Below are 71,899 nucleotides of genomic sequence, written 5' to 3' on the forward strand. Positions count from 1 at the left end.
TCTCTTACTTCTTTGATGAATATTCTTTTGAATATGTCCATTTTAACTACTTCTCCTGCATTTGTAGGGTGCCCCGGTACACCCAGGGCACTGGAGGAGGCTGCAGGGACCAAGCGGATCATCGTGTGCGAACAAATGCCCAGCTCTCAAGTAGCCAAGGCAGCCCCAGTGGGACCTGAAGGAGGTGTCACATGAACCAGGCTACAGACGGGGTTCAAAGAGGAAGTGGGCAGGGCAGATGAATAAGATTAATTTCTGAAATTATCTTAACAAGTTCTTTTCTGATTATAAAGTAAAACATCCTCATTATAGGAAATTTGGAAAATACTGAACAGATGTGAAAATAAGTCACCTGGATCCCCCTCATCTGGAGGTAACCACTGTTGATGTTTAAAACATTTCCTATCCACCTATTTTCTAGATACGAAGGATTTCTAGTGGTCAAAGGGACATGAAGGAAGGGAATCCAGGGAGGGTCCTCTCTCAGCAGAGATGGAACTGCAGGGAGCACCAGACTGTTTCAGAACACACAGAGAGGAGGTCAGACGCAAGAGGAGACAGGAGGAGATCATGGCAGACTGGGCAAGGGGCAGGGATAGGGGCTGACATTGCAGGTGAGCCTGAGGGTGGCAGGGAAGGATTTGCCCCTAGATCAAGAGAGCAAAAGACCTGAGGAGTCTGGCTTGGAGATTTTAAAGGGATATCTAAGAACAAATTTCACCAGGACTTTGGAAGAGCAAACCTGGCATTCCAAAGGGAGGTTCCCTTTAAAAATACTAACTTGAGAGTTGTAAAAAGAGATGCGAGGCCTGAGTGTGGCTGAGACGGCTAAGAAAAAGTTGTGGCTTCACAGCCAAGAGTACAGGCTTGAAAACAGCAAGATTTTATTCGAGTCCCAAAGATGCCACTTACCAACTGTGTAGGATTGAGTGATTGACTTATCTTCACTGCTTCTCAGCTTCTCTACTTGTAAAGCATGGGTGACACTAATACACCTGTGTCAGAGGGTCAGCATGAGGATTACACAAGGTAATACAGCCAACAGCCTGGAATGGCACCAGGCACCCAGAGGCACTCAGTAATGTTGAGAGAATACAGAATGAGAGCAAAGAAGGGGCTGAGGCCAGAGCTGTGGTGGAAGGTGCTAGAAGGAAGAGGTGCCGTTAAAGGTCCCAGAAGAGAGCAGCCTTCTGGACAGGAAGAGTGGCCCCTGTGCAGAGCAGTGCCGCTGGGGTTCAGAGAACATGTGGCGACAGTGCCAAACACTACCTGGGCCAAGGAAGGGCTCCAGGCCTAGAAGGTCTCTGGTGAGTGGCAACTTCAGAGCTGTTGCCGTGGTGATGTGGACAGAAGCCAGAAGCTAGAGGTCCAGGGGTAATGGGAGATGAGGAAGTCCAGTGGGTGAATTTTGTAAAATCTTCAAGAACTTTGGCAGTGAAAGGAAAGGGGGAAGTCCTAGCTCAAGGGAAAGGTTGTAGGGAAGAGAGAAAGAGGTGTTTTGTTTTGTTTTGTTTAGAGTGAAGGATATTTCAACATGTTTATAGACTGAAAAGAAAAAAATCAATATAAGTTCTCAAAGAGAGGAAGTGACTAAGGATGTACTCCACCTCTCTTACACTTCAGTTTCTCATTTGAAAAATCAGAGTGAGAATAAAGGATCTCTGAGGCCCTGCTAGCTTTTTTAGCTCTTTCATCCATCCATCCATCCATCCATCCATCCATCCATCCATCCATCTATCCATCCATCCACCCACCCATCCATCCATCCATCTATCCATCCATCCATCCATCCATCCATCCATCCATCCATCCATCCATCTATCCATCCATCCATCCATCCATCCATCCATCCATCCATCCACCCATCCATCCATCCATCCACCTGTCCATCCATCCATCCATCCATCCACCCATCCATCCATCCACCCATCCATCCATCCACCCATCCATCCATCCACCCATCCATCCATCCACCCATCCATCCATCCACCCATCCATCCATCCATCCATCTATCCATCCATCCATCCATCCATCCACCCATCCATCCATCCATCCATCTATCCATCCATCCATCCATCCATCCATCCATCCATCCATCCATCCACCCATCCATCCATCCACCCATCCATCCATCCATCCATCCACCCATCTATCCATCCATCCATCCATCCATCCATCCATCCATCCATCTGTCCATCCACCCATCCATCCATCCAGTATTTTAATACACACATTCTGTAGACCTCTGGCCTGGCCTAAGTGCTAAGAGGGAGGCCATGGGCTGCAGGGAAGTAGGGAAGAAAAGTAGAAGCAAAGACTCCCTTCTCCAGGGGCCTGTGTTTAACAGGAACAGTAGAGAAGACAATCAGGCAATGACTTAAGAACATCACAAAAGGACCTTGAAAGCCATGCCCTTGTAACCATTTGACATCACATTCTAGCACTTACCCAAACCCCTGCCTGCCTCATCCCTGGCTTGCTAACCCCCAGCCTTTGAGAACCTGTCCTTGTTGTGTTAATCCCCTGAGTTCCCCCATGCCCAGCATTGTGCTGGCCCATGTAAGCAATCAGATAATTAGTACTTACTATGTCCATACATCCAAGTATTTATTGAGCATCCACAATGTACCAGGCACTGGGAGAGGATACTGAGCAAAACAGAGCTCTGTCCCCTTAAATTGTTTAGTCTTGAACTGGATGGTTTTGGGAAGCAAGACACAACAGTCAGATGTGAATTTAAAATTGCAGCTGTGACAAGAGGAAGCAAGGCTTTCCACAAGCAGGGGGATCTGAGAAGGCCTCTCAGAGGAAGTCATTTGGGATCTGAAAGGGGAGCAGAAGGTCACCAGGTGAACAGCACTCCAGGTGGGACAGGGGCTCCACCTGTGCAAAAGCAAAAGGGAAAAGAGAGGAAGAAAGAGAAGAAAAGAGGTGGAGAAAGAGGGAGGACAGGAGCCTGAAAGCAGGCAGTGTGGCTGGGAGGGGAGGCTCTAGACTGAAGCAGAGGCCGGCAGGGCCGGATAGCCAAGATCAGGAGTGTACTTTATCCGAGAGTGGTAGGAAGCCGTGGGAGTAATTTAAACATGGAAGGGACATGATCAGTTTTTGTGTCAAAGAAATCTCCTTGAAGAAATGAGGTGCAGATCAGTCTGTGTAGTTTGAGCTTATCATACAATACGGTATGTCTGGGACTGGGATGGGGGCTGGTTTTCTTCCTCTACTTTAGATTTAGACATTTCTGCAATCTTTTCTTTTCTTTTCTTTTAAGAAGTGAGTGCCAGGTGCGGTTGCTCACACCTGTAATCCCAACACTTTGGGAGGCTGAGGCAGGTGGATCCCTTGAGCCCAGTAGTTCTGACCAGTCTGGGTAACATAGCAAAACCCCATCTCTACTAAAATTTTAAAAAACTAGCTTGGTGTGGTGGCACCTACCTATAGTCCCAGCTACTTGGGAGACTGAGGTGGGAGGATCACTTGAGCTGGAAGGCAGAGGTTGCAGTGAGCCAAGATTGCCTCACTGAACTCCAGCCTGGGCGACAGAGTGACGCCTTGTTTCGAAAAGAAAAAAATAATAATAATAGGGTCTCTCACTATGTTGCCAAGGCTGGGTTCTAACTCCTGGGCTCAAACAATCCCCCCACCTCAGCCTCCCAAGTAGCTGGGACTATAGTAGTGAACCACTGAGCCCAGCTTGTAATATTTTTTTTAACAGTAAACCTGTGTTGCTTTTATTAGAAAAAAACAATACTAAGAATTGGAAAATGACAGAACAGCTTGGGGAAGGGCAGGAGAGGAGACTAGAGAGCTCTGGCTAGCCCAGGGTGGTGCAAAACACCAAAACAGGCAGAGTGGGTGGAGCTGGGCATTGGAGCTTGAGGGTAAGCTGGGTTTGTCTGAGGGGCTCTGTCTTCCAGGAGCTCACCTTTTCAAAAGGTGTGAGGGAAGGAAGGAGGCTATAGGCCCAAGAAGCAGTTGGCATTTCCTGACAATTGTTTCAAACACAAAGCCAGCAGGAGCTGCTCCCAGCGAGCCCCGCTTCTCCCCATAATCTAGCCTTGGGTAACAGGCTTCTCCCGGGAGATCACTGTTCTCAGTCCCTGGCAAGAGCTGGCCCCATGGGGAGTGCTTTGTTGATAGTGCCCAGTGCCCAGCAACCAGGCTGGGTTTGGGAAGGAGGCTGGAGTCTTCAGGAGGAAGGTCCTGCCCAAGATGGTGCAGAGGGTGAGTGAATGGGGGAGCCCAGGTGGGCCTTCCTTTAGCCCCAGCCCTTTAGGCTGCTCCAGAGGAGCCTTCGCCCCTTTCCCCAGAGCACAGGCTGATCTGTCAGCCAAGGAGTGGAAAGGAGAACATGGAGGTTCTTCCTGCCACTTGGATCCTACTCTGCTATGTGATCTTTGAGAAGTCACCAGGGTTGCCCACCCAAGGGTGCAGAGGCCAGAGATCCACGTGCTCCAACCCTGTTGGAGGTGGGAGTCTGTCAGGCTTTCTGCAAGTCTCACAGCTGTGTGTGGAGGGGAGACAAAGCATCCAGCAGCCTGGCTGGGGTTCTTCAGGTTTGGGCCCTCCTGGAAGAGGAGCCGGCCTCCTCATGGGAATTGCGCTCCTGGGGAGGGAGGAGGGCAGGAACACCTGGAAGGGCTGTTGGTTACCTCAGACCCCCAAACCTGGGAGCTGCATCCCAGATCTCATATTTTGGAAATCAGGGGAAGATGGATGGGGAGTTTTAGAAGTCTGACAGTTCTAGTTTCACACCCAGATCTGCCTCAGTTTCCTCTTCTGGAAAATGGACATGATGCCGCCTCCATCTCCTAGCATGGCTATTGGGATTGAATGGGAAATCCTGGCAGAGAGCCAGGTGCATAGCTCTGCTCCCTCACCTCTGTAACCTATTTCCACCTCCCCACTCCCGCCCCCACTGCCCATGTCCAGAAACCCAAATTCTGACCCAGCGGCCAGGGGCAGGCCCTGGGTGGGCCACTTCCCTCTCTGGGTTTCAGTTTCCTCTTTGTATGAAACTGGGAGCTCTGTGGAAAGGCCAAAGGCAGGAATAGTAATCATTTCTGATCTGCAAGCAGTTTTACCCTCACACGAGGTAAAGGCACAGCACAGGCTCGGTCATGGGCTGAAATGAAGATGTGCACCATAAAATCCCGGTGGCTGAATTAGTTGTGTCTTCCATGAGAGCCAGTAGCAAAGGAAGGTTTCGGGCTTTCAGCCACACATGAAACGTCCTGGTTGCCTCGGCCTAGCCGAGATTAGACATTTCCTGGGAGGAGTGGTGGGTTAGTGGAGGGAGGTGGGGGTAGTTAGGGGAGGTGGGGGTAGTTAGGGAAGCTGGAGAGGGTCATCTGGGAGGAGGGGGCTAGGCCCCAGAGAGATGGCTGAGGAGTAACCCCTGAGCTGTTTTGCTCATCTTCACTTTCAACAGAATATTAGCACAAATGCAAAAGGATATATGCAAGAGCAAGACTAGCACAGGATTGCCTGTCTTGGTAAAATGGAAGGCAACCCACAAAAACATACACAGCACACTGCCAAAGATATCTAGAGCAAACTGGAATGTGGCCCATGGTACATTATCGTATGAAAAAGCAAGTCACAGAATGGAAAGTACAGTGTGATCTTATTTTATTACTATATATGCATTATATTCATATACTGTAACTGAATGTAATACTTGAACTAATTCTACACACACACACACACACACACACTTATTTTATTTTTATTTTTTTGAGACAGAGTCTCACTCTGTCTCCCAGGCTGGAGTGCAGTGGCGCGATCTCGGCTCACTGCAACCTCCACCTCCCAGGCTCAAGCCATCCTCCCACCTCAGCCTTCTGAGAAGCTGGGACTACAGGTGTGTGCCACCATGCCCAGTTGATTTTTATAGGTTTAGTAGAGACAAGGTTTCACCATGTTTCCCAAGCTGGTCTAGAACTCTTGGGCTCAAGTGATCCACCTGCCTCAGCCTCCCAAAGTGCTGTGATGACAGGCGTGAGCCATGGCGCACGGTCCCCCATGCACATTTAAAGCATGGAAAATAAAATCCTGGAAGGACGCATGGCAAACTGTTAACAGCATTTACCTCTAAGGTAGAAAAAAGATCTTAAATTTTTTCTTTTATACTTCTGCACTGTTTGAATCTCTTAAAATTAGCACATACTATATATGATGAACACCCCCTCCCAAATAAATATGAAAGGGGCTGGAAGGGGTCAGGTGGTCAACTCTCTCCAAGGTGCAACCAGAGGTAGCTGAGACTAACATGACATAGGTCCCTGTTGGAGGACGATGCCCCCAGTAAACCCAAATTAGTTGAGTGACACCATAAAAAAACAGAATAGGGAGGAGTGGGGAAGACCAGTCCCTTTCCTTGTGTCCAGGGATCCCAGCCATCTACACCTCCATCCTCCAGTGCCTGGCTAAGGCCCTCCTTAGTGCCTGGGCACAGACTGTGCTCTTCGGAGATGGCTCAAGTGGGCTGTGTGCTTAGGGAGATGGGGCACATGACTGTTAACTACTTTAAAGGTCCTCAATGGGTTTTTTGTTGTTTTTGTTTTTGAGATGGAGTTTTGCTCTTGTTGCCCGGGCTGGAGTGCAATGGTGTGACCTCAGCAACCTGCAACGTCCGCCTCCCAGATTCAAGGGATTCTGCTGCCTCAGCCTCCCAAGTAGCTGGGATTACAGGTGTCTGCCACCACAGCCAGCTAATTTTTTGTATTTTTAGTAGAGATGGGGTTTCACCATGTTGGTCAGGCTGGTCTCGAACTTCTGACCTCAGGTGATCCACCCTCCTCGGCCTCCCAAAGTGTTGAAATTACAGGCGTGAGCCACCGTGCCCGACCCTGAATGTTTCTGAAGCATGCTGTTTCTTCATTCTGGCATATTCACTAAAAGAGCCCCTACGAATAATTAACCCAGTAGTAATAATAATGCCCACCATTTGTCATTCTTTCTATGTGCTCTGTACATTACACGTGCATCTCAGTTTATCCCAATCAGTAGGCGGTTCCATCCTTCAATTTCATTTTACAAATAAAGAAACCAAAGCTCACAGGGGACATGTAACTTGCCGAAGTTCACATAGCCACAGAGGGCAGAGGCTGAATTCAAACCACTCACTCTGACTCAGCATCCACCTCAGAGCAGCCATTCAGTGGCCTCTTGTGACACATAAAGCAAGAAGATACCAGTGAGTTTCTGGACCATGTTTTCTTGGTAAAGTTACCATTAGTCTGACCACAGATGTTTCTCAAGAAGCAGTGAAGGGGTTGGTTTGGTGATGTCAGTGGCCGGGGTCAGATGAACCAAACCATTGCTAGGCTGTGATGTCTGAGGCTGCCCACGAACTGGTTATTGCCCAGATTTAAAAGAAAGGTGGAAAAAATTATCCTAGTCTACCATATGGCTCAGCCAGCCATAGTGTTTACATAGTCAGAAAAGGTCAACACAGAATAGCGATATAATCAAAATTACCCTCTACGGTGTGGCTGTATTGGGAAGAGAGAGGCGGGGGTGGGTGTGAGGCAACAGGAGCTAAAAGAACTCCTCGTCTCCCAGGGCAGGAAATCAAGAAAAAACTCCTAAAACTACACAGATCAAGAAGAAACTATGTGAGATGTTATTTAGAGACATGAAAGTGAACATTCCAAAGAATCCGTTTCAAGAGTCGAAAGTGGCCACCCTGGAGATGGGTCAGGGCTGCAGTTGTTCATGACTAACTTTGTACATTTCTGAGAAATCTATGCTTATGTGTAACTTCTCTTAAAATAAAAAATTTAATAAAATCCAAAGCAAAAACAAACAGAGCAATTCTGGCCCCATTTGGGGAGGGAGTGGGCTGTGATTACGAGAATGAGGGCCCAGTGGGTGGGGATTCCTCTGTCAGGCATGCAACGGGAAGCTGGTGGGGTCTTGGCAAGGCTTTGGTGGAGAGACGTCATTGGAATGGTGACCTCACTTGGAACCGGTGAGGGCAGGAGAAGGTAGAAGGGCTAAAAAAGAAGAAGAACCACCGAAGGAGAAGAAAAGGAAGCCTGGTCATTCCACAGCCAAGGTCATACTCCCAGGAGACCTACAGACTTTTGTCGGGGTTACACAAATGTAAAACAAAGGTGTGGTCTCTCCACTAAATGGGGAAGTTTCCACCAGGAGGCCAGTGTGTCACTGAGTAATGTGAATAGTGGAACCTATCCCCGGCTAGTCAGGCCCACACATTCCATACCAGGACCCACGGGCCTTGGGGGTAGAGGCAGGAAGGTAGCATTTGTCTATTGTGAGAACAAGCGGCTTATGTAGACATCAAAGGTCTCAGGATAGGGTATATTCTTCCAGATCTGTGAGGCCCAAACACACACACATGGAGGAGGATCCCAGGGTCTCAGCCCCTCCCCAGATTCTCAAGACTCAGGCCTTGTCCCCTCTCCCATCGGGGTCCTATTGAAAGGAATCCAGAGACCCTGGGAGAATCTGAGTAGGAAGAGGGAACTGGACTTACTGCCATAGGCCCAGGCCTGGGTCAGGACTGTGTCTCTCTGGAAAAGCCACTCCCTTGGGAACTGAGAAAGCCCAGAGCTTCGGCCCAGAGCAGCCCAGGCCTTGACTGGCCTGCCTGTTCCCTCTTCCTGTCTTCTCCAGGAAGCATTTTCTCTTTTCTTTCTTTCCTTCCTTCCTTCCTTCCTTCCTTCCTTCCTTTCTTTCTTTCTTTCTTTCTTTTTCTTTCTCTCTCTCTTTCTTTCTCTCTCTTTCTTTTTCTTTTTTCTCTTTTCTTTTTTTTTTTTGAGACAGAGTTTCGCTCTGTCACCCAGGCTAGAGTTCAGTGGTGCAATCTTGGCTCACTGCAACCTCTGCCTCCTGGGTTCAAGTGGTTCTCCTGCCTCAGCCTCCCGAGGAGCTAGTATTACAGGCATGTGCCACTGCGCTTGGCAAATTTTTGTATTTTTTAGTAGAGACAGAGTTTCAGCATGTTGGCCAGGCTGGTCTTGAACTCCTGACTTGAGGTGATCTGTCCACCTCAGCCTCCCAAAGTGCTGGGATTACAGGTGTGAGCCACTGCACCCAGCCCAGGAAGCATTTTCTCGATGAGCTCACCAACTCACACCCTGCCTTTACATAACTAGCGTCTCAGTGTTCTGACCTCCAGATATTTGGTCTATAAAGGACACCTCAGCCTGTCTGAGGAAAGACTGATTTGGTGGGGACAGGCCCAGCCCTTAGTGTTATAGGCCTGAGTTTGAACCCCAGTTTTTCACCTGCTAGTTGTGTGGATGCTTTGTTTTTGTTTTTGTTTCATTTTGTTTTGTTTTTGAGACAGGGTCTTGTTCTGTCACCCAGGCTGGAGTGTACTGGCAGGATCATGGCTCACTGCAGCCTCAGCCTCCTGGGCTCAAGCAATCCTCCCACCTCAGCCTCCCAGGTAGCTGGGATGACAGGTGCATGCCACCACGTTTGCCTAATTGTTGTATTTTTTTGTAGAGACAGGGTGTCACCATGTTGCCCAGGCTGGTCTTGAACTCCTGGGCTCAAGCATTCCTCCTGCCTTGGCCTCCCAAAGTGTTAGGATTATAGGCATGAGCCACGGTGCCTCATCTGTGTGGACTCTTTGAGGCCCAATTTCCTCATCTGAGAACGTTAGGATGAAAACTCATTCCCAAGAGTTGCGAGGCTCAAAAGTGCTACCCTGGGTTAAGCACTGGCCCAAAGTGGAACTGGATTGGAAGAATGGTTAAGACTCAGGCTAGGATGGGGTTGGAGGGAGGCAGGGCCTTGGCAGCCCTCTCCCTTGCAGCAGTGATTTTTATTAAGGCAGGAACTGGACTGGACACACTCAGACAATCACCTTCATGCTGGAGATGTGGCTGGTGCTGGCAAAACCTCTGTGAGATGCTGACTCAGGACAGGTGCCGCTGAGGCCCTTTAGGAAACGGAATTCCACCCATTAGAACCCCTTCAAGTGGGGAAGCAGCTAAGTTTGTAGTCCCGCTTCAGGTAGGTTTGGAGAGGTTTCTCATTCTCTCTCAATTTGAGTTCAGATGCAGATGCCTCCTGGGAACTGAAACCCCTCCTATGCTTGGCCTGTATCTTGTTTGGATGCTGCTGTGTCTTGTAGCCGTGCCACTGGGGTCACCAGCCAGGGCACATCATTGTCACACAGCCTCCAGCTTCCCAGTTCTGACCCTTACCTGCAAAGCCCTCCCTCTGTCCCCTGGGGCTCACCAACACTGTTTCCCATCTCCCTTTTTCTTTCGTCTTCACCACAGCCTGGGACAGATGTCAGGGAGGGACAATTATCTACATTTTAGAGAGGAACAAACTGATCCAGAGAAGTAGAGTGACTCACTGTTCTTGCCTGGCTGGGTCTAGTCATCTCCTAACCCAGCTACCATCTCTCTAATCCACCCAGCCCTGTCACCTGTCACCAGGGTTACCTTCTTAAAGTCAATGCCCCATTCAGACTTCTGGCTATTTTCCAGTGAGCACCCAGTAAAGAGTCCCCAGCTGCCCTCTCCTGCGTCATCACTCCCGTGTCCCTTTCTACACCCCATGCTGTGACCACATCAGCCCACTCACTGTTCCTACTATATGTTCTCCCCATCTCAGTGGCTCCCCTCATGCTGCATTCTCTGCCTGGTATTCTCTCCCTTCCCTCCCTTCCTTCTCTGAATGTCAAAGTTGAATTCCTCCACCAGGGTCCAGCTCAAATGTTACTGCCTGCTTTGGAGCCTCCCCCGCCAGTCCCCAGTAAGCATGAATCTCTTCTTTCTCTGCACTCGCTGAGTGCTTGGCTTTTACCTGCCCTGGTGCATCGATTTCATTCCACCTGGAGCTAGCAGTGTTTTGCACCATTTGCCTCCCCCAGGGTCTGTAAGCAACTTCAGACCCAGAACCCCGACTTAGTCATTGTGTTCTACGACCTTGGCAAGTAACTTGACCTTTTCTGGGCTATAAAATGGGGATGACAGCAGCTTTACCAGGGTAGGATGAGGATTGAGCAAATCACCAAGGTCAGTGCTTGGTGAATGATGGGGGACAATGATTGTGAAGCCAGTCAGAGCCAGCTGTGGCTGAGTCTTCTGAGCCCAGAAACTTGTTTCTCTTCACTTACTTCCTTCCCCAAAAAGGCATTAAACCCACCTGAGGAAATTAGACTGCTGTGATTTTGTTTGTTTATTTGTTTTTGAGACAGAGTCTTGCTTTCTCACCCAGGCTGGAGTGCGGTGGCGTAATCTTGGCTCACTGCAACCTCTGCCTTCTGGGTTGAAGCAGTTCTCCTTCTTCAGCCTCCTGAGTAGCTGGGATTACAGGTGCCTATCACTACACTCAGCTAATTTTTATTTTTTTAGTAGAGACAGGGTTTTACCATAGTGCCCAGGCTGCTTTTGAACTTCTGACTTCAAGTGATCCACCCACTTCGGCTTCCCAAAGTACTAGGATTACAGGCGTAAACCACCACGCCCAGCCTAGACTGTTGTGATTCTTAAAGGCAGCTACACACTAGAGTCATCGGCGAGCTGTTGCATCAGAATCCCTTGAGGAACTGGCTGAAAACTTAGATTACTGGGCCTTACCCTGGACCTTCTAAATCAGATTTCCAGTGTGGAGCCCAGGAACCCGCATTTTTAACAAGCTTCCTAGGGGATTCTGCTGCAACAGTTCTGGCCACACTGGACCATAGGAAAGACAGAGGGTAGCTGAGGTGGTCCGTGATGATCACACCTTCCCCTTTGCTTAGGTGATCGTGGAAGTGGCTTTGGGGGATAACAGTGCCCACAGCCAGCCACCAGTACTCTTCACCTAGCTCCTCTTTGAGCCCTAGTCCAAGGCTGGGTAACAGGGCTGGTCAGTAGCCAGACTTAGTTACCAGATTCGCAACTGGCAAAGCACCTGACCCAGTCTGGGTGCTCGGCAAATATTTGTGGAACCAACTGAATTCCCCTGGGGCTGGCTCTGGCAGGAGACCTGTGACCCAGCCTGCTGGGCTAGACCCCAGCCCCTGCTCCTCCTTCTGGGCCTGGCTGCCTCCCCAAGGAGCCAGCAGGGAGAGGTTTGACTGGTTCCATGGGGAGGAAACCACTGGGGCTCAGCCCAGGGAGCCGCACCCTGAGGAAGGAGAGCTGGGGCAGGAGTAAACATCTGGAGACCCCGTCCTCCCACCAGCAGTAGAGGAGGACCTCCGTCAGCAAGGATCTACTGAGCTGAGACCCGGTGAGCTGAGTCTTAGGGCTCACTCAGGGCCTCTCAATCCCAGCTGCACATAGAATATTGGAAAATATTCAAAAAGTACCACTCTTGGGCCCACCTCCAACCAATGGAATCAGAATCTCTGGGATGATGCCTGAGAATTGATACATCTGGAAAGCAGCACGAGCGATTCTGTTGTATGGCTAGAACTGAAAAACTGCCCGGCCAGCTGGCCTTTCTTTTACTCTCCTTTTGCCCCCCAATGCTTTGTAGTCTGATGTTGCTCAGAAATTTAACAGTAAAAAATCACAGCTCATAACTGGTGAGCCCTTCTGTGTGCCAGGGCCACACTGGTTACTGCAGATAGAGCAGTGAATGTGCCCCTGCCTTCACAGAAGCCACTAGCAGAGAAGACTAGCAGAGAAGGCAGGCTAGCAAACAAAGCATCAGAATAGAGTGTTCTGGGGGTGTCCAAGAGGAGCCCCCCCCTCAGAGCCTGAGGGGTGGTAGGGATGAGGGGAGGCTTTCTGGAGGAAGTGGAGCCTAGGTGGAGGTCTGAGGACAGGTAGAACGGGTAGAGGTAAGCCTGGGGAAGGTGAGGTGGGAGGAGTGAGGCAGGCAGACGGAACAGCCTGTGCTAGCAAGAAGAGCCCCAAGCAAGAAGGAGCTCGATTCACATTCAGATCTCAGATTGGCTGCAGTGTGGATGGAGGGATTCCCACAGGAGGGATTAGACCTGGGAAAGGGGACAGGGCTAGATCACACAGAGGTCTGTAAGCCAGTAAGGCAATTTTGATCCTAAAAATAAGAAGCCAGTGATGGATTTAGAAGATGGGAGAGTAGAGATTGACAAGAGTGGAGCTGTGTTTCCTCTGCGGCTAGGTGCAAAATGGATTGGAGAAGGGAAAGTGGAGGCAGGAGACCAGCCAGGAGGAGAGCCGTCTGGCCTGGGAGATGAGGGCCACCTGGCTCAGGTGGCAATGAAAGGGTGCAGACAAACTGAGGAGCTACAGAGGAAGTGGCTTTAACAGGGCTTAGTGACTCACAGGAGAAGGGACAGGCAGGAGTGCCCAGTATTATGGGCTGAACTGTACACCCCTAGAATTCACTTTTTGAAGCCCTAACCCCCAGTGCCCCGAATGTGATGGTATTTGGATATATTAGTTTGGTGCAAAAGTAATTGCGGATCTTGCCATTACTTTCAATTACTTTTGCACCATAATAGAAGCTTTGAAGAGGTGATTTAATTAAAACAAGGCTGTTACAGTGGACCTTAATCCAATCTGACTAGTGTCTTTATAAGAAGAGGAATTTTTTTTTTTTTTTGAGATGTAGTTTCCCTCGTGTTGCCCAGGCTGGAGTGCAGTGGTACAATCTCAGCTCACTGCAACCTCTGCCTCCTAGTCCAAGTGAGTTTCCTGCCTCAGCTAGGATTACAGCCGCCCACCACCATACTTGGCTAATTTTTGTATTTTTAGTAGAGACGGGGTTTCACCATCTCAACTGGTTGGAGACCAGTTGGAGCTGGTCTCCAACTCCTGACCTCAGGTGATCCACCTGCCTTGGCCTCCCAAAGTGTGGAATTACAGGTGTGAGCCACCATGCCCAGCTGAAGAGGAAATTTGGACACACAGAGAGACACCAGGGGTGCACATGCACAGAGGAAAGGCCATGTGAGGATGTGAGGACACAGCCAGACATTTGCAAGCCAAGAAGAGAGGCCTCAGGAGAAAGCAACCCTACCAACACATTGATCTTGGACTTCCAGCCTCCAGAACAGTGAGAAATACATTTCTGTTGTTTAGACCACCAGTCTGTGGTGTTTGTTACAGCAGCCCTAGCTGACTGATACACCCAGGATGAAGCTGAGGTTTCTAGTTTGCACAGCCAGGTGTGTGGGTACCATGTATTGAAGGGGGAGTGATATAGTTTGGATCTGTGTCCCTGCCCAAATCTCATGTTGAATTGTAATACCCAGTATTGGAGGGAGTGATGGGATCATGGGGGTGAATTTCTCATGAATGGTTTAGCACCATCCCCTTGGTGCTGCCTTCATGGTAGTGAGTGTGTTCTCAGGAGATCTGGTCCCTTAAAATTGTGTAGCACCTCCCCGCCCCCTGACTCCTACTTGTGCCACATGATGTGCAAGCTCCTGCTTTGCCTTCCACCATGATTGGAAGCTTCCTGAGGCCTCCCCAGAAGCAGATGCCAGCACCATGCTTCCTGTACAGCCTATAGAACCATGAGCCAATTAAACCTCTTTTCTTTGTAAATTATCCAGTCTCAGGTATTTCTTTATAGCAATGCGAGAATGGCCTAACACAGGGCAGATGAGAGGTTGAGTTTGAAACCTGTTGTGTTAGAGGGGCTCAGTCACCAGTTGCACTGGCCACAGCTGCTCCTCTCCTGATGGCACAGAAAGGCAGCCACGTAGGTAGGGGATGGGAATGGGAGGTCTGGAGACCACGCTCTAGGTTTACCTGCACACTGTGTGGCATCGGAAAAGCCCTGCACCTGCTCGGGGCCCCTCCTGTAGCAGGACGGATTGGTCTTCCAGGTCCCAACAGGCCGGGCCTCCGAGGCCTATTCCCAGCAAGGTGCTCCTGGAACGACTTCAGCACCTCTCCAGGGAAGGTGCTGTTGTTCTTGGTTCTCCCATCCAGGATGTTAACCAGGAAGGGGGCCAGTGCCCCAGGAGGCCATGAAGTGCAAACAACTCTGAGTTGGCAGCAGTGCCCTGTTCCGCCCACAGAGCCTCCCTGCAGGAAGTTGGCTCCAATAGGGCCCCAGACACCCTCACCTCAGACCCAGGAGGCCCAGAGAGGAGCTCCCGGTGCCAGGGCTCAGAGAGAGCTGGCCCTACCAAGGCCTGTGCCTGCTCCTTCAAACACTTGGGCTTTCCCTCCTCGTCTCACACTCCAACATGCCCGAGAGATAGGACTGATAGATTCAGGGGGAAAAAACAAACAAACAAACAAACAAACAAACAGGATGCCCAGTTAAATTTGAATTTCAGATAAACACCAAATAGTTTTTAATATAAGTATTTTCCTTGTAATATTTGGGACATGCTTATTCTAAAAAAGTATTTGGTGTTTATCTGAAATTCAAATTTAACAAGGGTGTCCTATATTTTATCTGGCATTCCTACCCAGAGAAGACCCCAGGAGTCATCCAGTGATCCCCAGAGAGGAATGGGATGGTTCCTCTGCCCCCCAACTCAACCCACTTGCTTCAGCCAGAGGCTGATAACAACGTGTCATTTCCCAAATCCTTGTCAAGCTGCTCACCAGATGTTAGGGCTGGCTTTGGTGCCAAGGTATCTTTGGAAAGGTGTTGTGCCTAATTAACCTAATAAGTAGGTTGTAAGCTCTGACCGGAAGTGGTGGAGGATTCACCCTGACAGATGGGGAGGAGTGGGTCATGCCTGTTGCAGGCACCTGCCCACAAGCTGCCGGCTGTGGCCTGCGGAAGGGCTAATGGGAGGCTTCAGCTTCACATGAGACACAGGGCAAGCAGAAGTTACACAACATCATATTACCAGTGACAATAGCTGCCATTTATAGAGCCCTTACTATGCCAAGCATGGATCAAGCATTATCTCATTTAATCCTTACAACAATTCTAGCAGGCAGAAGCTGTTATTATCCCCATTTAATAGATGATCAAACTGAGGCCAAGAGGCTGAGTAACTTGCCCAAGTTCACATAGCTAGAAAGGGATAGAGACAGGAATTAAAACCCAGTACTTCAGACTCTGGACTCTGTGCTTCTAGCCACTGTCCCCTCCGTCCTTTCCCCCAACCCCAAATCGTTTTCAAGACATTTGGTGAATGACATATACAGTACACGGAGAGATACAAGGAAATACCATTTATGATTCCATCAATGTTGATCAAGCATTTTCTGTATGTGAGACATTCTCCCTTTCCTCTGACCTCACGGACATCATAGTCTGGTAGGAGACACAGATATCAATAAATTATTGTATGAGAAACAGAACAAAAACAGTTCAATGAAATATAATTGCTATTAAGGAAATATAATTGCTATTAAGGATACTGCTGTTAGGGAAGGCAATAGACTTGGTGATCAAGAGCCTGGGCCCTAGGGCCAGGCTGCTTGGACACAGTCTCCCTTTACTAGGTATGTGACTTTGGCTGGATTTCTTAGTTTATCTCTGCCTCAGTCTGCAAAATGGGTGCAATATTACTCACCTCAAGATGTTGTAACAATTAATTAAACCGATCCTTGAAAGGCACTTAGATAGTGTCTAACAGTAATTACTTTAGTCAACAAATACTTACTGAGAACCTGCAATATGCCAAGCACTGCTCTAGGTTATTGGGATCCATTGGCAAACAAAATGGAAAAAATACCTACCCTTGTAGGGTTTATATTGTTGCTTACATTCTAGTGATAGCCATTATTGTTATTATTATTATTATTATTATTATTATTATACATTTTCACTGCTCCTTGTGGAGCAGGGCTACCCTATAAGCAGTGAGCCCAGAGTAACCAAGCCATTATTTTAAAATGAATTCTTATTATGTAAATAATGTTAGTTCATATTTTAAAATTATTATTAATTTATTTATTTATTCATTTTTTTTAGAAACAGGGTCTCACTCTGTTACCCAGGCTGTAGTGCAGTGGCGCAGTCATAGCTCACTGCAACCTTGAACTTCTGGGCTCACATGATCCTCCTGCCTCAACCTCCCAAGTAGCTGGAACTACAGGCATGTGACACCATGCCTAGCTAGTTTATTTTATTTATTTATTTTTTTGTAGAGATGGGATCTTGCCATGTTGCCCAGGCTGGGAAAATTGTTATTTTTAAGTGATTTGTTATTATTTAATAATTTTTTCTTGGCCTTAAGAGGGCACAAAGCAGGAAGATATTTCACCCTCTGGGTTGACACAAGAATATTTCCTATGGTTTTAAATTCCCACTGGGTTTGGGGATGGGAGTTGATACTACTGATAGCTGACCAGCTTTGAGGCAGAATGGGTTAAAAACTTGGGAGTGGGCCGGGCACAGTGGCTCACGCCTATAATCCCAGCACTTTGGGAGGCCGAGGTGGGTGGATTACCTGAGGTCAGGAGTTCGAGACCAGCCTGGCCAACATGGGGAAACCCTATCTCTACTAAAAACACAAAAATTAGCCGGGTGTGATGGCATGCACCTGTAGTCCCAGCTACTTGGGAGGGAGGCTGAGGAAAGAGAGTTGCTTGAACTCGGGAGGTGGAGGTTGCAGTGAGCTGAGAATGTGCCATGGCATTCCAGGTTGGGCAACAGAGTGAGACTCCGTCCCCCCACAAAAAAAATTGGGAGTGGACCGAGGAACCATAGGAAGGAGTGTAGGGTGTTTGCCAGGCTGGGGCTGAGAGGATGGTGCCTGTCTTTTTCTGAGAATCCTTTGTGAAAGTCTGATTCCAAGAGAAAGCCTGGCCCTGGGCAGGTGGCTAAAGTTCACAAAGGCTAACAGGGAGAGTGAACCTGGCACTGGGGCAGGGAGGGAGGTGGTCAGCGGCGGCTTCTGACAGCCCTGACTAACTGCCAAAAACAGGGTTTCAGCTGCGAACCAATGACACCCCAGAGCCCCAAAGACTTCTAGGAACTTTACCCTCCCCACTCCCAGCTTGCCCCAGCCCTGGTCCACACCCGTTCATTAGAAAATGACTTTTGGCCGGGCGCGGTGGCTCACGCCTGTAATCCCAGCACTTTGGGAGGCCGAGGCGGGCGGATCACGAGGTCAGGAGATCGAGACCATCCTGGCTAACACGGTGAAACCCCGTCTCTACTAAAAATACAAAAAATTAGCCGGGCGTGGTAGCGGGCGCCTGTAGTCCCAGCTACTCGGGAGGCTGAGGCAGGAGAATGGCGTGAACCCGGGAGGCGGAGCTTGCAGTGAGCCGAGATCGCGCCACTGCACTCCAGCCTGGGCGACAGAGCGAGACTCCGTCTCAAAAAAAAAAAAAAAAAAAAAAAGAAAATGACTTTTAAAAAATTTACTTATTTACTTTATAGAGATGGGGTCTCACTATATTGCCCAGGCTGGTCAGAAACTCCTGGGCTCAAGTGATCCTCCCACCCCGGCCTCCCAAAGTTCTGGGATTGCAGTTGTGAGTCACTGTACCCAGCTGAGAAAATGACTTTTTATTTTCTTTATAAGAGATGGGGTCTTGATATGTTGCCCAGGCTGCTTTTGAATTCCTGGGTTCAAGCAATCCTCCCACCTCGGCCTCTCAAAGTGCTAGGATGACAGGTGTGAGCCACCATGCCTGGCCGAGAAAGTGAGTTTTCATTTGTCACTTGTTATGCTGCCTGCCTGCCTGCCTCAGAGGGTGGGAGGGACGGGGGGCCCATGGGAAAACTGAAGCTCTTGTGAAGATTACAGAGGAGGCCTGATTGGGGAAAGGAAGGTGCCTTCCCAGGAATGCCTGGGAGACCCCGAGAGTAGGTGCTGTGTTCTCACGTTCTCATTGTCCTGAGAGACCAAGCCTCTGGCTGAATGCAGAGGAAGGTGATGCATCCAGGTGGATGCCCCCTCCCCCAGCCCCCATGCAAGGTGTGGGGGCTCACGGTACTTCAGGGTGTTCAGTTTGTAGTCAACAACGGATAGGGGGACCTGAGGGTTGATTTTGTTCAGCAAGATACACAGTTTAAACTTTCAGCTAACGGAAGGTATTTTTGGTTTAGGGGAACAGGGATGAATTCTGGGCCCACCTGCACATGTGTAAGTACAGCCATGAGCCTGCACCCATGAGGGCACGTCTGCTGTGCATGTCTGGATGCCTGTGTGTCTGCTCTCCATCTCTGGGTAGATTCACATATGAATACATATGTGAATACGGTTTGTGTGTCTGTTTGGATTGGCAGGAAAGAACTTAATCAAATGAGTCAGGAAATGAGGATTCCCTGGGGTCTGCTCCCAGCTGGGCCTCTCATGCAGTGGGGCCTTTGATCTGTCCCTTCTGCTCTCCGGGCCTCCCCTGCCACACAGCCTGTTGGCCAAGCTATACTGGCTGATGCTAGTGCCCCTGAACGGGCTGGGTTCTTGGTGCCTCAGCCTGGCATGGGGAGAAGATCTGGGACTCAGGGAGCCTCTGAGGGTTGGCAGCAAGGTCCTGGGATGCACCCCATGACTGGCTAATTGGTCCCTTAGCACCGAGCTCAGGTACCGTCGCCCTGGTGCTGCTGCGCCTGCTCCCTGCCATGCCCTTCCAACTGGGCTGCTCCGGGGACAGGAGGAGGAGCACCCAACAACCCTTCGGCCCACCCCTGCACAACCAGGCCCAGCGATAAATTAGCATGTAGTGCCCAGCCTGGCCCCAAGCTACTCTGGCCACTTCCTGTTGGAGGTGGCCCCAGGCTCCCTGACCTCAAGGTGAGAAAATGCTGTTTCCAGTGAACCTGCCCAGGATGACTGTTAACAGGGAGGAGGTCAAGGGCGGTGGCCATCCCTGAATCCAGTCAGCCCAACAGGGTCTACAAAAACAAACAAAACGTCCATGCCACCCACCCATCTGGGCTCAGGCTTCCTCTGCCCCCATCTCTCCCTCCCATTTCTGTCGCCAGCTGTCCTATTGGAAAAACACTAGGGCAATGTTGACCAATGGAACTTTCTGCAATGATGGAAATATTCTCTATTTGTGCTGTCCAATATGGTGGACACCAGCCACATGTGGCTATTGAGTACTTGAAATGTGGCTCATGAGAATGAAGACTTATGTTTTTTGGTTTTTGTTTGGTTGGTTTTTGTTTTTTGTTTTTTTGTTTTGTTTTGTTTGTTGTTGTTGTTGTTTTTGAGATGGAGTCTTGCTCTGTCACCCAGGCTGGAGTGCAGTGACGTGATCTCGCCTCACTGCAACCTCTGCCTCCCAGGTTCAACTGATTCTCCTACCTCAGCTTCCCGAATACAGGCATGTACCTGGGACTACAGGCATACACCATCATGCCCGGCTAATTTTTGTATGTTTAGGGAGACAGGGTTTCACCATGTTGGCCAGGCTGGTCTTGAACTCCTGACCTCAGGTGATCCTTGGCCTCTCAAAGTTCTGGGATTATAGGCATGAGCCACCGCACCCAGCCTAGACTTGTGTTTTAATTTTAATTTTATTTTGGACAGCATAGCTCTAGTGAACCAATTCCTACTGAGAGGACCAAAAATGGTGTCATCATTGAGATGATCACACTTGATCCTATACCAGTGGCAAAGTTCTTTCATGTCTGTGGGTACTCACTGGAGCCTCCCAGTAACTCTCTAGGCCAAGGCAGGAACCACTGCACACGGGACAAGCTACTTGCCCAAGGTCTTCCAGCCAGCAGGCGCAAGGGCTAAGACTAGAGCCCAGATCTTCTGATTCTAGAAGTGAGGCTTGTGCTGAGCATGGTGGCTCATGCCTGTAATCCCAGAACTTTGGGAGGCTGGGACGGGAGGATCCCTTGATCCCAGGAATTTAAGACAAGCCTGGGTAACATGGTGAGACCCCATCTCTACAAAAAGAGTAAAGTAAAAAAATTAGCCAGGTGTGGTGGTACATGTCTGTAGTCCCAGCTACTCGGGAGGATCCCTTGATCCCAGGAATTTAAGACAAGCCTGGGTAACATGGTGAGACCCCATCTCTACAAAAAGAGTAAAGTAAAAAAATTAGCCAGGTGTGGTGGTACATGTCTGTAGTCCCAGCTACTCTGGAGGCTGAGATGGGAGGATTGCTTGAACCCAGGAAGTCAAGGCTACAGTGATCCCTGATCATGCCACGGCACTCCAGCCTGGGAGACAGAGAGAGATCCTGTCTCCAAAAAAAAAAAAAAAAAAGAAGTGCAGCTTACTACATCACCAGCCTCGCTCCAGCAGACCTGCTGTTGGGTGGAAGCATAACCAAAAACAATGACTGATGCCAGAATTTCAGGCTCAGGCTTGACCTGTGGAGAAAAGGTTTTTGAGGTGGACTATGGAGGGGGACATTGGAACCTAAAGTTGCTCACTCGATTTGTAGATAGAAGGGGTGAATGTGGCTATGTATGGGGACACATATGCCAGGCACTGTTAGGCTCTTTACAGATGTGATTTCATTTACCTTCACAAGGTGGGGCATTGTTCTCCCCACTTTATGGATAAGGAGATAGAGGCTCAGAGAGGTGACTTGAGTTGTCCAAGGTCATACAGCAAACAAGTGGCAGAGCTGGGCTTTGGACCAGGCACTTTGGCTCCAAAGGGTTTGCCTCCACTACCACCTCACTTGGGATGAAGGCCTGAACTAGAAGCTGATTTGTGTGCATCAGACAGCACTCTGAACTGGGCCTCCGCTACCTGCAGAACTCTCACTGAAGCTCTGCAAAGCAAAAGAACATGGCTCTCTAGGCCCCTTTCCTGGTGAACCTGCGGCCAGGGCTTGGGAAACAGACACTTGTTAGTAATTAACGGTGGCTGAACAGGCTGGGCGCGGTGGCTCACGCCTGTAATCCCAGCACTTTGGGAGACTGAGATGGGCGGATCACGAGGTCAGGAGATCGAGACCATCCTGGCTAACACGGTGAAACCCTGTCTCTACTAAAAATACAAAAAATTAGCCGGGCGTGTTGGCGGGCGCCTGTAGTCCCAGCTACTCGGGAGACTGAGGCAGGAGAATGGTGTGAACCGGAAGGTGGAGCTTGCAGTGAGCTGAGATCGCGCCACTGCACTCCAGCCTGGATGACACAGTGAGACTTTGTCTCGAAAAGAAAAAAAAAAAAGAACATGACTCTCTAGGCCCCTTCTCCCGGTGAACCTGCTGCCAGGGCTTGGGAAACAGACACATGTGAGTAATTAATGGTGGCTGAACAAAGAAAAGTGGCCAAAGTGGCCTGGGTGAGCCAGGCTGGGCCCGATCCACCTAGAAAAGCTTCCCTGAGGAGGAAAAAAAGCATCTCAGTCAGTAGTTCACCAGGGTTTTATGTTTTCATTCATTCAGGATCTCCAAGGTCAGTTTCCTTCCCAATTCCTGGTTCAAATATCTATTGCTGGCCAAGCATGGCAGCTCACACCTGTAATCCCAACACTTTCGGAGTCCGAGACAGGAGGATCACTTGAGGCCAGGAGTTTGAATCCAGCCTGGGCAACATAGGGAGACCACTGTCTCTACTAAAAGTAAAAAAATAAAAGTAAAAACAGTTAGCTGGGTGTGACAGCACATGCCTGTACTCAGGAGGCTGGGATGGGAGGATTGCTTGAGCCCAGGAGTTCAAGGCTGCAGTGAGCTATGATTATGCATTACACTCCAGCCTAGGCAACAGAGGGAGACCTTATCTCTAAAAATATGAAAATAAAAATAAATCTATTGCTGAGTTAAAACAAAAACCCAAAACTTAGTGGCTTAAAATAATTATTTGTTCATGACTCTGCAGTGTGGACTCAGCTTGGAGGGGTCAGCTCTTCTCCGCTTATGTGGCAGTTTTTTTGCTTGCCTTGCTGGGGGTCACTCGTATGGCTGCACTCAGCAGGCTAGTGGCTGGCAGAGGCCTGGGCTCAGCTGGAAGACAGGGATCGCTAGGCTTCTCTTCCTAGCCATCAGGGCCACCCTCTCTCCACGTGGCCTCTCCAGCAAAGGAACTGGACTTTTTACCTGGAAGTTCAGGGCTCCTAAGATACTCCAAGGCCTTAAGGAGCTCCTGAAAGAAAGAATACCAGTCCTTGGCTGGGCATGGTGGCTCATGCCTGTAATCCCAGCACTTTGGGAGGCTGAGGTGGGCAGATCACTAGGTGAGGATATCGAGTCCAGCCTGGCTAACATGGTGAAACCCCTTCTCTGCTAAAAATACAAAAGATTAGCCAGGCTTGGTGGCGGATGCCTGTAGTCCTGTAGTCCCAGCTACTCGGGAGGCTGAGGCAGGAGAATGGCGTGAACCTGGGAGGCGGAGCTTGCAGTGAGCGGAGATCGTGCCACTGCACTCCAGCCTGGGCAACAGAGGGAGACTCTGTCTAAAAAAAAAAAGAAAGAAAGAAAGAAAGAAAGAATACCAGTCCTCGTCTCGCAGGACATTCAGAGGGTGCAGCGACAGAATGGAGGTGGAGCACTTCTCCCAGGGCCTGGCCACCACTGTGACACTCAGCTAGCTGTCACACCGCTGTGTTTAAAACACTAGTCTCAGCCTCCACCACCCAGACAAGTGATAAAGCCCTAATTCTCTATGCATGACACTTCCGGTTTTATCTTTCAAAACTCCTCCCCTTTACACATCACTCTCTAGCCTAAGTGAAGGGAGCACCACGAAACGCACCACGCCACTGGGCCTTCACACACTCTGCTCTTGTCCCCCAGTGTCCATCTGGCCAACATCATCTTCACCGGGGCTCCTCCTCCCCCAGCCCTCCTGACCCTCCCCCAGAGCTGGCTTTCTCAGCTTTGTCCTTGAGCTCTTCACAGATGACCTTGGCTCACCTGGATGGTGGAGACAGGCAGGACTTTTCTAAGAGGCCATACAAAGCAGCCCTGTGGGAAACGCGGCTGTGAGAATAACGGTGGATCCCAGTAGTCAAATACAAGGGCTCTGGAGCCAGGCTCCACAGTTCAGAGCCCACTTTTTGGTACCTCCATTTTCTCATCTGTAAAATGAGATGAGAAAAATGCTGATTATAGTACTTACTTCCTAAGTGTGTTGTGAGGGTTAAATGAGACTATTACACGGAATGCACCTGTGTCTGATGCATGATGAATGCTCCCTAATTATTGCTCTTAACTGTTATCAAATATGTGCTCCTCCTGGGCCAGGCTTCTATTTTTCCTTTTTTTTTTCTTTTTTTCTTTTCTTTCTTTTTTTTTTTTTTTGAGATGGAGTCTCGCTCTGTCGCCCAGGCTGGAGTGCAGTGGCATGATCTCAGATCACTGCAACCTCCACCTGCTGGGTTCAAGAGATTTTCCTGCCTCAGTCTCCCGAGCAGTTGGGACTATAGGCGCCCACCACCATGCCCAGCTAATTTTTGTATTTTTAGTAGTGACGGGGTTTCACCATGTTGGCAGGCTGGTCTCGACCTCCTGACCTCAAATGATCCACCTACCTTGGCCTCCCAAAATGCTGGGATTACAGGCGTGAGCCACTGTGCCCGGCCAGGCCAAGCTTCTTTATGGACATGTGACTCTCTCCAGGAGCTGGGACTCTACCTCCACACTGGGGAACAAAGGCAGACCTGCTGTGACCTTTGTTGCACTCCTCCCTTCCTCTCTCAGCCCTGAGCCCTGGGCGGTCCTCCAACAGCCTTCAGGCTTTAGTGCCTTCCCAGCCCCACTGTGTGTTACCGGGAAGAAAGCACAGCAGATGGGGGGACAAAGTCAGTCCCTAAGGTCAGCCGGCAAGAAGAGACCAGCCTGGGTCTGGCACCCCACTTTTAGCTGGGCGCTGCTCTTCCATCCCTCCTAGGAGGTCTGGCAAGAAGCTACTGAATAGAGTTGGGTCAGCGATTCTTTCCAAAGTCTGCCCAGGAGCTTGGTACCAAGCTCGTACCCCTTGTCACAGAGCCCTGAGAACACATCAAGTTAGGGAGGGTCCACCTGAGAGTATGGGGTGGGCCAGTCTAATTAGACCAGCAGGCATTTTTGTTGTCCATTCCCTTCTTCGTTCCACAAAGACTTCCTGAGCACCTACTATGCGCCAGGCACTGTCCTAGACTCTGAGAATACAGACACAGCAGGACTGGCAGAAGTGGACCCCGGGAGAAGTGTGTCTGTGCCTGTGAGTGGGCAGCCACTTTGTGGCCCAGACCCTAGGTGTCCTGTCTGGTGCCCTCCCTCACGTCTACCTGTGGCCAACGTAGTAAAACATAAGCGCTGGACTACGCAGGTGATGCCAGTCCTGATTCTGCCATTGCTTCCCCGAAAGGCAAGGTGGCTTGCCTCTCTGAGTCTCAGAGTCCTCATCTACAAAGTGGGAGTGCAGCTGGGAGGCCCCAGCAAGTAACACCTGCCAAGGACCCAGCACTGTGGCCAGTGCTTCCCAGCATACAACAAATGGTCTTCGTCCACCTTCTGCCTCATCTGCCATCACCACAGCCCCCACCTCCTCGGACTGGAGTCCTGCCCTTCTTTCTGGCTTCCTGGGGCTGGTCACAGCTTGACAATAGCCAAGCCGCCCCTGGTCCCAGATGATACTGGAGACCTTTCCTGTAAGCCATTTTCCCTCTGAAGCTGGAGTCACACAGGTCTTAAAGCCTCAGCTCAGAGAAAGAAGAGGGGGAGGTGACAGGGGCTGTATATCAGAGGCCTGTCTCAGCTGTTGGCAGAGATTCCTTCCCAACCAGGGACAGATGACATCAGTCTCCTGGGGTCTGGATTGCCTGAGCTCCTGGGGTGGGCACCAACACCAAGGGTGAGGAATTTGTGTGACCCTGTCACCTCCAGTCAGGGGACTCCCACACTCTTCTTCTTATAGCTGGGAACAAAGTGACAGGTCACTCTGAGGGGCAACTGATGACAGGCCCTTCTGTAACATTTATTTAGAACTGGCAGCCCCTCCTCCTTCCAAAAGGGCCTAAGGGAAAGCACTGACCATTTATGGAAGGCCTATTGTGTGCCCAGGCCTTTCTGCATTGACACTGCCATTGAGTCCCCACAAGAATGAGGAAACTGAGGCTCAGCAAGGTAAAGTAACTTCCTGACATCTGTCCACTAGTCCAAGGCAGAGGAGCGTTAGAAAATGAGTTCCTTGACCAGGCATGGTGGTTCACGCCTGTATTCCCAGCACTTTAGGAGGCCAAGGCGGGTGGATCACTTGAGTACAGGAGTTTGAGATCAGCCTGGGCAACACAGTGAGACCGTCTCTACAAAAAATTTTTTTAAAGTAACTAGGCATGGTGGTGCATGCCTGTGGTCCCAGCTACTCTGGAGGCTGAGATGGGAGGATTGCTTGTGCCTGGGAGGTTGAGGCTGCAGTGAGCTATGACTGCACTGCTTCACTTCAGCGTGCCTGGGTGACAGAGTGAGACCTCATCTCTCAAAAAAGAAAAAAAAGGAAAATAAAGGAAGAAGGAAGGAAGGAAAGAAAAAAAGAAAGAAAGAAAGAGGAAGGACTTTCCTCTGTTATTTTTTAAAACGCAGATCAACAGGGCAAAAAGCATAAAAACAGACAATCATGCCTAGAGAGAGCAATAGTTCTTAACCTCCGGGAGAAGCTTTTAAGAATAGGATGTACATAATGCATTTATAATGCTGATAAGTGCACTAAGCATTTTCTAGAGGGATATATAAGAAACCATTAGTAGCACAAAGCTTTAGGAAGAGAAACGGAAGTGGGGAGGGAGCAGTGAGAGAATTTTGCTGCTTATTTTGTGTCTTTCTAGAACATGAATTATTTTCCATATGCATTTAAAAAGTGAAAACAAGAGGTTATCTGGACAGTAGGATTATGGGCCATTTTAATTTTCTTCTTGATTCTTTTCTGAACTAAATAAGAAAAATATGATTTAAAAAAAACCTTACGAAGCTAATGAAAGCTATGGACCTAATCCCAATAAAATTTTACAGATATATTAATTCATATAATTAACAACCCTTTATAGGAAAGATTGGAGGGAATGATTATACTTAAAAGCCAGGCTAAAACAAGATTTTCATGACTAGAAGGATACAGTTCTCTGATATCTATATTGAAGCTACTGTCATTAATAATTAAAAATGGAAAACAAAAACCTAGGCTAATGCGGTTTCTGGAACCAAGCATTTAATTTTACTTTGAGCCCCGTGCCTTATACAGAGCTTGAACAGAGGAGATGCTCAAAAAATCCATTGGTTAGTGGACATTTTGTGCTCATTGGATCCCGAAGCAGGTACCCAGTCAACACTTGTTAACAGAAACCAGTAGTCAAATACTATTGGTCCCAACCACTGTCCCTGGACCCCAGCTGGGACCCTTATCCAGGTGAGAGTCGGAGGAGTGTGGTCAGCCTTGGGCTGAGTTGTGAGATCCTCTCCCCTGCAATGGGGTGAGGGTAAGGAGAGCACTGACCACTGTCACTACCGAGTGTCTGGGAGTGGTGGACACAAGCAGGGTCTTCCTTTCCTGACTGCCCTTTTAATACAGTATGCAGAGGATGTGTGGACTCAGCCTCATTAAATATTTACTGCCTGTCCCCAGCCTACCCACCCTCCTCCAAACACGTGCAGGTGTACAGGTGAGCAGAGGCCAGGGCTGAAACTCTCGTTCTCACATCTCTCTAGGAGCCAGAATCCAACCCCCTAGGATTCCTTTCCTCAGACCCAGGATATGAAATCACACCCAGAACACTGTGGTCACACCATGGCCTCAAAGGCAACACACGTCCATGTGTTGGCACCATCTTCCTCCAAACCAGATGACTTTTCCTGCTTCCCTCTCTGACATAGCCCCACATTCGCCCCATCACTCAAGCTCAAGGCCTCCATTTCCTCCATCTGTACCCGACTAGCCCCAGTCCCGTCTCCAGACACCAGATGTTAGGAGCACTTCCTTCAGCAGCAACCTCCAGCCTTCCAACCCCTCTATTCTCCCCAGCAGCCCCGCTACCAGCCAATCAGTGTTCATGTCTGGGCTATTGCAGTAGACTCCTAACTTGTTTTCCTGATCCCAGGCCGTCCACCTCCAATCCAGCCTGCACCAGATGAATTAGAGCAGAGCACTCTTTTCCTCCATGCATGGCACAGCCCAGAAACATCTGAGAGCTTCCCATTGGCTTCAGAATGAGAGTCTCACTTGCTCACCAGCATTCATTTAATTTAGCCAACACTTACATCATTCTGGGCCAGGTACTATTTATTCTAAGCGCTTTGCAACTATTCACTCATTTAAACTTTATAAAATGAATTTGGTACTGTTATGATCGCTGTTTTACAGATGGAGAAACTGAGTCACAGAAGGGTTAAGTAACTTGTCAAGGTCCCAGCATTAGTAAGCAACAGAATTCAAATTTGAACCCAAGTAGTGTAGCTCCAGAGTCCTCATTCCTGTCTTTGGGCATATGTGTCCAGAATGCTCCATGCCACTTCACTGACTTTCCCAAGGCTGAGTGTCTCCTTCGCCTTTTCCAAGCTTCTCTTCCATTTCTAGTGGCTCAGCCCAAGGGCGAGACAAACTGATCTGAGTATGATTGTCCTCTGGTCCTTTCCTTCCCATGAGGACTCCTTTGCTCTACCTTCCTCCTATGTGGACTGCCATCCACACCCCATCTCCAGCTCGTTCTTACCCTCTGTCCAGGCTGAGCTCTTCTCACTTCCCTGACACCTCTGCCCTACATTCTCAGTGGTCATGCACACCTCCCAAAACTTCCCCTCAGCCCTCACCTGGTGCTCTTGCCTAGTCTGTAGTATCAGTCGTCTTGTGGGGTCCATAGAGATTCTATCTTCCTAGTTCCTTGAGGGTAAGGAGAGAGCATGTTGCAATTCTCACTTATCTCCCCCAGTAGTCTGTTGCCAGAGGAAGCCGGAAGTAGCCAGAGGGAGCCAGAGGGACTAGTGAGACAGTGAGACTGGACCAGTGAGGCAACCACAGGAAGGGACACAGAGTCAGCTAGGGGTAGGCTCTGCCTTCCTGGAAAAGGCCCTACACAGACTTGTTGGGCCATGCAAGGTGAGAAAGGATGGTCCCAAGATTCAGCTTCTGCCTGCCTCTTCCACAAAGCTCCTGGCACCCTGGCCTCCTCGTTCCCATCCCAGGGCATCTGTGCCAAGAATGCTGTGTTCCCATGTTGCTGCAGAGCCAGATTCCTGTCTCACAGCAGATGCCGCCTGAGTCACTTCCTCTTTGAGGCCTTCCCTGACCACTCCATCCAATTTGTTGCCATTTCTCTTCCCCTATCTCTAGAGCCTCTCTCTTGGCATTGCCTTGTTTTATTTTTCTTTTTAATACTTACCAGTTTCCAAAGATATGACTTGATTCCTCAACCATTGTCACCCACCACACCAATTAAAATATAAGTTTCATGAGACATATCTCCCTTGTTCACCTCTGAACTGTAGGTCCTCACACATGCCTGGCACAGAGTAAGCCACTGATAAATATTTATTGAATGAAAGAAAGTATGGCCAGGGTTAGTAGCTCACGCCTGTAATCCCAGCACTTTGAAAGACTGAGGCAGGAGGATTACTTGAGCCCAGGAGTTGGAGACCAGCCTGGGGAACATAGTGAGATCCCTGTCTTATTTTAAAAAAGAAAAAAAAAAAAGAAAAAGAATGCATGAAGGACCAAATGAATGAATCTTGTTTGTTGCAGACCAATGCAGCCACACATGGGCCTGCGCTTCTCCTGTCTTTCTTTGGCTGGAAAAGACCATCTGTGTCCACAGGCAACTGCAACAAAGAACCTCATCCCAATGAGTGCTTTTGTCAAGATGCCAAAGAGGCCGTGTGGGCAGATCTGGAAAGGTCAGGAAACAGGGACTAGGGATGAGAGTGGTCTTGGTCCCCAGAAATTCCCGCTTAAGTGGAGATGAGCTGCAGAAACCTTTTTTGGTTTTAATCTTAATGCAAATCTTTAAAATGTGTACATCATTTTTACCATTGTGGTAGGCAAAATAGCTTAATGTAGGCATAACTGCCTTAACCAACCATTTTCTTACTGAACTCTCACATGAACCCTAAAAGGTAACTAGAAATCTGTTTTTAATGGAAGACATAGTTGAGGTTCAAAGATATTAAACTACTTGCCAAAAATTACTCAGTTCTAAATTTTGTCCTAGACCAGAACATTACCGAATGATGTTTGACCTCCTCACTCATGTTGCAATGAGATCCTTTGTACAGAAGAGACCCTAAGTAGGGGTGGGAGAATATTGATAATATTTAACCCGTATTGAGCTATTTCTATGTGTCAGGCACTTTTCTGAGACACTTAAATATAGAAACTAATTTAATCCTGACAATGTCCTTTTAAGAAATGAACTCTTGTATGGGGTGGGACTGTGCAAGGTGGAGCAGCAACAGAGGTGAGGGCTCAGCAGGCAGTCGCAGGATAGGGCTGTGGGAGCCAGGCCACTGAGGTTGGGGCTGACTGAACTCACGGACCTGATACTTTTCTCGAGAAACAAACCAGCTCAAAAGAAAAATGGCATTTGTTGCAACACAAGGAGCCGTGGTGGTTGACCAAACCACTCTGATGAAAAAGTACCTTCAGTTTGTGGTAGCTCTCACAGATGTAAATATAACTGATGAAACAAAGTTAAAAATCATGCAAGAAAGTATTTGCAAGCCTCATGGTGACCTCAAACCAAGAAACATACAATGGATACACAAAAAATAAAAAGTAAGAAACTAAATCATATCACCAGAGAAAATCATCTTCGGTAGAAGACAGGAAGGAAAGAAAGAAGAGAAAACCAGAAAACAACCAGAAAGCAAATAATAAAATGGCAGGAGTAAGTCCCTACTTTCAATAATAACACTGAATGTAAATGAACTAAACTCTCCAATCAAAAGACATAGATTGCCGGAATGGATGTAAAAACAAGACCCATTGATCTACTGCCTGCAAGAAACGCACTTCACCTATAAAGACACAGACAGACTTAAAATAAAGGGATGGAAAAAGATATTCCATGCCAATGGAAACCAAAAAGAGCAGGAGTCACTATACTTATATCAGACAAAAACTATAAAAGACAAAGAAGACCACTATATAATGATAAAGGGGTCAATTTAGCAAGAGGATACAACAATTTAAAATGTATATGCACCCAACACTGGAGCACCTAAACATACAAAGGAAATATTATTAGAGCTAAAAACAGAGATAGACCCCAATACAATAATAGCTGGAGACTTCAACACCACTTTCAGCATTGGACAGATCTTCCAGACAGAAAATCAACAAAGAAAAATCAGACTTAATCTGCACTATAGACCAAATGGATCTAAGAGATATTTACAGAACATTTTATGCAAGAGCTGCAGAATATACATTCTTTTCCTCAGCACACAGATCATTCTCAAGGATAGACCATATGTTAGGTCACAAAATAAGTCTTAAAGCATTCAAAAAAGTTAAAATAATATCAAGCATCTACTCTGACCACAATGGAATAAAACTAGAAATTAATAACAAAAGGAATTTTGGAAACTATACAATATATGGAAATTAAACAATCCGCTGCTGAATGACCAGTGGGTCAATGAAGAAATTAAGAAGGAAATTGGGCCGGGTGTAGTGGCTCACACCTGTAATTCTAGCACTCTGGGAGGCCTACGTGGGCCAATCCCTTGAGCTCAGGAGTTGAAGACCAGCCTGGGCAACATGACAAAACCCTGTCACTACAAAAACTACAAAACTTAGCTGGGTGTGATGGCACGTGCCTGTATTTCCTCCTGTATTCCCAGGGGGCTGAGGTGGGATGTTAAGGTTGCAGTGAGTCGAGATCACACCACCACACTCCAGCCTGGGTGGCAGAGCCAGACCCTATCTCAAAAAAAAAAAGAAAAGAAAAGAAAAGAAAAGAAAAAAAGAAAGAAAGGAAAGAAAGAGAGAAAGAAAAAGAAAAAAGGAAATGAAAAAACTTCTTGAAACAAATAATAATGGAAAAACAACATAACAAAACCTATGGGATACAGCAAAAGCAATACTAAGAGGGAAGTTTATAGCTAAAAGTGCCTACATTGAAAAAGAGGAAAAGCTTCAAATGAACAATCTAACAATGCAGCTTCAAAGACTATAAAAGCAAGAGCAAACCAAACCCAAAATTAGCAGAAGAAAAGAAATAATAAAGATCAGAACACAAATAAATAAAATTGAAATAAAAAAATACAAAAGATCAATGAAACAAAAAGTTGGTTTTTCAAAAAGTTAAACAAAATTGAGACTAGTGAACAATACATTCAGGATGGCTAAAGATGACCCCACAAAACCAAAGAGCAAGATGTCTGCTTCTGCCTTTTTGTGTAGACGTGCAGAGAAGAACATAAAAAGAAAAACCCAGAAGTTCCTGTCAATTTTGCAGAATTTTCCAAGAAGTGCTCTGAGGGGTGGAAGACAATGTATCGAAAGAGAAGTCTAAATTTGATGAAATGGCAAAGGTGGATAAAGTGCACTATGATCAGGAAAAGAAGGATTATGGACCAGCTAAGGGAGGCAGGAAGAAGAAGGATCCTAATGCCCCCAAAATGCCACCGTCTGGATTCTTCCTGTTCTATTCAGAATTCCGCTCCAAGATCAAATCCACAAAACCTAGCATCTCTATTGGAGATGCGGCAAAAAAAAAAAAAAAGCTGAGTGAGATGTAGAGTAACTTAAATGACAGTGAAAAGCAGCCTTACATCACCCAGGCGGCAAAGCTGAAGGAGAAGTATGATAAGGATGTTGCCGACTCTAAGTCGAAAGGAAAGTTTGATGGTGCAAAGTGTCCTGCTGAAGTTGCCCGGAAAAAGGTGGAAGAGGAAGGTGAAGAAGACAACAAGGGAGAAAAGGAGGAGAAGGAGGAGGATGAATTAAAAAAAAAAAAAAAAAACCTGTTTATCTGTCTCCTTGTGAATACCTTAGAGTAGGGGAGGGCCGTAATTGACACATTTCTTATTTGAGAAGTGTCTGTTGCCCTCATTAGGTTTAATTACAAAATTTGATCACGATCATATTGTAGTCTCTCAAAATGCTCTAGAAATTGTCGGTGGTTTACATGAAGTGGCCATGGGTGTCCAGAGCACCCTGAAACTGTATCAAAGTTGTACATATTTCCAAACATTTTTAAAATGAAAAGGCACTCTCATGTTCTCACTCTGCACACTTTGCGGTTGGTGTGACAAGGCATTTAAAGATGTTTCTGGCATTTTTTTTTTTTTTAATTTGTAAGTTGGTCTTAACTATATGGTAATTGGCTGGAAACCTAAGTTATCAACTGTATATATCTATAGTTTGTAAAAAGAACAAAACAACCAGGACAAACTCTTGAAGCTCTTTGCTTGGGGTTGAGGCTGTGGGGAAGATGCCTTTTGGAAGGGCCATAGCTCAGGGCATGCACTGTGAGACTGGACCTGTTGCCTCTGCAGTGGGCATCCATTTAGCTTCAGGTTGTCTTGTTTCTGTATATTGTGACACAGCATTCAGTGGCGCGATCTCAGCTCACTGCAACCTCCACCTCCCAGGTTCAAGTGATTCTCCTGCCTCAGCTTCCGGAGTAGCTGGGACTACTTTTTAAACAAACTGTAGAACTCTTCATTATTAGCAAAGTGAAGAGCCACTGCATCAATGAAAGTTCAAGAACTTTCTGTACTTAAACACGGTTTGAAATGTTGAGGTTTTTTTTTTTTTTTATATGTTTGGAATGCTAAAATGTTTTTGAAGTAAAGTCTTACATTTAAAAAAAAAGTTAAACAAAATTGACAAATCTTTAACCAGACTAAGAAACAAAGAGAGAAGATACAAATAAATAAAATCAGAAATGAAAAAGGAGACGTTACAACTGATACTTCAGAAATTTAAAGGATCATTAGTGGCTACTATGAGCAAGTATATGCCAATAAATTGGAAAATCTAGAATAAATGGACAAATTCCTAGATACATGCAATCTACCAAGATTAAATTGGGAAGAAATCCAAAACCTGAACAGACCAATAACAAGTAACGAGTTTGAAGCCATAATAAAAAGTCTCCTGTTAACCCATTTGTGCCAGAGGTTGCAAATTTTTTGTGTATGAAAAATCAGACCTTGACAATGACCTTGAGCAGTAGGGTATAAATAACTCCTACAAACATAGCATTCCAATAATGGAACTCTAGGCATAAATTGGTTGTTGAAGAAAAGCCGGGGACTTGATGTCTTCACTACTCAATTCCACCAAATGCTTAAAGAACTAATACTAATCCTATTCAAAGTATTCATAAAAATAGAGGAGGAGGGAATACTTCCAAACTCATTCTACAAGGCCAGTATTACCCTGATACCAAAACCAGACACAGACACATTAAAAAAAGAAAAGTACAAGCCAATATTTCTGATGAATATTGACGCAAAACCCTCAGCAAAATACTAGTAAACCTAATTCTACAATACATTAGAAAAAAAATCATTCCTCATATCCAAGTGGGATTTATCCCTGGGATGCAATGATGGTTCAACATATGCAAATCAATCAATGTGATACCTCATATCAACAAAATGAAGGATAAAAACCATACGATCATCTCAATTGATGCTGAAAAAGCATTTGATAAAATTCAGCATCTCTTCATGATAAAAGCCCTCAGAAAACTGGGGATAGAAGGAACATAGCTCAACATAATAACAGCCATATATGACAGACCCACAGCTAGTCTCATACTGAATGGGGATAAACTGAAAGTCTTTCCTCTAAGATCTGGAACATGGATAAAGAAAATGTGGCACATATACATAATGGAGTACTATTCAGCTATTAAATAAGAATGAGATCCAGTCATTTGCAACAACATGAATGGAACTGGAGATCGTTATGTTAAGTGAAATAAGCTAGGCACAGAAAGACAGACATCACATCTTCTCAGTTATTTGTGGGATCTAAAAATCAAAACGTGATGGCATTAGGTGGGGCAAGAAAAAAATTTTTTTTTAATTAAAAAAATTAAAATCAAAATGGTAGAACTCATGGACACAGAGAGTAGAAAGATGGTTACTGGAGGTTGGGAAGGATAGTGGGGGGCTGAGGGAAGTTGGAGGTGGTTAATGCTACAAAAAAAATAGAAAAAATGAATAAGACCTACAACTTGATAGCACAAGAGGGTGACAATAGTCAATAACTTAATTGTACATTTTAAAATAAAGAATGTAGCTGGACTGTTTGTAACTCAAAGGATAAATGTTTGAAGGGATAGACACCTCCATGCCCCATGGCGTGCTTATTTCACATTACATACCTGTATCAAAACATCTCATGTACTCCATAAATGTATACAGCTATTGTGTACCCACAATAAAATTTTAAATTTTTATAAAAAGAAAAATTTTTTAAAAGAACTATTGTAATCCTCAGTTAACAGATGGGGGTCAGGTGTGGTGGCTCATCCCGTAATCCCAGCACTTTGGGAGGCTGAGGTGGGTGGATCACCTGAAGTCACGAGTTCAAGACCAGCCTGGCCAACATGGTCAAACCCCGTCTCTACTAAAAATGCAAAAATTAGCCGGGTGTGGTGGCAGACGCCTGTAATCCCGGCTACTCGGGAGGCTGAGGAAGGAGAATCGCTTGAACCCAGGAGGTGGAGGTTGCAGTGGGCCGAGATTGCACCACTGCACTCTAGCCCAGGAAACAAAAGCAAAACTTCATCTCAAAAAAACAAAAAACAAACAAACAAACAAACAAAACAAAAACAAAAAAAACGGGCCGGGGGGAACTGAGGCCAGGCAAAGTGGTTCATGCCTGTAATCCCAGCACTTTGGGAAGCCAAGGCAGGAGGATCACTTGAAGCCAGGAATTCGAGACCAGCCTGGGCAACACAGTGAGATAGCCCTTCAAAAAACAAAAAAATTAACAAGGCCAGTAGTCCTAGCTACTCAAAAGGCTAAGGCAAGAGGATCACTTGAACCCAGGAGGTTGAGGCTGCAGTAAGCTATGATCATGCCAGTGCACTCCAGCCCGGATGACAGAGCAAGACTCTGTCCATAAAAACAAACAAACAAAAACAGACAGGGAAATGAAGACACAGAGAGGTTAAGTACCTTGCCACAGACACACAACTAGTGAGTAAGTGTGGCAGCAGTGGTAATTTTCTTTGACTATCCCATATGCTTTCCTTTATACCTACCCTCTTCCTGGGAGGCTGGGCTATGACTAGTTCTAGCCAAAGAAATATGAACGGAAGTAATGTCTGTCACTTCCAAACTGAGGCAGTGAAAAGTCTCCAGGCACAATTCTCCAGTCTCTTCTTTCCCCTGGCATGGAGGAGATATGCAGGCAGTGCAGCTGCAAGATAATGGTGCCTCCAACCACCTAGATTCCCTAAGTGACCATGTGGAGCAGAGCCCCCACTGTCCTGCATGGGGCATGTGGCATGTGGAAGAAACAAATGGTTACTGTGTTCATCACAATTTTTAGGGTTGTCTATCACCATGAGTCTACTAGCCCATCCTGACTAACACATTAGTGGAATTAAGGCTCAAACCCCGCTCTGTCTTAACTGTGGATTCTAAGGTTCAACCTTTAGAGCTTCTGGTTATGTATCTCACCTAGTAATGGTCACAAATATCAGGACAAATTGGGCCTCTTCTCTCCTTCCCCAGCACCCTCAAGCATGGAAGGGACATATCTCATAGAGCCTTTGGGTATCTTTAAGCCTTTATTAGTGTTCCTACTCTCCATCCATTTGGTTCTGGTGAAGCCCATGACCCAGCCTGGCCAATCAGAGAACTGAATCCTTCTAACCTCAGCAACTAGTCCCAAGACTCTAGTTGGTGCAGACAGGGCAAATCCCGGGACTTGTGTAGGATTTACCAGGAAAAGGAGGGCAGTCTCTTCTGCTTATCCTTAATGGGGTATGAACTGATAGCCATTCTGCCACCCTGTGGGAACTAAATGTGAAACCAATATAAGGTGAGCTAAAAGACCAAGAGTAGGTAGAACCATTTGAACCACCGGATTTAGCTGTGTCTGAGCCTAGCTCTACTCAAAACTATCTGTTATTGATCAAGGCAGTCTGAATAGAACTTTTCTGTCACTTGGAACCAAAAGAATTCAGAGTGGTCTCCCCTTGTACCTTCTGTCTGCTGTGTGTTCCAGATTGGGGCAGAAGAGAGACGCCTTGGCACCTGGGTAACCAGGAGCAGGGGGCACCATGCATAGTCACAGAGAAGTATGGAAGAGATGGTGGGCTTGGACACAGCAGGGTTGAGGTGCTGGCAGGGTGCCCACGTGGAGCTGCTCAGCAGGCTGGCAGGAAGTGTGTGTGCAGGTCTGGAGGGTGCAGAAGCCTCTGACCCAGACACAGGAGGCGGAAGCTGAGTGTGTGGGAGGACATGAGGTCATGGAGGGGTGACAAGAAAGAGGACAGAGAATGGAGACCAGAACCTTGGTAAGCAGGAATCTTGCCACAGTGGTAGAGTTAGGAGTGAAGGGCATTCGAGGGGCAGAAGATGTGTGTGGCCTGGGGAAAGCTCCTGAGCCACTCTCCCTCAGTTTCTTTCTCTGTGAAATGGGTTCACAGTGTATACCTGTGCTGTGTTGTAGTGAGGATGGAGAACACATATTGAGCTCTTATCTGAGTGCCCAGAGCTCCACAAACATAAACTGGTATCAGCTAATGGGAGAAGAGAGACAGAATGCCCAGGGTGAATGTGGAAGAGAGTTCTCAGAGTTGCTTCCTTCCTAAAATTCTCCAGCCACTGAACTCACGGTCTGCTGTGCTGAAACTGCCAGTTGCCACCTTGCTCTCTCCACACCCTGGAAGCTCCTTGAATAGGAGCTGGGACTCATTCCCTTTGTATCCAAGAGCTGGCACAGTGCCTGGCACAGAGCATGTACTGCACGAGTGCTTGTCAATCATTAGAGGAAGGAAAGGACTCACCCCAGTGCAGACATCTGCAGAGATGGAGGAAGAGAGAGGCCTGAGAAGGGGTTATTGGATTTGTTCATCAGAAGTCCCTAGTGACTGTTGGCAGTTGGGCATTGAGGGGTTAACAGGGATCCAGAGCTGCTCCAGGTGTCCCTGTCCCCTCCACAAGTCACTCCCCACCACCACCTGCCCCCCAGCAGGTGAAAGAAATTGGGGGAAGGGGAGGATCGGGCTGATTCCTCAATGAGTTTTCTAATGGACAGGCTCCCTCTCTTTCTCTCTCTCAGGCCCAGACTCGCCAACTCTGCCACCCCCTCAATTTGGTAGGGGCTCTTATCTCAGAAGCTGCTGGAAGAATTTGGCATTTTGACCCTATTTCATCACTCCTAGGGCAGTCTGGCAGACAAAGATGATCCACACAGCAGCTGAGCTCATTCACAGAAGCACCGCACACACACAAGGCCCCTCCAAAGTGAGTCCCCCTCCCCCAGTGACCTGCATCTTTATGACACCTGCGCAGGCCTAAGGCACAATGCTGCAGGGTGGATCTGACATGAGTTGGGGGTGGAGGTCCGGACTAGAACTCTGCCTCTTCTGGATCCTGGCCTTGCACAACTTCACTTGCCCTGAGGCCTGACATTGCATCCTTGGGGTTTAAGTCACCTGGGCTGGGAGTGCTCAGTTAAGATGAAAATGCCCCCAGGGTGAAACACAGTCACTGCAGGGAAAAAAGATAAGTCCCACAGCTGAGTCCCTTTGAACCCACATAACTGGGATTTGCTGGAGGGCGAGATGCAGAAAGGGAAGGGAGTGGAAAAGTACTGCAGAAACCTTTCCTTCCTTCACACTTTGGAGTTCCACCTTTCTTTCCTTCAGTAAACATTTACTGGGTGCCAATTCCACACCAGTTGCTTAGCCAGGTGCCAGGGGCACCTAGTCTGTTCAATCCAGTCCCTTGAAGTGAGAGTGAGATGAGATTGTGTATTAATGCCTGAGAACTACAGAGGTTGGAAAGGAGTCATGGGGAAGCCGAGGGACTGGAGGGTCCTTCCCCTGCCTTCCCAACCTCCAGCCACAGCCTTGCTAGCCCACAGTGAGCTGTGATCATACCACTGCACTCCAGCCTGGGCAACAGAGTTAGACCCAGTCTCTAAGAAAAAAAAAAAAATGGTGAGAGGTGAGGAGAGGCTGAGGGGGCACAGAGGAGAGGCTGAGGGGGCACAGAAGGGTCAGAGCTCAGAGTCCCAGGCAGGCCAACAACTGGTGAGAGGGACTTGAAAGGACCTGCTCACGCCTCTCAACCCTCCAGTCCCTGAGGAGTGGGAGGTGACTGGGGGGCCTCCCGGGTAACTTCTCATTGAGGCAATCACAGTCTTCCAGTGCAAAGCATCTCATCAGCCTCACTCCTAAGAGAAGGATTTTCCCTCTTCCCTGTCCCCAGGTGGTTCCCATGGATGCTCCTCTCCTCGCCTCCACACAGGAGAGGAATGAACCTTGTTCCCAGCTGGAACCCCTCTCTGGATTCCAGGTGAACCTCGGAAGGCACAGTTAATGCCCTTCACCTAGATCATTGGTTCTCAAAGTGAGGTGGGAGGATCCATCATATCAGATACCTGGACGCTTATTAGAAAAGTAAATCTTAGAAAAGTAAAGGGGTGGTCCAACACGCCATTTCAACCAGCCCCCAAGTGATTCTGATGCCATCCGCCTGGGAACCATTGGTCGGGAGAACAATTCAGCTAGAATTTTCTGGGTGCCTGGGTGTGGAGTGGGGAGAGGGGAAAAGGAGCATCCCCGTGGCCTGGCTGGTGGCAGCAGGTGGGCTTCTCTGGAAGAAGGAGCTGGTCTGCTTCAGTGCCAGGGGTCTGCCCCTCCCTCGGGCTAGGGATGCTCGTGGTGAGCAGGTGCAGTGGGGAGAGACAGACCGTGGTTTTCAGGAACTTCCTGAAGGGATCTGAAACTCCCAGAACATCAAGAGCCTTTCTTTGAAAAGATTTTAATTTAACACACAATTATCATTTGAATCCACTTTCATTGGAAACATTCAAGCCACACCAAAACAGAGGTAGCAACAAGGAAAAGTCCTTCCTTGATGCCCTCAATGCTAGATCCTGTCCAGAAGCAGCCACTGGTACCTGCTTGATGTTTACCCTTCAGGACCTTTGGGGACATTTATATGTACACACAGAAGGACAGTCTGGGTGCTTTTACATAAAGAGGCTAATGGGAGGAGGTTATGCTGGGCAACTCCCTACTCCCTCCCTTTAATAACACATCTGAGAACCTCTGCTTTAAATGCCCGGAGATCCAGCATCAGGCTCTGGGCCTCTTTTCAACAATATCTGGAGGGCGGTGGTTACAGGGGCAAGAAAAAAACATTTTAACACCACGGCAGAGCACCCCACCCTTTTCCTGAATACCTCCACCACCCGCTTTCCATTGCCTACCCTATGACTGCACACACACACACTGACGCTGGTCTGATTTAAGGAAACCCTTCCCAGTCCTCGCCCAGCATGGCAACCCCTGACCTCACAGGCAGCACAGTGCTGAGGCACTGGGGCCTCCTTTTGCTCCAGACAGAAATTCCTTGGCCCGGAGAAGGCCCTCTCTGGAGTCCCAGGACAAATGGGCATTGGAAGGGCTGTGTCACCACTGAGAGCTGTGCGTGTTTGCATGTACATTTACCTTGGGCAGGAGTTCAGAGCTTTCCTTTCTATTCCCAAAGGCCTCTGATACTCTATACAGGATAAAAACCAAGTTGTACATTGATTGCCTCTTAATGGGTTTTCTAATTTACAGTCGAATGCTTGGGAGTCAGCCAGCTGTTGGGAAAATGGTGGCCTCACCCTCCCCGAAAGCTCAGGCCTGGGTACAGGGTGTCCTCTCTCTAAATGGCAGAGCAAGAGGGAGGAAAAGCTGAAGATGAGAGAAAGAATGAGGCAGATGGGCAACCCAAGTGTCCTGGGTGGAACAGTATCCCCCCAACATTCATGTCCTTCCCCAGAATGTGACCTTATGTGGAAATAGAGCATTGCAGATGTGATTAATTTGAGGTTATACTGAGTGGGGTGGGCCCTTAATCCAGTATGACTGGAGTCCTTATAAGAAGAGAGGAGAGGCCGGGTGCGATGGCTCACACCTGTAATCCCAGCACTTTGGGAGGCCAAGGTGGGTGCATCACGAGGTCAGGAGATCGAGACCATCCTGGCTAACACAGTGAAACCTCGTCTCTACTAAAAATACAAAAAATTAGCCAGGCATGGTGGCGGGCGCCTGTAGTCCCAGCTACTTGGGAGGCCGAGACAGAATCATTTGAACCCGGGAGGCGGAGGTTGCAGTGAGCCGAGATCATGCCACTGCACTTCAGCCTGGGCGATAGAGCGAGACTCCATCTAAAAAAAAAAAAGAGAGAAAGAGGAGAACGGATGCAGAAGACACCGAGGGGAGAACGCCATGTGAAGATGGAGGCAGAGACAGGAGTGATACCTCTACAAGCAGGGAACGCACAGGGTTGCCGGCAACCACCGGAAGCCAGGAGCGTGGCCTGGAACAGCCCCTCCGTCAGGACTTCCGGCAGGAGACTTGCTGACACCTTGAGTTCAATGCTGGCCCCAGAACTGTGAGAGAAGACATCTCTGTTTTAAGCCACTCACTTGGTTAGTGGTACTTTGTCACAGGAACCCCAGGAAATGCATATACCAAGGTAGGGGTGGCAAAAAGCAGAGCTCAGCCATGGCTTCTGGGGAGATCCTGAAGCCCCCACAGAGTCCCCAGCACTCAGCGCCTGAAAGGGCGAGGTCCCTTTGGGTCAAAGAGTCTGCCCTGTGCTCACTCAGCTGTGCAGGCAGCTCCCAGCTCAGAGAGAGAGTTCCCTAATAAACAGGCAAACCAAACCCATGTTCCCTCCAGGCCCTCGAGTCACCTGCCACTTGGCAATGAGAGGACGTCAGCCCAGTTCCTGGCTGGTGGCTCTGACAGGCGCCCATCTGCTCCGGAAGTGTCCGGCCTGGATAAACAGAGCCAGGCTCTGCCTCCCACGGCTGACCCAGCCAGGTCAAGCGGAAGCCCAGGGCCTCAGGCCTCAGGTCTCCCAGGGCTCACTTTCCACACTGACCTGGTCACAGCTGGCTACCCCAGCAGGAATGGGCATCCCTGGAAAATGGCAGTGAAGACAGGGGGAAGGAAGAGTTGGGGACCTACCTCCCAGGCCACTTCCCTGGATCCCTGCTGGGCCCAGGGTCACTGCCCCTCCCATCTGCCCCCCTCCTCACTCACGCCCACATGAAGCCATCTGCCACCCTCGCCCCCTGGCAGGCACCACAGCCTCATGACTCAGCGCCCAGCCCAGAGCTGCTCTGTGGGTGGCCACTCCGGAACCTTGCAGAGAGGGAGGTGCTGGGAAGGGGGTTTGAGCGGGGGTGGGTGGAGGCAGAAGACACGTGCAGACCCCAGGTGGCTGTTCACAGAGCACCAAGCCCTGACAGCACTGCCTTCATCCGGTTTTGCAGGCAACAACCTCTCCAGCAGAGGTGTTGCCTAAAATACCATGGCCCAGTTGAAATGCACCTGATCAGTTCCATTTTTCCCTCCAGGTTTCCCCACCCGTTCTCGAGGTCCTGATCCCAGGCCATGCTGGGATCCTTTCTCCAGTTCCATCTTTGCTTCTTCCTGTGCCTTCCCCACCTTTTTGCAGCCCCTGGAACACATCCCTGGAACAGCTTATTCACCCCCACACAACCTTGACTAGATAAAGGCCCACAAAGGTATTAGAGACTTCATGTCATCCTTTGAGCAAGGGGCTTGACCCCAAGTGCCCACCCCAAAACGCCTGTGGTAATGGTGACACCGTAGGTGCCATTCTGGGGAAGGGAGAGAGTGAGGGTGGAGGATGTCACCCCCACAGTGGCAGGGCAAGAGACAGGTCCCCGCCCCAGGCATCTTGGGCAGGTGGCTCCAGGTTCCGTTCTGAGTCAGGCGTTCTTTACACCTGTTGCTTTCGCTCAAGGTGGCTCGGCACCTAGAAGATCAGGATTTGAGGCCAGGCTCCAACCCTGAGGGTGAGGATAGGGCCCGAGTGGGAGCTGTGTTTCCTCTGCTGTTGCTGAGACCCATCCAGAAGTTCACTGCCCCTCTAGAGCCTCTCAGGCCAGAAGGGAGATGTAGCCACTTGGCCTCATAGGTGAAGAGAGGTCCTCAGGATTTGGCCCTGGTTCTGTCCCTTCCCAGGTAGCCCCCTGTGGGGTCAGATTCTCCTGGAGAGCCAGGCAAGGGTGCCCCTACTTCTTCCCAGCCCTGTTCCTTCCTAACCAAGTCTGTGGTCTCCTTTCATTTCTTAATGGTTATTTTAACTGCTGGGAACCTCAAGGAAACAGGCACTGCCTAACAAAAATAAAGAATCCTGGGAAATTTCAAGACACTTCAAAATTGTAGCAGGAAGAGTCCAACCACATTTGAATCCCAGTTCTGCAGTTATGTGTGAACCTGAGCAAGACACCCTCTCCGTGGCTGGGTTTCCTCAATTCTATGACAACAAGGGTACCTGCCCCAAAGGACTGTTTTGATGCTGAAATGAGGCAGAGAATTGTGAAAAGGCACAACTTGAGATAGTCTGTTTCCTTTATAGAAATGGACACAGTTCAGTAACAGCAATAATTAATCATAATCACTGCGACCGTTCCTTTACATGTGCTGTGTTGACATGAGCGTCAAGCATTGTGTGGAGGGTTTCAGCTGCACTAACCTCCCTAAAGTCTGTGTACTTTGATCCAGTCTTTCTTTCCACACTCTATTTCAGGAGACAGTTCAACTCTCCCAGAGGCACCCCTTTCCCGCATTTACACCCTCCCTTTCCCGCTAGGCATTGGGCTATTTTCCAGGCCACCCCCTTCCCCCGACTCCAGGGAGCATCTCCCAGGAACTTGCCCTGCTTCCCAGAGCAGGAAGGTGGGCAGAAAACAGCCCCAGCTGGAAAATCAGAGTACATGTTTCCGTACAACGTCTTCAGAATGATAGACTTCTAGAACAAACAAAAAGCTCCATTCAGGAGCCGCTCTCTATTTTGCCCTGGTACTCCCAGCCTGCCCCACTGCACAGCTGCAGAAAATGTGATTTTCCTGAGGCCACACAGAGAGTAAGCAGCAAAGATTCCAGCAACATGTGGCACTTGCAATGCATGTACTGCATCCATTCACTTAGTAAACACCCACGGTGCTGACGTTATGCTCCACAGATGATCGATACCAAAAAGGCCCATGTGCTCAGGGCATTGACATTCAATGGAGAGGGCTCAGAGCCCAAACAAATCAACAAGGCAATCGCCAAGGCTGAGAAATGCCATGAAGAAAATGCATCCTGGTGGTGTGGGACGGAGGGATAGGTGGATTCAGGGGAGGGAGGCTTCTCTTTACCTAGAGTAGTCAGAGAGGCCTCTCTGAAAGGTGACACTGAGCTGAGAACTGAACGATGAGACACAGCTCAGGGAGGTCTTGGGGAACGGGCGTCATGCTAGGGGAACAGCGAATGCAAAGGTCCTGGTGCAGGAATGTGTTTGTTCTCTTTGAGGAACAGGGCAATCAGTATAGTTGGAGCAGAGCAGGTGAGGAGAGGTGGGAGAGGCAAGGAAGACAGCCTCATAGCCACAGTAATGGGCTTGGATTGGATCCTAACAGCGACGGGCTAGGAGGGTTTCAGGTAGGGCAATGACCATTATGCCTTATGGCCTAGAAAGATCACTCTGGCGGCTGGGAATGGCTCAAAGGGGGCAAGCAGTTCCAAGGAAGCTGTGGTGGCCTGGACCACTGCGCCAGCTGTGAGGTGCAGGGAGGTGAGAGGCAAAGACCTTCAACCTAATGCACCTGAAGCACTTAGCACTGAGCCTGACACCCACTGAATTATGAGTGATGGCCCCTCCAGAGATGGGGGCCTGAGGAGGAGGTGCTGGGGGCTAGATGCGGCCACAGGTAGCAGTGACAGGCGCTGGGGAGACTGCCTTTCCTGGGCTTAAGACTACAGGCAGCCTCCAGAGGTAGCAAGTGGCGGCCGACTCTGTGGAGCCCACATCCTACTTTGGTTCTCTGAAGCCTGTGTCATCTTCCCATTTTTCAAAGGTCATTCTCAGAGCCACTCTCTGTGACATAGAAGCATTCTAGAAATAAAAACCTGCCAGTAATTAGAATGGAAGTAGCTTACATACTTTTTATATTCCAAAATTATGTTTAAATTATACAAACGCATAAAAATTTCAAGTGCAAGAGCACACAGTGAAAAATAATTCTCCCTCCACCTCTGTCCTCCCTCCCTGGAAAAAATTCTGTTTTCTACACATTCTTTTTCCAGAAATATTCTCAGCACACACACACACACACACACACACACAAAATTACATCCTATTTTTAAACATAAAGATAAGATCACATATATACTGTCTTGTACCCTTTTTCACACACACAAAAATATTTCTTGAAGATCATTTCATACCAGTCCATGGATCACAATCTCATTCTTTTTAGTGGGTACATAGTATACCATAGAATAGCTGTGTTAGAGAGGAAAGTGGGCATTTAGATGGCTTCCGGGATTAACCACTGTAAGGAATGTCACAGAAAACCTCCCCATATGTAGTCTTTGGTATTTTCATTGCACAAATTCCTGGAAGTGGAATTAATGGTTCAAAAGATAAATTACAGTTTTTGTTTTCACAAATACTGACAAATTGCTCTTGGGAACAGTTGGATTAATTCACCCTGACCCCCACCGCCAGCTGACTCTGAGGGCATGCCCTTCACAATGTCAGCATAGGCATGGTCCAAATGTTTCATCGTTGCCAGTCTCATGACACCTTACAATATTTTTTTTTTGAGGCAGAGTCTTGCTCTGTCACCCAGGCTGAAGTACAGTGGCTTGATCTTAGCTCACTGCAACCTCCCACTCCTAGGTTCAAGTGATCCTCCTACCTTAGCCTCCCGAGTAGCTGGAACTACAGGCACACGTCTCCACGCCTGGTAATTTTTATTTTTGTATTTTTGGTAGAGACGGGATTCCTCCATGTTGCCCAGGTTGGTCTCAAACTCCTGAGCTCAAGCAATCCTCCCACCTTGGCCTCCCAAGGGATTGCAGGCATTAACCACTACACCTGGCCTGTAACCGTACTTTTTAAGTGTAAGCACACCTGTATAGGTGTTGTGGGAGTTATCACCCCCATTTTGTAGACCAGGAAGCACATGACGCCCACCCCAGGGCACAAAGCCAGTGGGGTGGAAAGCAGGGACCAGGTGAGGGAGTGGCTGCCTCCACAGATGCTAGGACTCTGGCAGTCAAGACAGGGTACACAGGTCGGAAGCCAAGAGACAGGGCAATGGTCAGGTCCGTAAACCCACTCCACCAGGACTAGGGACACAGAACTGTCTATTTTGTACCCCTGCCTGTGCCAGCCTGAGGCCTGGATGTGGGTGTCGATTAGCCATACTAGGGCAATGGGAAGTAGGCCACTTGCTGGAGGAGTAGAGAGCTTAGGAGTAGAGATAAGAAGTTTCCTTTCTTCCCACCATGAACAGGTTGGCGGTTGCAAAACAGGAAAATGCAGGCTCCATTAAAAGGAGAGACAGAAAAAGAGAGGCCCCTGTCAATAAACCACAGTAGCCAAATGAACCTAAGTTTAGCATCACTCTCTAAGCCTGTATGGGAGCCTCTTGACTGCTGATTCTTCTAATGGGCTCCACTTCCGTGAACTCAAAGGTAATGGAATGAGTTTCAGCAAAAACTATGTTCTAAATAAAGCAATACAATCAGAGCTGCTGACCTTCGACAGAAAACTCTTCTTATAGGCCTTGGACTTGAAGTAAAGAATGTGCTCTTTGTGAGGGTGCATTTGTGTGTGTGTGTGTGTGTGTGTGTGTGAGAAGACTGAATTTCAGGCATGGCTGAAAACAGTAAAAAAAAAAGTTCTATCATGTTACTAGGACTTGCTTGTTTGAAAAAAAGAAAAAAAAAACCTTAAAGGAAAATGTTAGTGTAAAGAGGGCAGGGAAACATGGCTGTTTTGAAACCAATATCAGGGCCCATATGGGTGTAGGATTTATTATTCATAGATAGGATTTCCGTGGGTTTTCAAGGCTGGCCTCCAAGGCTCATGCAACCTCCCCCTCCTGGGTTTAAGTGACCCTCCTACCTCAGACTCCCGAGTAGCTGGAACTACAGGCATGAGTCCCCACGCCTGGTTATCATTATTATTATTATTATTATTATTATTATTTTGTATTTTTGGTAGAGATGGGGTTTCACAATATTGCCCATGCTGGTCTCAAAATCCTGATTTCCTGATTTTTAGCAATCAGGAAAGTCTCCTACAGAGTGCTCCAGCAGAGCCAGGCATGAGGCCCCTAAAACAGGCATACTAGAAGATTGTGTCCAGGCAGAGAGGACTTGCTGAGCACTGCGGGTCACAATCAAGGGGGCATGAAGGCCCCCAGGGGTCCCAGATGATTGGATCAAAGAAGCCCAGAGCCTATGGCCATCACTTGCCAGTCTCATTCCACTGTCTCAGGCAGTCAATAAATAAATTATTTTTTAGCCCACTACAAATCAGAGACTGTGCTGGGGCACTAGTGGTGGTGAGAGGTTGGTGATGGGGGCTTTTACAGGGGTGGTGGGGAGTATAAGTGGCTTTGGAAAACAACTGGGCATTATCTTTTAACACTGAAGTTGCACACACCAATGACCCAGCAATTACTTCCACTCCTAAGATTATGCCCTGAAAACTCTTGCATATGTATGAAAAACCTTCACAAGGATCTTCAAAGAAGCATTGTTCATAATCGTAAAATTATGAAAATCCCAGATATCCTTTGACTTGAGAAGGAATGAATTGAGATCTCTTCCCACAATGTAATATTATGCAGCAGTGAGAAATGAATGTACTAGAGTTACATGCAATCAGATGGATGACAGCCGGGCGTGGTGGCTCACGCCTGTAATCCCAACACTTTGGGAGGCTGAGGCAGGTAGATCACTTGAGCCCAGGAATTTGAGACCAGCCTGGCCAACATGGTGAAACCCTGTCTCTACAAAAACTATGAAAATTAGGCCAGGCACAGTGGCTCATGCCTGTAATCCCAGCACTTTGGGAGGCCAAGGCGGGCAGATCACCTGAGGTTAGGAATTCGAGACCAGCCTGACCAACATGGTGAAACCTCGTCTCTATTAAAAATACAAAAATTAGCCGAGCGTGGTGGCGGGCACTTATAATCCTAGTTACTCAGGAGGCTGAGGCAGGAGAATCGCTTGAATCCAGGAGGTGGAGGTTGCAGTGAGCCGAGATCGTGCCACTGCACTCCAGCCTGGGTGACAGGGCAAGACTGTCTCAAAAAAGCAAACAAACAAACAACAACAGCAACAACAGCAACAACAACAACAAACAAACAAAACAAAAAAACCCCAGAAACTTAGAAATGCTGGTTCCTAGGGTTTTTTTATAATTAAAAAATTTTTTTTCAAGATGAATGAATCTTGAAACAAATGATGCATGAAAAAAACGAATTTCAGAAGACAACAATACACTATGCCATTTTTTCTAAAGCTTAAAAATAAGCAAAGATAAACCTTTTCTAAAGAAATCATATAAACGTCTTAAAACGTTTTTAGAGCAAGCGATTTTGAGCATCAAGTTTAGGACACTTGTTACCCCAGAGGGGCAAACAGAATATGGGATGGGGAGGTGCCAGAATATGGGATGGGGAGGTGCCCACAGGTAGGGTCAATGGTTTCAGTCACATTCTAGTTGTTGGGCCACATAGTAGGTTACAAGCCTTTGTTTCATTATGTTTTATTAATTACAAGTATTCTTTTATACAAAAAAAAAACTTCTTTTTTTTTTTGAGACAGAGTCTCGCTCTTTCACCCAGGCTGGAGTGCAGTGGCGTGATCTCGGCTCACTGATAGCTTTGCCTCCCGGGTTCACGCCATTCTCCTGCCTCAGCCTCCCGAGTAGCTGGGATACAGGCGCCTGCCACCATGCCTGACTAATTTTTTGTATTTTTAGTAGAGACGGGGTTTCACCGTGTTAGCCAGGATGATCTCGATCTCCTGACCTCGTGATCCGCCCGCCTCGACCTCCCAAAGTGCCGGGATTACAGGCGTGAGCCACCGCACCCGGCCAAAAAACAACATTTTAAAATAAAGAAATACTGCATTACTCCTGCTGTGAAGGAGAATGCTATCTATTTGAGAAGCCAGATGCACAAACCAACAAAAAAGGCATTTTGTATGTCAAAATACAAGACTAGATCTCTATGAATGTCAATACATGTTTGGACTCTGTTTTTTTTAGACATTTGCAACATTTAATGTGAAATTGTAATTGTTTCATATTGTTTCCTGAAGATATTGATACAGTATAGGTCAAATGAAACACCAAAAGTAGAATAGAAGAGGCAGTATATGTACATCCTTTAGTATAGCGTATACCTTTAGAAGTTTTTTTTTTTTTTTAGATGGAGTCTCGCTCTGTCGCCCAGGCTGGAGTGTGATGGTGTGATCTCGGCTCACCGCAAGCTCCGCCTCCCGGGTTCACGCCATTCTCCTGCCTCAGCCTCCGGAGTAGCTGGGACTACAGGCGCCCACCAACACGCCCGGCTAATTTTTTGTATTTTTAGTGGAGACAGGGTTTCACCGTGTTAGCTAGGATGGTCTCGATCTCCTGACCTCGTGATCCGCCTGCCTCGGCCTCCCAAAGTGCTGGGATTACAGGCGTGAACCACCGCACCCAGCCTCTCTTTTTTTTTTTTTAAATATATATACATACTTTAAGTTCTAGGGTACATGTGCACAGCATGTAGGTTTGATACATAGGTATACATGTGCCATGTTGGTTTGCTGCACCCATCAACTCGTCATTTACATTAGGTATTTTTCCTAATGCTATCCCTCCTCCAGCCTCCCACCCACTGACAGGCCCCAGTGTGTGATGTTGCCCACCCTGTGTCCAAGTGATCTCATCATTCAATTCCCACCTAAGAGTGAGAACATGCGGTGTTTGGTTTTCTGTCCTTGTGATAGTTTGCTCAGAATGATGGTTTCCAGCTTCACCCATGTCCCTACAAAGGACATGAACTCATCCTTTTTTATGGCTGCATAGTATTCCACGGTGTATATGTGCCATATTTTCTTAATTTGTGTGTCATTGATGGACATTTGGGTTGGTTCCAAGTCTTTGCTATTGTGAATAGTGCCGCAATAAACATAAGTGTGCATGTGTCTTTATAGTAGCATGATTTATAATCCTTTGGGTATATACCCAGTAATGGTATTGCTGGGTCAAATGGTAATTCTAGTTCTAGATCCTTGAGGAATCGCCACACTGTCTTCCACAATGGTTGAACTAATTTACATTACCACCAACAGTGGAAAAGCATTCCTATTTCTCCACATCCTCTCCAGCATCTGTTGTTTCCTGACTTTTTAATGATTGCCATTCTAACTGGTGTGAGATGGTATCTCATTGTGGTTTTGATTTGCATTTCTCTAATGACCAGTGATGATGAGCATTTTTTCATGTGTCTGTTGGCTGCATAGATGTCTTCTTTTGAGAAGTGTCTGTTCATATCCTTTGCCCACTTTTTGATGGGGTCGTTTGTTTTTTTCTTGTAAAGTTGTTTGAGTTCTTTGTAGATTCTGGATATTAGCCCCTTGTCAGATGGGTAGATTGCAAAAATTTTCTCCCATTCTGTAGGTTGCCTGTTCACTCTGATGGTAGTTTCTTTTGCTGTGCAGAAGCTCTTTAGTTTAATTAGATCCCATTTGTCTATTTTGGCTTTTGTTGCCATTGCTTTTGGTGTTTTAGTCATGAAGTCCTTGCCCATGCCTATGGCCTGAATGGTATTGCCTAGGTTTTCTTTTAGGATTTTTATGGTTTTAGATCTAACATTTATTTATTTATTTTTAGTTTAGTTTAGTTTTTTGAGACCGAGTCTCACCCTGTCACCCAGTCTGGAGTGCAGTGGTGCAGTGGCGTGATCTCAGCTCACCGCAACCTCTGCCTCCCAGGTTCAAGTGATTCCCCTGCCTCAGCCTCCCGAGTAGCTGGGATTACAGGCACCTGCCACCATGCCCAGCTAATTTTTTGGGTATTTTTAGTAGAGACAGGGTTTCACCATATTAGCCAGGATGGTCTCATTTCATGACCTCATGATCCGCCCACCTCGGCCTCCCAAAGTGCTGGGATTATAGGCGTGAGCCACCACGCCCAGCCATGTCTAACATTTAAGTCTTTAATCCATCTTGAATTAATTTTTGTATAAGGTGCAAGGAAGTGACCCAGTTTCAGCTTTCTAGATATGGCTAGCCAGTTTTCCCAGCACCATTTGTTAAAAAGGAATCCTTTCCCCATTTCTTGTTTTTGTTAGGTTTGTCAAAGATCAGATGGTTGTAGATGTGTGGTGTTATTTCTGAGGCCTCTGTTCTGTTCCATTGGTCTATATCTCTGTTTTGGTATGAGGACCATGCTGTTTTGGTTACTGTAGCCTTGTAGTATAGTTTGAAGTCAGGTAACGTGATGCCTCCAGCTTTGTTCTTTTTGCTTAGGATAGTCTTAGCAATGCGGGCTCTTTTTTGGTTCCATATGAACTTTAAAGTAGTTTTTTCCAATTCTGTGAAGAAAGTCATTGGTAGCTTGACGGGGATGGCACTGAATCTATAAATTACTTTGGGCAGTATGGCCATTTTCATGATATTGATTCTTCCTATCCATGAGCATGGAATATTCTTCCATTTGTTTGTGTCCTCTTCTATTTTGTTGAGCAGTGGTTTGTAGTTCTCCTTGAAGAGTTGCTTCACATCCCTTGTAATTTGGATTCCTAGGTATTTTATTCTCTTTGTAGCAATTGAGAATGGGAGTTCACTCATGATTTGGCTCTCTGTTTGTGTGTTAATGATGTATAGGAATACTTGTGATTTTTGCACATTGATTTTGTATCCTGAGACTTTGCTGAAGTTGCTCATCAGCTTAAGGAGATTTTGGGCTGAGACGATGGGGTTTTCTAAATATACAATCATATCATCTGCAAACAGGGACAATTTGACTTCCTCATTTCCTAATTGAATGCTCTTTATTTCTTTCTCTTGCCTGATTGCCCTGGCCAGAACTTCCAACACTATATTGAATAGGAGTGGTGAGAGAGGGCATCCCTGTCTTGTACCGGTTTTCAAAGGGAATGCTTCCAGTTTTTGCCCATCCAGTATGGTATTGGCTGTGGGTATGTCATAAATAGCTCTTATTATTTTGAGATACATTCCATCAATACCTAGTTTATTGAGAGTTTTTAGTGTGAAGGGCTGTTGAATTTTGTCAAAAGGGTTTTCTGCATCTATTGAGATAATCGTGGTTTTTGTCATTGGTTCTGTTTATGTGATGGATTACATTTATTGATTTGTGTATGTTGAACCAGCCTTGCATCCCAGGGATGAAGCCGACTTGATCGTGGTGGATAAGCGTTTTGATGTGCTGCTGGATTCGGTTTACCAGTATTTTATTGAGGATTTTTGCATCAATGTTCATCAGGGATATTGGTCTACAATTCTCTTTTTTTGTTGTGTCTCTGCCAGGCTTTGGTATCAGGATGATGTTGGCCTCATAAAATGAGTTAGCGAGGATTCCCTCTTCTTCTATTGATTGGAGTCGCTTCAGAAGGAATGGTGCCAGCTACTCTTTGTACCTCTGGTAGAATTCGGCTGTGAATCCATCTGGTCCTGGACTTTTTTTGGTTGGTAAGCTATTAATTATTGCCTCAATTTCAGAGCCTGTTATTGGTCTATTCAGAGATTCAGCTTCTTCCTGGTTTAGTCTTGGGAGGGTGTATGTGTCCAGGAATTTATCCATTTCTTCTGTATTTTCTAGTTTATTTGCATAGAGGTATTTATAATATTCTCTGATGGTAGTTTGTATTTCTGTGGGATTGGTGGTGATATCCCCTTTACCATTTTTTTTATTGTGTCTATTTGATTCTTCTCTCTTTTCTTCTTTATTAGTCTTGCTAGCAGTCTATATATTTTGTTGATCTTTCGAGAAACCAGCTCCTGGATTCACTGATTTTTTTTGAAGGGTTTTTGTGTCTCTCTTTCAGTTCTGCTCTGATCTTAGTTATTTCTTGCCTTCTGCTAGCTTTTGAATGTGTTTGCTCTTGCTTCTCTAGTTCTTTTAATTGTGATGTTAGGATGTCAATTTTAGATCTTTCCTGCTTTCTCTTGTGGGCATTTAGTGCTATAAATTTCCCTCTACACACTGCTTTGAATGTGTCTCAGAGATTCTGGTACATTGTGTCTTTGTTCTCATTGGTTTCAAAAACATCTTTATTTCTGCCTTCATTTCGTTATTTACCCAGTAGTCATTCAGGAGCAAGTTGTTCAGTTTCCATGTAGTTGTGTGGTTTTGAGTGAGTTTCTTAATCCTGAGTTCTAATTTGATTGCACTGTGGTCTGAGAGACAGTTTGTTGTGATTTCTGTTCTTTTACATTTGCTGAGGAGTGTTTTACTTCCAATTATGTGGTCAATTTTAGAATAAGTGCGATGTGGTGCTGAGAAGAATGTATATTCTTTTGACTTGAGGTGGAGAGTTCTGTAGATGTCTATTAGGTCTGCTTGTTGCAGAGCTGAGTTCAGATCCTGGATATTCTTATTAACCTTCTGTCTCGTTGATCTGTCTAATATTCATAGTGGGGTGTTAAAGTCTCCCATTATTATTATGTGGGAGTCTAAGTCTCTTTGTAGGTCTCTGTGGACTTGCTTTATGAATCTGGGTGCTCCTGTATTGGGTGAGTATATATTTAGGATAGTTAGCTCTTCTTGTTGAGTTGATCCCTTTATCATTATGTAATGGCCTTCTTTGTCTCTTTTGATCTTTGTTGGTTTAAAGTCTGTTTTATCAGAGACTAGGATTGCAACCCCTGCTTTTTTTTTGCTTTCCATTTGCTTAGTAGATCTTCCTCCATCCCTTTATTTTGAGCCTATGTGCGTCTCTGCATGTAAGATGGGTCTCCTGAATACAGCACACGGATAGGTCTTGACTCTATCCAATTTGCCAGTCTGTGTCTTTTAATCGGGGCATTTAGCCCACTTACATTTAAGGTTAATGTTGTTATGTGTGAATTTGATCCTGTCATTATGATGTTTGCTGGTTATTTTGCCCATTAATTGATGCAGTTTCTTCTTAGCATCAATGGTCTTTACCATTTGGCATGTTTTTGCGGTGGCTGGTACCGGTTTTTTCTTTCCATGTTTAGTGCTTCCTTCAGGAGCTCTTGTAAGGCAGGCCTGGTGGTGACAAAATATCTCAGCATTTGCTTGTCTGTAAAGGATTTTATTTCTCCTTCACTTATGAAGCATAGTTTAGCTGGCTATGAAATTCTGGGTTTAATACTATTTTCTTTAAGAATGTTGAATATTGGCCCCCACTCTCTTCTGGCTTGTAGAGTTTCTGCCGAGAGATCAGCTGTTAGTCTGATGGGCTTCCCTCTGTGGGTAACTTGACCTTTCTCTCTGGCTGCACTTAACACTTTTTGCTTCATTTCAACCTTGGTGAATCTGATAATTACGTGTCTTTGGGTTGCTCTTCTCAAGGAGTATCTTTGTGGTGTTCTCTGTATTTCCTGAATTTGAATGTTGGCCTGCCTTGCTAGGTTGGGGAAGTTCTCCTGGATAATATCCTGAAGAGTGTTTTCCAACTTGGTTCCATTCTCCCCATCACTTTCAGGTACACCAATCAAATGTAGATTTGGTCTTTTCACATAGTCCCATATTTCTTGGAGACTTTGTTCGTTTCTTTTTATTCTTTTTTCTCTAACCTTGTCTTCTTGCTTTATTTCATTAATTTGATCTTCAATCACTGATACCCTTTCTTCCACTTGATCATATTGGCTATTGAAGCTTGTGTATGCATCACGAAGTTCTCGTGCCATGGTTTTCAGCCCCACCAGGTCATTTAAGGTCTTCTCTACACTGTTTATTCTAGTTAGCCATTGGTCTAATCTTTTTTCAAGGTTTTTAGCTTCCTTGCAATGGGTTCGAACATCCTCCTTTAGCTCAGGGAAGTTTGTTATTACCAACCTTCTGAAGCCTACTTCTGTCAACTCGTCAAAGTCATTCTCCATCCAGCTTTGTTCCGTTGCTGGCAAGGAGCTGCGATCCTTTGGAGGAGAAGAGGCACTCTGAATTTTAGAATTTTCAGCTTTTCTCGTCTAGTTTCTCCCCATCTTTGTGGTTTTATCTACCTCTGGTCTTTGATGTTAGTGACCTGCAGATGGGGTTTTGGTGTAGATGACCTTTTTGTTGACGCTATTCCTTTCTGTTTGTTAGTTTTCCTTCTAACAGTCAGGTCCCTCAGTGGCAGGTCTGTTGGAGTTTGCTGGAGTTCCACTCCAGACCCTGGATCACCAGCAGAGGCTGCAGAACAGCAAATATTGCAGAATAGCAAATATTGCTGCCTGATTCTTCCTCTGGAAGCTTTGTCCCAGAGGGGCAGCTGCATATATGAGGTGTCTGTCAGCACCTACTGGGAGATGTCTCCCAGTTAGGCTACACGGGGGTCAGGGACCCACTTGAGGAAGCAGTCTGTCCGTTCTCAGAGCACATATGCCATGCTGGGAGAACCACTGCTCTCTTCAGAGCTGTCAGACAGGGACATTTAAGTCTGCAGAAGTTGTCTGCTGCCTTTTGTTCGGCTATACCCTGCCCACAGAGGTGGAGTCTAGAGGCAGTAGGCCTTGTTGAGCTGCAGTGGGCTCTGCCCAGTTCGAGCTTCCTGGCCGCTTTATTTACCTACTCAAGCCTCAGCAATGGTGGACGCCCCTCCCACAGCCAGGCTTCCGCCTCGCAGATTGATCTCAGACTGCTACGCTAGCAGTGAGCAAGGCTCCATGGGCATGGGACCTGCCAAGCCAGGCACAGGAGAGAATCACCTTGTCTGCTGGTTGCTAAGACCTTGGGAAAAGTGCAGTATTTGGGCAGGAGTGCCCCGGTTTTCCAGGTACGGTCTGTCATGGCTTCCCTTGGCTAGGAAAGGGAAATCCCCCGACCCCTTGTGCTTCCCGGGTGAGGTGATGCCCTACCCTGGTTCAGCTCGCCCTCCGTGGGCTGCACCCACTGTCCAACCAGTCCCAATGAGATTAACCAGGTACCTCAGTTGGAAATGCAGAAATCACCTGTCTTCTGCGTCAATCATGCTGGGAACTGCAGACTGGAGCTGTTCCTATTCGGCCATCTTGGAATGCCTCACTTTTTTTTTTTTAAGAGACAGAGTCTCACTCTGTCGCCCAGGCTGGAGTGCAGTGGCACAATCTCAGCTCACTGCAACCTCCACCTCCCAGGTTCAAGCAATTCTCCTGCCTGTGTCTCCCAAGTAGCTGGGATTACAGTGCACCACCACACCTAATTTTTGTATTTTTAGTAGATATGGGGTTTCATTATGTTGGTCAGGCTGGTCTTGAACTCCTGGCCCTAAGTAATCCACCTGCCTCAGCCACCCAAAATGCTGGGATTACAGGCGTGAGCCACTGCGCCCAGCCTAGAAACATTTTTTAAAATATTAACTGTAATTTAAAAACTAAAGTTTGCAGTTTGCTCCAATGTATCTCAAAGTCAAACTGGCAGGAACAGACTTATACAAACCTAATACACATACCTAACTTGGAAGGCTTATATTCTTATGCCATATTTTATCATCTGACTACTTAAAAAAGGGACTGAATTACAAGAATCCATCTCAGCATGCTTCTCCAATACATCAGTAGTAACACAATGCTAACATCAGGGGCCGCCCCCACACAGGCCTGGGGCTGACTCAAGCAGACATCTGGGGTCATGGAACAGGCAGACTGGAGGCAGGTTGGGAACAGAACACAGCTCTGGACCAGGAACTCTTCCTTTTGGAAGGGGTTGCCTAGAAGGGTGGTTTCCATGCGTGATCTGTGCTGATCTGGCTCACCACCCCCAGACTGAAGCTCTCAGCAATCCCATGCTCAGAGGATGTGCCAGAGGGGCGCCCTCAGCATGGGACCAGTGCCCAGCAGGCACTTTTTTACAGTCTAAGGGGAGGCTGTGACCTCCAGATCCAAGAGTTCCTGCATTAGAGAAAAGTAGGATGTGGGATAGCGGGTACCAAACCCCATTAGATCAACAATGCCATGTGTCATTTAAGAGTCCCGCACTCTAGAGTTCGCCCTGGATTAGAATCCCTGTTCTGCCGCCTAACAAATAAGTGACCTGAGCAACTTGCCTCAACTCTCTAAGTCTCAGCATCCCAATTGGTAAAATGCCCCTAATACAGCAGGAGCACCTACCTGAGAAGTAATTGTGCAGCTCAGGTGAAACGAGGTTATGATTGGCATGACATTCTCCATTGAGGTTTGCCATAGTTATAGCCATGATTTCATCATTTAAAGAGTCTCTGAGGTCACAGTCATGAGCCCTCAGACAGTGCAGACGGCCACCCAGGGGCTAGATGATCTCTTGTTAAGAACGCTGTAGAGCAAGCTTGTCCAACCTGCAGGATCTCTTGTTAAGAACACTGTAGAGCAGGGGTGTCCAATCTTTTGGCTTCCCTGGGCCACACTGGAAGAAGAATTGCCTTGGGCCACACATAAAATACACTAACACTAATGATAGCTGATGAGCTTAAAAAAAAAACACATAAAACTCATAATTTTTTTTTTTTTTTTTTTTGAGATGGAGTTTCGCTCTAGTTGCCCAGGCTGGCGTGCAATGGCATGATCTCGGCTCACTGCAAACTCTGCCTCCCAGGTTCAAGTGATTCTCCTGCCTCAGCTTTCCTAGTAGCTGGAATTACAGGCATGTACCACCATGCCCGTTAATTTTGTATTTTTAGTAGAGATGGGATTTCACCATGCTGGTCAGGCTGGTCTTGAACTCCTGACCTCAGGTGATCCACCTGCCTCAGCCTCCTAAAGTGCTGGGATTACAGGCGTAAGCCACTGTGCCTGGCAAAAATCTCATAATTTTTAAGAAAGTTTATGAATTTGTGTTGGGCCATGTTCAAAGCTGTCCTGGGCTTCATGCAGCCCATGGGCCGTGGGTTGGATAAGTAGCTAGGACTGTAAACATGAGCCACCATGACCAGTTCCATTACCCTTTTTTGGTCTTCCTCTATCTCTCTCTTTTTTTTTTTCTCGAGATAGGGTCTCACTCTGTCACCCAAGCTGGAATGCAGGGATGTGATCATGGCTCACTGTAGCCTTGACCTCCCGGGCTCAATCAGTCCTCTCACCTCAGCCTCCTGAGTAGCTGGGACTAAAGGAGTGTGCCACCATGCTGGCTAATTTTATGTGTGTGTGAGATAGGGTTTCACCATATTGCCCAGGCTGGTCTCAAACCCCTGGACTCAGCGATCTACCTGCTTCAGCCTCCCAAAGTGTTGGGATTACAGCCATGAGCCATAGCTGCTCCTGGACTACGGTCTTCCTCTCATTACCTTCTGATATTAATTAATGTATATTACCTTATTGTCTGATCCCTCTCTGGAGTATAAGCTCACTGGGTACAGAGACCTGTCTCACCATGGTCTCCCTAGCGCAGCCTGGCACATGACAGAGGCTGAAATATTTACGGAATGAACAAACGAAGAATGATCTGTAACACTCAGGCCTTGCATTTCATCTGAGGCTCAAAGAGATGGAGTTTGTCCAGAGATTGCAGGCTCTGAGCCCTCACATCTCCCATGGCCTTATTTCCATCTGGCTTCTCTGGGGTCCTGGGTGTGAGGTCCTAGCTCAAGTCAAGACATGGAGACATCAGAGCTGGGTACCACCTCTTGCACCCTCATTGCACCCTAGCCCTCTCTGGGGTTCCTGCAGTCCTCCCAGAACCTCTGCATGGGACTGAGGCTAGCCAGCTGGTGCTTGGCTAGAAAAGCTATCAGTTGATCAATGAATATTTGCAGAGAGCCTCCTGCAGGTTCACCCTAGGCCTAAAGTGAAGGCAGAATGCCTTGAAATCTGCTGCTGGGGAGTGTCCCAGGATGACCTGGTAGAGACCAGGCCTGTTGAATTCCCCAGCTGTCCTGAAGCCTCCTCCATGACACTTACTGGGTAGTATAAAGTCTAACCCTGAATGACAGTTTGTGATTTCACACTGAAAAATGTCAATGACACACAGTGTGACATTCCAGTTTGCTGGTTAGCATGACCCTTCCTCCCTGAAGGCCACAGCTTTTCAAGGCATGGTCTGTAGACCCTCTGCAATAAACCATAACATGTTTGTGGAACAATGAAGCAGATTCCTAGCCAGCCCAGACTTGCTGGTTTGGAATCTCTGCAGTGAGTCTTGGAATATGCGTTTATCTCAACAGTATATCACTGGTACGACATCACACAACTAGTAATTGGTAGAGAAAGATTCAACCCAGACAGCTGGGCTCCAGAGCCTGTCCTCTTAACTTTTACTCAGTGGTGGCTCTCAGTTCATCACAGGCTCACAGCCACCTGTCCCACTGGGAATGTCTGGAACAATCACCTCTCTAGTTTCCATTTGCACCCTTCCAACAAGCAGGTCCAGTCCCCCTTCTGGTGGCCACCTTTTTACTTTGGTTACATGTGATGAAATCTCTTGTGAATATGCAGGTATGTATGTCTCCCCCATAAGCTCAGAGGGCAGGAAGTTATTCGATTCACTTCTGCATCCCTGGAAGCCAGGGCAGGGCCTGGCCCAGACCAATATCAGTTTCTGTGGGTTGCAAGAAGTATATATTCATCCAAACAATACTTCTTGTGCCTACGACCTGCCAGGCCCTTTCTAGGCACTTGGAATTCAGCATTATAAAACCAAGCAAAAATCTCTTCCCTTAAGGAGCTTATATTCTATGGTGGAAACGTATCATATGAAATAATGGTTTCTGCAAAGTCTGCTAGGAAGTAAATGAAACAGATTGTAAGTGTATAGAGAAAGGTAAGAGCGCCGTGGACTGAAGCAGTCAGGGAGGGATTCCTGCAAGATGCTTCACTGGCATTGTCTTCTTTGTTGAAATCGACTACAAAGCCTCTTAAATGATTTTCTCCCTCACTCCCATGGCCAATGCCGAGGCCCTAGTGTATCAGGCACTATTTGTATGTTCACAGCTCCTTGACTAGGGTCAGCAGGGAAGGTGTGGGAGTAGAGAAACGAGCCAGGAGGTGCAGAGAGACAATTAGTAGTGATGTTATTCCAAGCAAAATCCTTGTTCTGGAATTCCGTCCTGATCTGCTTTTCTCATGTTGCATTATCTTAAGCAAATTAATTAATCCTTTGAGCCACAGCATCTGCATCTGTAAAATGAAAACAAAAACAAAAACAAAAACCTAACAATGAGGTTGGTGTGAAGATTAAATGCATAACTCAGGGAAAGGGGTACAGGTCAATGAATGGAAGGCATTGTTGCTATTTTGGTAAAAAACACTCTCAAATAGTCCTCAGCCAAGAAGAGGGGCATGGCAGAAAGAGCAGCACCCTGGGGACATCTAAAGCTCATTCAAACTTGGTGGATTCCTGGATCTTCAGTTCCCTGCTGGCGTTATTTTTATTTTTTATTTTTTGTTTTTTATTTGAGACAAGGTCTGGCTCTATTGCCCAGGCTCTAGTGCAGTGGTGTAGTCTCAGCTCACTGCAACCTCCAGCTCCCGGGCTCAAGCCATCCTCCCACCTCAGCCTCTCAAGTAGCTGGAACTACAAGCTCACACCACCATGCCCAGCAATTTTTGTATTTTTTGTAAAGACGGGGTTTTGCCATGTTAGCCAGGCTGGTCTTGAACTCGTGAGCTCAGGCAATCTGCCTGCCTTGGCCTCCCAAAGTGCTGGGATTAGAGGCATGAGCCACTGTGCTGGCCGTCCTGCTGGTGTTATCTTAAAGAAGTAATCTGATCCCTCTGAGCCTCAGTTTACCTATTCACAAATGGGGCTTACAGCTCCCTGCCAGGGTTATTGTAAGGTTTAAAACCACAGATAAAAAGTCTCTAATTTGGTGCTTGGGACTTAGTAGGAGCTAAATAAACATAATAAACATTTCCGTCCCTCTCCCATTTTCCTCCCCACCTAGCCTGGAGGCATCTGAGACAGCCTGATGGTAGTGTCTCAGGGTCTTTGGACTTTCACTCAGGGCAGGCCCATCCAGCTCAGGCCCCACCCAAGACCCTTAGGCCAAGCTAAAGATTCTCTACTTAGGAGAGAAAAGCCAGCTGCCAAAGTTTGCCTGTATCAGGCAGAGAAGACAGGAATTAATCATGGGCCCTGCAGCTCACTCTGGGCCCTGAGGTGATTCGAAGCCTCTCAGATTTAAGTTCCAACTGTAGGCTGAATGCTTTCAGGATTCCAGTGCCAGCCTCTACCCTGGGCTCTGGCCAGTACAGCCTGCCTGCTGCCCACCTGTCTTTCCACCTGGACGTCCGTAAGGCCAATGTGTCCATTTCCTATTGCTTCCGTAACAAATGACCACAAACTTAGTGGCTTAAAACCAACCACACAAATGCATGATTTCACAGTTCTGGAGGTAAGAAGTCCTAATTGGGTTTTCTCTGGGCTAAAAGCAAGGTGTCAGCAAGATTGTGTCCCTTCTAGAGTCTTGATGGGAGAAACCATTTCCTTACCTTTCCCAGTTCCTAGAGGATGTCTTAATTCCTCACCTCGGGGTTCCCTTCCTTCACCTTCAAAGCCAGTTCAAAGCAATGGCGGGTTGATTCCTTCTCACATCGAAGCGCGCTGACTCTCCTGCCTCCCTTTTTCATTTATAAGGCCCCTTGTGTTTACATTGGGTCCTCCAGGATAATCTCCCATCTCAAAATTCTTGACTTAATCAGATTTGCCATGTGAGGTCATATATTCACACGTGCCATCTTTCGAGGACATTATTTGGCCCAGGAGCACACCAGAATGCTTGATTTCACCACCCAAACCTGTTCTTCCTCTACCTTCCCCATCTCAGACAATGACACCCCCATCTACCTAATCCAAACCAGGGCATCCTTCGTGATTCCTCTTTCCCTCATGCCCCACCCCTGCCACATCCACTACATCTGAAGGTCTTGTCTGTCTACATCTCTCAGCTTCCTCTTCTATTATCTTTGTCCAAGACCCCATCACCTGTCACCACGACCATGGCAGTAATTTCCTAACTGGTCTCTGCCTCCACTCTGTCCTCCCTACAGTCCATTCTCCAAGCAGCTGGGGATCTTTCATCATCACCCTGCATAAAACCCTCCACTGATTTCCCATCTCGGTTAGAACCAACTCTAATCTCTTCACCATGGTCTGTGAGGAAGGCCCTGCATAATCTGGCCTTGCCAACATCTCCCAGCTCATCTCTGACCTCTCTCTCTTGTCCACTAAGTTCCAGCCATAGCTGCATCTGTGAATCCTCAGACAGGCCACAGTGGTCCTGTCTCAGGACTGGAATGCCTTTTCCCTGATTCAGACACAGCTGGCTCATTTTGATTAGTCCGTTGTCAGTTCAGATGACACCTTCTCAGAGAGGCCCCTCTGGCCTCCAGTTCTATTTGTTCTCCATCTTCCCCAGCCACCACAGTCAAGCTGGCTTTGCTAAGAGTTTGTATGTTACCTGTCTTCCCCACTAGAAGGAAGCCCTAGAGAGCAGGGAACTCATTTACCTTGTTTACCACAGAATTCCTAGTACCTGAGCCAGTGCCTGGCACACATTAGATGCTCAATAAATTAAATACCAATGAATGCAATTTAGAGAAAAAAAATTATGGTCCTTGATTTATATTCACAGAAGTCTGAGATCTGAATGCATATAAATCAGCCCTCCTTGAATTTATTGAGCCTACTATGTGCTGCTTTAGGGAAGACAGATGGTAAGAAGCCAGCCTTACTACTTCCAGGACCTCACGGCACAGGAAGAAAGAATATGCCAAAAAGAAGGTAAAGTTGAGAACTCAAATACAAGGCCTTTCTGGTAAGCTCCACAGGGCAGGGGGCTTAGAACCCTGGGTGCTAGCAGGGTGCAGTGGTTCATGCCTGTAATCTCAGCACTTTGCAAGGCTAAGATGGGAGGATTGCTTGAGGCCAGGAGTTCAAGACCAGACTGGGTAATGTCTGGTCCATAGTGAGACCCTGTCTCTAAAAAAATAAAAATAAAAATAACTTAGCTGGGCATGGTGGTCACACCTGTGGTCCCAGTTACTTGGAGGGATGGCCTGAGTCTTGGAATTTGAGGCTGTGGTGAGCTATGATCACACCACTGCACTTCAGCCTGGGTGAATGCAAGAGCCCATCTCTTTAAAGAAAGTCCTTGATTGCCTAGTGGGTTAGGAAATAAATAAATAAATAAAAGAATAATACCAGGCACAGTGGCTCACACCTGTAACCCCAGCACTTTGGGTGGATTACTTGAGCCCAGGAGTTTGAGACCAGCCTGGGCAGCATGGTGAAATACCATCTCTACTGAAAAAAAAAGAAAAAAGAAAATTAGCTGGGCATGGTGGCAGGCACCTCTAATCCCAGCTACTCAGGAGGCCAAGGCATGAGAATTGCTTGAACCTGGGAGGCGGAGGTTGCAATGAGCCGAGGTCGCGCCACTGCACTCCAGCCTGGGTGACAGAGACTCTGTCTTGAAAAAAAAAAAAAAAAATTAAAAAAAGAACCCTGGGAGCTCACTGAGCTCCCCTCTGGAAGAGAAAGATACTGTTTAAGGGGATTGGGAATCCACAGACCAGGGAGAAGGGTCCAGAAAGAGCTCTCATGACTCTTTTTGAGAAGCAACCCCAGTTGTTTCAAGAAAATTCTGTCTGAGGAACACAAGCAGCCTAAGATCCAACTTTTGCCCCAAGTAGTTTGCAATCTAGCTTTGGGGACTAGCAGCAGAAAGCACAGGAGGGCGACTGAAGGGAGGCGGTGCAGGAAACTGCTGAAGAGCTTGAGTTTGGGGTCAGGCAAGCCTAGGTCTGTGTCTTAGCTCTACCACTGACTGCTGTGTCTCAGTTTCCTTATAAAAATCTTCCTCCTTGGCCGGGCGCGGTGGCTCATGCCTGTAATCCCAGCACTTTGGGAGGCTGAGGTGGGCGGATCACGAGGTCAGAAGTTCGAGATCCTCCTGGCCAACATGGTGAAACCCCGTCTCTACTAAAAATACAAAAATTAGCTGGGTGTGGTGGCACGTGCCTGTAATCCCAGCTACTTGGGAGGCTCAGGCAGGAGAATTGCTTGAACCAGGGAGCCAGAGGTTGCAGCAAGCCGAGATCATGCCACAGCCCTCCACCCTGGCAACAGAGAGAGACCCCATCTCAAACAAACAAACAAACACAAAACTTCCTCCTTTGCCAGCTTGTTGTGAGACTTTTTCTTTTGTTTTTGTTGTTCTTTTTTGTAGAGACAGGGGTCTTGCTTTGCCGCCCAGGATTGTCTCAAACTCCTGGCTTCAAGTGATCATCCCGTCTCAGCCTCCCAAAGTGTTGGGATTACAGGCATGAGCTACTACACCCAGCCTGTTGTGAGACTTAAAGGAAGATTATGAATGTAAAGTGTTCAGCACAGGGTTTTGCACTCAGTAAATGCTCAATAAACGGCAGCTATTGTGATTAAAATAAATAGATGGGACAGTGTATGGGGCTTTTAGTGTTTTTGAGATTCTAGGGACTGGAGGGGAGCTGTGTGGCCAAAATGTGTCTCAGTTATAGATAGGCCACAGGGCCAGTGAGTCCCCCGGTGGGGTCCCAAACAGATCATCCCAGGAGACTGAGGCAGAGTCCATGGTGTGACCCAGATATATGTTTAACAAGCTTCCCCAGTGATAGGTCACTCAAGGTTGAGAACAACTGACTTCATGTGGCCATGCTTGGCAGGCCAGCCACCCCTGGTTTTTGCCTTTCAAAGCAGCAGCATTTGGACACCTTTCTCTTGGAAGCACCACACTGGGCTGGATGCCTGAACCCTGCCTTCCGTTTCCTGGAGCAGAGCTTTGCAAGGTGCAGAGAAACACCTGGTTTGCAGGTCCCAGGAGCTGTGTAAAATGCAGATTCTTGGACAGGATCCAGGCCTTCTGAATGAGAATCTGCAAGAATGTAAGGCTGGGTGCAGTGGATCATATTGGTAATCCCAGCACTTTGGGAGGCTGAGGCCAGTGGATTGCTTGAGCCCAGGAGTTCAAGATAAGCCTGGTCAACATGGTGAAACCCCATCTCTACCAAAAAAATACAAAAATTAGCTAGGCATGGTGGTGCGTGCCTGTAGTCCCAGCTACCTGGGAGGCTGAGGTGGGAAGATCACTTGAGCCCAGGAGGTGCAGTGAGCCAAGTTAGTGCTATTACATTCTAGCCTAGGCGACAGAGCCAGACTATATATATACATACACACACATACATATATAGTGTATATAAAGTATATACCTATATAAAGAATATATGTATATATATAAAGAAAACATATACATACATAAATATACGTGTGTGTGTGTGTGTGTGTGTGTGTGTATATATATATATGTAAAACAATCCAGAAGGATGTGGTCCAGAAATCTACAGAGGTGAGCTCCTGAGAACACTGGCTCTCTGCCCTTTGCTTGGACACCTTTCCCTCATAATTTCACCACCTGCACTCTTTTGTCCTCCAAGGCCTAAACGCCACCTCTTCTGTGCCACTGGCTGCCATGGCTGAGCCAGTCCTTTTGCCCAGTGGCCCCCTCTGTAACTGCACTTATGTCACCACATGGTGGGATGTGTGCGTATGCCATTTCCTCCCAGAACATCCTCCCCTCCCTACCTGCTTGCATTCATTCCCCCTCTAATCTCAGCAGGTGCTCCGTGAATGTTGGCGGTATCAATCTGGGGGTTAATCTTTCTCTCTTCTTCTATCCTTCATTACATTAAAAATTCTTAGAAGGCAACTCTCACCTGTAATCCCAGCACTTTGAGAGGCTGAGGCAGGTAGATGACTTGAGGTCAGGAGTTTGAGATCAGCCTGGCTAACATGAAGAAACCCCCATCTCTACTTAAAATATAAAAATTAGCTGGGCATGGTGGCGACCGCCTGTAGTTGCATCTACCTGGGAAGCTGAGACAGGAGAATCGCTTGAACCCAGGAGGCGGAGGTTACAATGAGCCGAGATTGTGCCATTGCACTCCAGCCTGGGTGACACAGTGAGACTCCGTCTAAAAAAATAATTCCTAGAAGGCAAGGTTTACATCCAAACACTAACCTTGCACTTCAACCAGCCTTCAGGAAACATTTGGTGAAATGAAACGTTGACTCCTCTGTTGTGATCAAGTCCAGACTATGTATGGTTCCTAGTAATTAAGGGAGGCTGGGTTGGTTATTCTCACAGAATCAAGATTAATGATCTCCCAGCAAAGCAGTGATTTTACCTGCTGATAGAGTCCTGCTTAATGACTAAAAATCACCTATCTTATACTTTCCAGCCCCTGAAGTGTGGCCCCTCCCAGAGGAAGCCAGAGGGAGTCAGCGCCTGGGACCAAGATCAAGGACCACCTGGTATTCCTCTCCCTATGACTTGGAAATTCCACCAGCTAAACACTGCCAACAACCAGTGGCTTCTCATCTGGCCTACAGTAAAAACCTAAGATCCTTAGGATGCCTACAGGGCTCTTGGTGATCTCCTTCTCCACACCCCCTCCTCCATCCCCCACCCCACTTCTTGTTATCTCTTTGACATCATCTCCTACAACTCTTCCTAAGTCTAGATTTGAGCTTCTCAAACTTGGCACTCTGGACGTTTTGGGAAGGATCATTCTTTGGAGAATGTGGAGACCGTCCCGTGCATTGTAGGATGTTGAACAGCATCCTTGACTCTCATAGTGCACACTCCCATCCCAGCTGTGACAACCCAAAATGTTTCCAGACATGGCCAGATGTCCCCTGCGGGGAGAGGAGCAAAATGGCCCTGTGAGGACCACTGGTTTAGACCACTCCCGCCAGCCCTGCTGCCCTCCTTGCTGTTCACACTACTACTTCCGGGTCCTTGCACTTGCTCTTCCCTCTACAGGGGTCTCTCCTGCACTTCTTTCTGGTCTTTACTCAAATGTCACCTGCTCAGTGAGATCTTACCCAACCATCCTATTTAAAATTGCAACCCATCCTAATCATCCCTAAAACATTTCCCTCCTTAATTTTTCTCCATAGCATTTATCACTGTTAGGCATTCCACAAGTCTTACTCATTTTTAGTGTCTATTTACTTCCATCCAGTAGGATGTAGCTCTCTGAGGGTGAGATTTTGTTTGTTTGATGTTTTGTTTTGGTCTTCTCTGTCCACTGCTGTATCTCTGGACTTAGAACAATGACTGGCACACAAAAGGCACTCAATAAATATTCAATGGATGGGTGGATGGCTGGGACAGCTCAAATTCCTTTCTACCTCAGAAGCTGGTGGGTCAAGAGAGAAGATAAGCCTGTGTCACTTCTCCAGTGAATCCATGGTGTCATGGATTCGCTGAAGCCATGTGTGGGGGTGGACTCTATACTGGGCCTTTAAGCACTTTACCTCCTCCCACACCAGAGTTTTTTTTTCTCTCTCTTTGCTTTTTCCTGTCTTTGTTTCTTTTCTTTTTCTTCTCTCCTCTCCTCTTCTCTTTTTCCTTTTCCTTCTCATAGTCTTGCTCTGTCACCCAGGCTGGAATACAGTGGCATAATCATGGCTCACTAAAACCTCAAACTCCTGGGCTCAAATGATCCTCCAGCCTCAGTCTCCCAAGTAGCTGGCACTACAGGTGTACACCACCACGTTCAGCTAATTTTTTTCCCCATCTTTTTAGAGACAGGGTCTCCTATGTTGCCCAGGCCGGTCTTGAACTCCTGGCCTCAAGTGGTCATCCCACCTCAGCCTCTCAAGTAGCTGGAATTACAGGTGAGAGCCACTGTACCTGGCAAGAGTTTTATTTAATTGCCCTTCTTGAGAGAATAGTGGAAAATTATGTGGGACAGGGGCTTTCAGAGCTGGCTATGAAAAGCAGTCATTTCTTCTTTTCTTTCTTTCCCCTCTCACATTCTTTTTATAGCTGTATGTATCATGCATGTGCAACCTCATGTTACCCCTGCCCTTTGGTAAGAAGCCTATGTTTACATATATATATATTTTACTTATATAATAATAATCGTTTATCTTTTCTGAGTGCTTCCTGAATGCCAAGTATTGTGCTAAGTATAGGGACCCCTTCATTTAACCCTCCAAACAACCCTCTAAGTCTAGTTTTATTGTTATTGTCAACTGCTTCTGCAGATAAACTGCCATAGCTTCAGTATCTGATGCAGAAACACATAGACACATATCTGAATTTGAAGCCAAACAAGGCTGAGCATGGTGGCTCATGCCTGTAATCCCAACACTTTAGGAGGCCGAGGCAGGAGGATTGCTTGAGCTCAGGAGTTTGAGACCAGCCTGGCCATGCAGTGAAATCTTCTCTCTGCGTTTTTTTTTTTTTTTTTTTTTTTTGAGATGGAGTTTCGATCTTGTTTCCCAGGCTGGAGTGCAATGGTGTGATCTCAGCTCACTGCAACCTCCACCTCCTGGGTTCAAGCGATTCTCCTGCCTCAGCCTCCCGAGTAGCTGGGATTACAGGTATCCACCACGCCCAGCTAATTTTGTATTTTTAGTAGAGACGGGGTTTCTCCATGTTGGTCAGGCTGGTCTTGAACTCCTGACCTCGTGATCCACCTGCCTCGGCCTCCCAAAGTGCTGGGATTACAGGTGTGAGCCACCATGCCCAGCTCATCTCTGCTTTAAAAACAAAACAAAACGAAACAAAAAAAAATTAGCCAGCTGTGGTGGTATGTGCCTGTGGTCCCAGCTGCTCTGAAGGATGAGGTGGAAAGATGGCTCGAGCCTGGGAGATAGGGACTACAGTGAGCTATGATCACACCACTGCACTCCAGCCTGGGTGACACAGCAAGACCTTATCTGAAACAAACAAACAAACAAACAATAAAAAAGAACAAAATGGTTTGACTCTGGTATTCCTCTCATTCTTAACCACTACAATAACTGCCTCTCTTGAAAGATAAGCTCATATCAGACAGTCAGACACTAAAGAAGGTAAACAGGTAGAGCTCACCGAACTCCCCCAAAGGAAAAGCTGTTAGCTGATAACACTTATACCAGCAGAATTTTTATACCAGTAAAATGTATAGAAGCATATAAAAAGATATGAACACATATACCCATGTAGTTAAGTGGGTTTTTTAAATTTTAATATTTATTTATTTTAGAGACAAGTTCTCATTCTGTTGCTTAGGCTGGAGTGCAGTAGAGCAATCACAGCTTACTGCAGCCTTGAATTCCTGGGCTCAAGCAATCCTCCCAACTCAGCCTCCCGAGTAGCCAGGAATATGCCTAGCTAATTATTTTTATTTTTATTTTTGTTGAGACGGGGTCTCACTGTGTTGACCAGGTTGGTCTCAAAATCCTGGCCTCAAGCAATCCTCTTGCCTTGGCCTCCCAAAATGTTGGCATTACAGGAAGTGAGCCACAGCACCCAACTTAAGTGAGTTTTTTCTTTTTCCTACAATAGTAGTGTCAGACATTTTGTCTCCCTTAGTTTTTTCACTCTCCAATAATACATTTTGAACCAGATCTTTAAACTCCATTAAGTTGTTGCCTCTCTTCTTTTTTTTTTTTTTTTTTTTTGGTGAGACAGAGATTTACTCTTGTTGCCCAGGCTGGGGTGCAATGGCGCGATCTCGGCTCACCGCATCCTCCGCCTCCCAGGTTCAAGCGATTCTCCTGCCTCAGTCTCCCGAGTAGCTGGGATTACAGGCATGTGCCACCACGCCCGGCTAATTTTGTGTTTTTAGTAGAGACCTGGTTTCACCGTGTTGCCCAGGCTGATCTCGAACTCCTGACCTCAGGTGATCCGCCCACCTCAGCCTCCCAAAGTGCTGGGATTACAGGCGTGAGCCACTGCACCTGGCATTGCCTCCCTTGTTAAAAGGCTTATGTGGATGTTCTGGCTGCTGGAGCTAAGGATGAAGGTAAACCTTGGGATGAAATGCCATTTTGCATAATGTGCTGGCTACAACAGCGGCTGGACGGGTTTAGACTCTCATTTGTTCAGGCGCTACCTTCAGTTGGGGTGTTTGTTTATTGTTTTTGTTTTTTAGCTTAGGTAGCTTCAAGGTACCAACCCACCGGCTGAGAAATGAATAGGTTCATCTCTCTAATAGATCAGAGGTCTTCAAAGAAAAGCTTTCCTGGCAGCCCCAGGTAATCCTGGAGATGGGGCTGAAGGAGCCCAGGGGCTCCTTAGGTGCCTTAAGGATTGGACCCAGGATGCATCGCTCATTTTCCAGGTATGGACACTGTCCTAGGGGCCAAACTCCTGGTAGCAGTTCATTTAATCTATACAACTGTACCAGGTAGGTCTCACTGCCTGGTCTTACAGATGAGAAACTGATACTCAGAGATGTTAATAACTCACCCTGAATCTCACAGCTCATAAGGTGTAGAGCTGTATCTTTCTTACTTAGATCTCATGGAATCACAGCAGAAGGTTGGAGTTGTTTGAAGTCTTCTAACTCCAGCCCCTGATTCCATATAAATGAAGCACAGCAGCCTAGGGCTCTCACAAAGTTGGCTGCAGGCCACGCAGCAGGTGTGAAGAATTGGCTGAGGTTCCCCAGTTTTTCAAACTATATTTCCTATAAAAGACCTCCAGGAAAGGGGTAGAATTGAATGGAGTAGATTCTGCATCCTGAAGCCCCACAGGCATTAGAATAACTGTCTTCCTGAAGAGGATTTGCCCACAGCTCAACCGAATTAAGCTGTATGTCAATATGAATCAAGGGTGGGAACCATAATCTATAACTTCTCCCAAAGAGACAAGCCCTAGCCTGCTGATAGAGCTGGCCCTGGCAGGAAGTGGCAGGAATGAGGGATACTGTTAGAGAACTGAGACTTCAAACACTCCCACTCACACCAGCCCTCCGTTTTTTACCAACAGGGACTTCTTTGATTCTAGAGCCTCTTAATTAAATCCCTCCATCCGCAATCTCCCAAAGCCAAAAATATAGTCACCCGTAAGTACACTTTTTCCCTAGTCCAGTCGTTTCGGTTAAAAACAAACATCAAGGCCTAGCATGGTGGCTCATGCCTGTAATCCCATCACTTTGGGAGACCGAGGTGGGCAGATCACAAGGTCAGGAGTTCAAGACCAGCCTGGCCCACATGGTGAAACTCCGTCTCTACTAAAAATACAAAAATTAGCTGGGCATGGTGGTGGGTGCCTGTAATCCCAGCTACTCGGGAAGCTGAGGCAGGAGAATTGCTTGAACCCAGGAGATGGAGGTTGCAGTGAGCCGAGATTACGCCATTGCACTCCAGCCTGGGCAACAAAAGCGAAACTCCGTCTCAAAAAAAAAAAAAAAAAAACCCATCAAAAGCCTCTGCCCAAACGGGTGTAACAGGGATGCTCCTTGCAGGATTGACTGTATTCGTGAAGAGTTAGAAACTTGCTAAATGTCCTTCAAGGGGAGATCCGAGTAAATAAATTGTGCCAAATCTGAAATATGGTGTAGTCTGAGCACCCCCCACCCCTAGAAAAGAATAAATTGCATCCAAAGATAACAAGGTCACCAAGACCTACTAGTAACTGCATCAAACCAAGTTGCAGAATAAGCACAATAAATAACTAAAAATTAGGAAAGAATACAGAAAGGGTATCACAACTTCATAAGGAAAAATTTGAAAAACACAGAAAAATTGGAAGTAGAATCACTCCTCCCTCCACCACCCATTTCTGAAAAGGAATCACTGTTAATATTTAATGTATTTCTCTCAGTTTCCTTGCTGGATGTGGTCCTGTCATAGAAAGTGGTGGTCAGAACACACTGGAGTGCGACCAGGACTGAATCGCATGCAGCTTTTTCACCCCCTACCTAGGTGAGCTTCAGTCTCCAAATCTGTTACATGGAAGTGATTCCACGCTCCAGGGTTGTTGTATGGATTAAATGAAACCAAGTATGGAAAGCACCCAGCCTGGTCCCTAGGAAATAAGATTAATATATGACAGCTATTGTTCCATTTCCCTTAACGTTTTTACATAATTGATTCTGAATGTTCTTCAGAGTCTTTAAAAACATCACATCGAATGGCTAGTTTTGAATGGCTAGATTCTAGTGTCTTTGCCATTCTCTTAGGAGAAATGTTTGGGCTGCTTCCATTTTTACTTTCTTATAAATAGCTCTGTGATGAACACTGTTGTGAATATAGCTTTACCTCCCCCGCATTTTGAAGATTTTCCTTAAGATCATTTCCCAGAAGTGGAATTACTAGGCCA

General features: G+C 47.1%; 1 long non-coding RNA gene and 1 pseudogene across 1 annotated transcript; one reads left to right on the plus strand and one right to left on the minus strand.

Annotated features, from left to right (window-relative positions):
- Positions 1–15,391: 15,391 nt before the first annotated feature.
- Positions 15,392–28,998, minus strand: LOC134807109 (uncharacterized). The gene is made up of 3 exons (XR_010146747.1): positions 28,477–28,998; positions 23,611–23,774; positions 15,392–16,138 (listed from the first exon to the last, which is right to left on the minus strand). It is a non-coding gene; the product is annotated as an uncharacterized LOC134807109 (long non-coding RNA).
- Positions 28,999–32,003: 3,005 nt separating this feature from the next.
- LOC749740 (high mobility group protein B3-like) lies at positions 32,004–44,013 on the plus strand (annotated as a pseudogene).
- Positions 44,014–71,899: the final 27,886 nt, after the last annotated feature.

This window comes from Pan troglodytes, chromosome 8 (assembly GCF_028858775.2).
Source record: "Pan troglodytes isolate AG18354 chromosome 8, NHGRI_mPanTro3-v2.0_pri, whole genome shotgun sequence".
In the NCBI taxonomy this organism is placed as follows: Eukaryota; Metazoa; Chordata; class Mammalia; order Primates; family Hominidae; genus Pan; species Pan troglodytes.